This window comes from Amblyomma mixtum, chromosome 4, assembly GCF_055824585.1.
Source record: "Amblyomma mixtum isolate Tamu chromosome 4, ASM5582458v1, whole genome shotgun sequence".
Taxonomy (NCBI): domain Eukaryota; kingdom Metazoa; phylum Arthropoda; class Arachnida; order Ixodida; family Ixodidae; genus Amblyomma; species Amblyomma mixtum.
Window position 1 is genome coordinate 53093728 of NC_143015.1, and position 72089 is coordinate 53165816.

The 72089-nt window shown below is 46.7% G+C and overlaps 1 protein-coding gene across 1 annotated transcript; it reads left to right on the forward strand.

Moving 5' to 3' along the window:
- Nucleotides 1–17631: 17631 nt before the first annotated feature.
- LOC149346494 (uncharacterized) lies at nucleotides 17632–58771 on the forward strand. The gene is made up of 2 exons (XM_089541354.1): nucleotides 17632–18295; nucleotides 58702–58771. The coding sequence occupies exons 1-2, from the start codon at nucleotides 17676–17678 to the stop codon at nucleotides 58769–58771; spliced, it is 690 nt and encodes a 229-aa protein (XP_089397480.1). The 5' UTR covers nucleotides 17632–17675.
- The last annotated feature ends 13318 nt before the right edge of the window (nucleotides 58772–72089 follow it).

The following is a 72089-nucleotide window of genomic DNA, read 5'->3' on the forward strand; positions in this document are numbered from 1 at the left end:
TGCTGTCGTCGCCGATGGGGCATAGAGAACCAAGGGAGTAGTACATCGGGCATTCGCATTTGCCACAGCGTACTTCCGCTGCTGCAAAACAGCCAAAAACACGTTTTAGTATAGAGTTACAGTTCATGCCTGCTTGAAGACAATCTTTAAAAAGCGTGAAGGTTATAATATTTAGAGCCTTTAATATTTTATGCAATTTGAGCAACTCATTAGGAGTAAAGTTTTGTTGTGGTTTTTTTTTAACGCACAGTGGTTTCCGAAGAAAGCAGACGTAATGGATGGGCCGGTGTTCTTACTAGCAACCTGTTGATGCTTCTCTTGCTAGAAGAAAAGCTGACCTGTAGAAACCACTCTTTTAATTCTACCTAAATAGAAAGGCGATCGCAATATCGGAACTAATTTTCATCATGAATTACTTTTGGCTCTGATTATAGGCCAATTTAGATCAACAAAACTCGTTAACAACAACGCACTTGAGGCTGAGCATAAAGCCGAGCCTTCCAGAAAACTGTGGATGCATGGTATAGAGAAGAAATGCTTGGGGGACTATTAACGCGAATTAAGCCTTGAATCATATGGTATAAACAATCTCCATTATTGCGAGTTATTTGTCGCTGTGCCATTTTTTGGAGTCTAGGGGGTTTCTCGAAAGGCACTCGTCGACACTAAACCGGTCCACTTCTATCATAGTCATAAATAAGGAGGTGATATGGGATTGATTTAGTTACTCTTAGCTAGGCGCAGTCGAGAACTGGTTCACACCTGATTTTCTCGCAATTAATTCTCGCTTCTGTCTTGCTCTTTCTGCCTTCGCTTTCGTGTTTTTTTTTCTTGGTTTGATTTTGTTGACATGATCAGGTTGCGCGACTTCTCTCTGGCAGTCATTAATTCATTCCCAGCTGCCACTGTTGGGAGACCTGTTATAACAATCTGGTATGCCGCTGCCTTCCTAGCCGAGGTGCAGGATCAATAACGTCGCAAAGTCAAAGTACCTCTCATATCCGGTTAGTTGATTGCCAAGTGCCATCGCGCGTGGGTTGTAAGGAAGTTAGAAGGTCAACTGACCTCTTTCAACCAATCATCGAATTCTGTGACACAAGCCGGCCTTTGAATAAAAATATTTTTATGCCTCATTCGGGAAAAAATCCGGCGTCGCCGTTGTTTACGCCAGTTAGGCCGTAAGATCGGCGTGACTTCATCGGGAAAAAAACAAAAATAAAATCTAATGAATAAAATTTGTCCCCAAGTGGGGTTCGAACACTTGCCAGCGGGAACACAACCTCGCTGGCCACTTCATCACTGTTCTGCGCCATCACCGAAGGTTTTGCTTTATCGCATGAAAATCAAATCCACTCAGCTGCCAAATGCTTTACGTACACGCATACTATTCCGCGATGCAGACACACATTCTCATATCTCTGTACACTGGACTCCTTCAGCATATCAAAATTGCAAGAGACATACTCTCGCGTCAAGAACCGGCAGCCATTCAGGAGGCCGGGCCTACTCGGCATAAACCCACCGCACCAAGGTGCACTGTTCACTGAAGAAAGACTTAGACGAACTAGGTGGTTCTGCGAGTCGATTAATCATGCGGCACTGAGACAGACTCTTTAAAAAGTCCAATCTGTACTAGCAGATTGCACGGAATCCCAGCGTCTTTCATGACAGGAAAGAACCTTATACTGTAAGGCGAGATCTCAATGTCCTTTTTGACTGTCCACTGTAGTATGTCGTAGAAAAACACTGCATCACGTCACCACAGAAAGCATTACTTGATCGCTTTTCGTTGGCCGCACAGGTGACCGTTGCCCGATCATGGCATAAATGTACCCACGGCGCGAAGCCATGACATGACGGGCTGGAGTATCGGTCTACTTCACTAGGCGACAAAATGTCACTAAGATCATCACTGATACTAAATTGTGATCTGGCAGATATAAAAAAAATATACCTAAGGATATAAGTGAGAAAGCGGACTGTAGATCTCTAACTGGATTTAAGCGCGCCAAAGAAAATCTTAGAGATATGGCGTGTCCAGGTTAGCAGCTACCACGGTGTAAGCTACTTCTTACACCGTGGTAGCTACTGGTCTTATTGCTTGCGCACACAAAATATTTTCTGCGATCTCTCATGGCAGGCGAATTTTTCTTTCAGCCGAACAGCTTTGTCGCTTTAATTGAGATCTGCCAGAATAATTTCGCCATAAAAACTTCACGTCGCCAGTTTTCAATCGTGCTTGCGGGGTTTCTATCTTTCTAAGGGCATTACTCATTTCAAGCAAATGAGCTAAGTCATTTATTATATAGGGCTGACTGCAAATCTAAATGGAAACACGCCGGAGCTGCTGCCATATTATAGTGACAGCTGCAGGAATCAATGATGTCTGTCTGCTTAAGATGCAATACGTTTAGAGTATCGAGTGTTACCTAAAATAAAAGCAGTCTGAAAGGAGTGCTTTTTGACAAATTAATAAGAAAAGTGGCATCTACTTCAGGCGAACCTCTCCTGATCAACACACAATTAGAGTCTTGCGATGCAGTTTATGTGGCCAACTAAGTTCATACAGGGTGCTAGTAATTCTTGTTTGTATAAACATTTGCTGAAACCTCACCTCTCAGATTCAGCACTCAGCGCTAGACCGTGGAGCAATATAAGCAGCCTAGCTGCACAAACTGAAATTATCACACTTTGGATTTACCTATTTTATATAAGTAGTAGGGCGAAACGAACTGGCGAAGCATGTACGGGGTTGGAGCAGCGGCAAAAGATTAAGGCTCTAAAGAAAAAAGAACAATAACAGTATAGTGTTTAACCCAGAAGCGCTACTAGCGAGAATTTGCAACTCCTGAAAAACTAAAAAAAAGTCTCACGTGAAACCGGATATCGAGCTGTAGTCTACTACGCCACCTGAGTCGCACTTTCGGAACTGAGTTGTAGGTTTAAACTAGAGCACTGAGGCCCAAGCCCGGCCCGGGCCCGAGACCTGGAGCCAGAGCCCGGCCCAGGCCCGCGGATTCAAGCCCGGGCCCGGCCCAGGCCCGCTAATATATCGCTCTAGCGAGCCCGGCCCGCCCCGTGAATCCCGGAGTGAAGCCCAGCCCGGCCCGGCCCATTCCACAGTAACTCTGAAGTTCCGAGAGCCAAATAAAAAGGGCTGCATACGCGCGTAATAGACTACTTTGCATTCCCCCATGATTTTAATCAGTTATATTTTGCCGCCGGGAAGTATAAACCTTAAAGCTGCCTAGCTAGCAGTGGGATGATATTTGTTTAGTGAACGCGATCTTACAGGTTGAACTCATAGCCGAGCTGGTCGCCTTTCAGCAGAAACGAAAAGCTAAACGGCTTGAGTATTTCACGGTGTGTGTTTTGAAGACTATAAGTGCCCAAAACTAATAGGTTCTTCCCGAATGCATCTCTAATAGTGTATGGATATGTTTTGGGATGACGAACAATCAATGGCCAATTAAGACCGGTTGAATCTTACTCTTACTGCTGGAGCTGAAGATGACACGCGAACCACGTGATAACTTACAGGGCAAAACACCTGTCATGACAACCAGGCTGAAGAAGCGAGGAGGGATAGATGTGGTTATGAGAAGAGATTTACAAACTCTGGCGAGCTTTTGCGGCTATTTAATTTACGAGACGTTCCGGTCAGCTGATCAAAAAGAAATCGAAACGCGCTTTAGTTTGTGAATTTTCTCACATGAGAAAAGTATAGCCATAAAATAAAAGCTATGTTTTTGGGGCTTAAGGGCCCAAGTGGAGTCAGACTGTGCGAGACACCGAAGCAGAGGGCTCCGGATCATTTGGACCACATGGGTTTCTTCAACGAGCAATGATACTACAAAGTATACATGGATGTCATGCTTGCCGCCTAAATAAAAATTCGGCCGCCGAGGCTAGGAGCAAACCCGGGTTCCCCGGCTCAGTAATTAAGCGCTTTGACCACTAAGCCACCGCGGCGTGGAAATAAGGATATAAATAAGTCAATGGCGCAGTTGTTTGCTTCACTCTGCAACAGTGAATGAATAGTCGGACACGAGCCGTTTCTGTACGGACCCAAGCCCGACTCGGGTCCGAAGCTTTAAGCCCGAGCCCGGCCCGGGCTCGGCAAAACAAATCATGTCCCGGCCCGGCCCGGCCCGGCCCGAGGGCTGGGCCGGGCCCGGGCTTTCGGGCCGGCCCGAGCCCGTACAGTGCACTAGTTTAAACTGTGTATTCACGCAAAAAAAATTAACACTGTCCTGGGCACTACGTTACTGATAATCTGACTCGTTGCGAAAGTTAGGGAGGATCAGCAAGGGCTCACAAACTTCTAAATACCTTGCGAAACATAATGCCGGTGGAGTCGGCGTTAGGAAGCCCGAGGTAAGGGCAAATCTAGCGCTCGTTTTCTACACTCCTTAACATAAACTAGTAATATGGTTTTTGCTGCATTATAAACAGCGTGATTTTTCCTCTGTATAATTTTTGGAAAACGGAACGTTTGCCGTACGTTTCACGTATTTCTTGGCAGGGCTAATTGCTAACTGGTTATTGGCCAACCAACTGGTCATCGGTGTGCTAATATTTTTTGCTAACGTTTGTGACTTCATCACTAATTTGTATTTATTGTGTAGTATCGTTGGCTACGCTAACACGAGTAAGCAGGTGGTTCATAACACCAAAAGTTTTATATTTCTGGCACGCATACTAAAACAATGAAATAACTCACAGCTCGAGGCCATCTTTGTTGAAGAGAGAAGAGCCATGATAATGGCCGCAAAAACAGGCATTATGCGACAACAATTTTATCGTAGTTGTTTTTCCGGACACCGGTCAAGTCTAATTAAATTCCTAGATGTATAGATCGCAGCAAACGTGCGAAGTCAAGAATATTTGGAAGCGCTAAACATGTTTTTATGCGCAAACGTTAAACACTTAGCTCGCTTGTACAGCCGTCATCGAAATCACGGAAAGAAATAAAGTACTTTCAGACAGCTGTAGCACAAAAGGAGCCTTCTCAAAGCCTAAACTGTTAAAATCTGGTGTCAGGCATAATAATTTTCTTTTGCGTAGATACGCAGTTATGAGCAAGTTTCCCTAAATTATAAGCGCATCATGGAAGTCTGCATGACTTGCATGATGCGAAGAAATTTATTCGTCCGTTTGGTGTAGCACTGCGACCTCCTTTGGCGCCTTGGAACCGCGGTGAAACATCAAATCTCAGTTAAATTAATGCGATTACAGTGTATGCTCCAATGTATGTGTCATATGTCTAATTTTAGGCTTACCTTTGGAACTTGTGAGAATCAACTAAATTCTGTTTCTATTTGCTGGATGCAGCACACTAAACTGCAAGTCTCTCGGGCTGGGTTGCGGTATCTTCAGCTTCATCAACTTCAGATCGAGCGGTGCGAAGAAATCAGCTTCGCTGCCCACTACGCTACATTAGTATGTAGCGGACTTCGCGTGCATGCTTTTGCATTTGCAGCATGTACGTAGTGTTTAATGCTCTCCATTCTCTCCATAGGAAGCAATAAAACGGAATTTCACTGCATATGTACCCGCTTCTTTAGTCGTGCCTCTTTGTCTCTGCCATCTACAGTGATTCAGTCACTGCGTCGTTTTAAATTCAGATCTGAAATAAATATACGATGCCGGGTGGCTACATTACTCAGTGTTTGGCCTGACATGCGAAAATGCTGCTTTCCTGCTTTCCGCAAAAGTATTTTCGTCCAGCTAGGTGCAACATCTGGACTAAAATGAGTTGCCAACCGCTATGTCTTAAGCAAGTACAACATTCTCGGACATGAATTTTGAAAATTGAAAAATTGTAAGATACTGTAATGGAAATATTGAAGATGATGGCCCCTTCCCGTGATAGGTAACATGTCTTTCTTTTAGTGTTACCATCGATCACATCGAACTATTAAGACTGTCACAGAAAACCACTGTTGAACACTTTCGACAGAGCAAAAACGTTATTTGAAAAAAAAAAATGCAAGACTGCTATCGGGTGATCTGCAGATATACGGATTGTTCTAGTGAAATCTTATGTGATATGAAAAAACTGCGTCCACAAATGCTTCCCTGCTCAAAAATGCTTTTCTCTAGAATTGCTGGATATATAGTCTGAAGTTCGACGGAATACCGTCTGGTCAGACGAAACATTATTACAGGGCAAAGACTGGATCACTCAGCAAGTCAAGAAAAAAAAATTACCTTTCGGGTCTCCTATGGGACCCTTGTTCATAGTAAAACTGTACCTTAAAAGAGGGGCTTATGTAGGCGTGAGGATTCTTCGTAATCCTTTCCTGTGGATATGACGAAAGGTGCCTTGATTTTTGTTCACCGTATTCGGTGTCGCCTGGATGACTAAGGACTCCAAATGTAATCTTGCAGTCAAGTTTCTTTCTGTTGCCACGATGGTCGCGTCGTGCCAGCCTATCTCATGGCCGGTGGTCTGCACGTGTTGGGAAATTGCGTTTTTTCACACGCGCTTGCACCTAACATCACCCTGGTAATCTCCGACGCGACGCTGAAAACTTCCGGTCTCCCCGATGTAGACAGCGGGAAGTCTCTGCAAGGAATGCGATCATCTACGGCAGGGAACTTGGCACGTGGCCAGGGGCCACGTTCAGAAGTTCAGCTCGGAGCTTCGGAGCTTGCTTATTGGCAGGTGGGCGATGTGTACCACGTGCTTCCTGAAGATCCGCCAAAGGGTTTCGCTGACTTGTGGCACGTAGGGAATTCCAGCGGCTTCAACATTTTTGCTGCTGGCTGTCCGTCGTGCGCATGCTTGAGCTTAATTGTCACTTTACTGACAAAGTTTCTAGGGCAGCCGCTTTGCTCAAGGTCACGTATCACCACTTTCATTTCGTTGCTGAGGCTCACTGAGTCGGAGCAGATATTTCGTGCCCGGTTGACTACTGATACAACTACTAATCACTAACCACTGACGTCACTTTCGTTTTGTTTTTGACTTGGTCAGTGATCCAATATTTGCCTTGTAAAAATTGCTCGGTATGGTGCATATGGTTTCTTAGGTGGCTAGAGGAGAGACACAGTAAATGGTCCGGATGAGCTTGAGTCGCAGTTGAGGGGTAAGGGGTTTGATTGCAAAAAAATATCTCCATTCTCTCCGCAGATGAGGCTGGACTTGTATACTCTGTGTCAAAAGCTCGGACGTGGAGCTTTCGTGGGAAAGGATGGTCCGGCGAATTGCCTTTAGCTGACTGCCTGGGTTATCGAAATGGATCGACTGACGCCTCCACCGGCCCTACAACTAACGGAGCCGGAATCATCCTGTTGAATGACCTTTCGGCATGTTCCGCATAGCGCCGTATTCGTGCACTATGCATTGGCACTGGGGCACTGCAGAACATCCAGAATTTCGGCGCCAGCAAGTTCCTGACGGTCGCACGCCAAACAAGATGATGCCAAGGCAATCTTTCCACTTTCGCCGGACAAGTTCCGCTGGAGGCGATGGTGTCTGCAGGGCAGTTTTTGCAGTATACAGTCTTCTGTCGACCGTCGGAGACAATGCTGTCACCGCTGCGCTGCTCCGTACGGTCCCTGCCGGTTCGAACTTCACCTTCCGCTCTAAAGCCAGCCGCCGCGGTGGCTCAGTGGTTATGGTGCTCGGCTGCTGACCCGAAAAGACGCGGGTTCGATCCCGGCCGCGGCGGTTGAATTTCTTTGGAGGAGAAATTCTAGAGGCCCGTGTGCTGTGCGATGTCAGTGCACGTTAAAGAACCCTAGGTGGTCGAAATTTCCGGAGCCCTCCACTACGGCGTCTCTCATAGCCTTAGTCACTTTGGGACGTTAAACCCCATAAACCAACCAACCCATGTTAACGACTCAAGGTTGGTCAAGCTGGAGACGCAGAATTCGCTACCTAATTTCGTACTAGTGGACGTCTTCGGGAGGGTGTTTTAATAGAGAGCAGTAAAGCAGTTATGCTCCCCTTAAGGAACCGAAGGTCACTTAGATCGCCCTGTACAGTATCTCAGAGTGCCCGTTGCGCGGTGTGCGGCCATAATACTGTGCGTACTGGCTGGTGCGCTGCGTTGCGGAGGCGATCATGTTGGCGTCAGGTCCGTTCGCCCTTGTTCGTACGCGTCTGTATGCACACTCGGTTTAGCTTTCGCAACAACGTGGCGTTCAGGAGTGTCCAGAGGATCTTTTGTCGCAAGCTTCGAGTGTTCGATCAGGGACACTCGTGCCTGAAGCAGCGCCTGTGACCAACTAGCAGCCATTGTAAACTTACAACACGCAGGTGGTAGTGTCAACGTTTGTTTTAATATTCCGTGAGTCACGTCGATAGAGGTCATCGTTGTCGATGCAACCTGGTCTTCGGAGTCCGGTCGAAGGAAGAAAAAAGTCTACGACATGATGCTTTGCGCGTCGCTTCCGACGCCAGCGCAACAACAGAGCCGTTTGTCGTGATAGGCAGCGTCATCTGGCACAAACAGTGACTCAGCATTGGGTCAACGTAACTTTCCGAAAGAACAGCGAGCAGCGATCGGCTGCAAGTGTCGTGAGTACCACTTCCAGGCCAATGATTAAAGACTTCCCAGGTCTATCTGAGCATAGACAGTATGAGCTCTAGTCCGCCGTGATTGGAGATAGCTACTATACTAGGCGGTGTCAGCGGCACAGCTTGAGCTTGCGAAGATATTTCGAGACGCCACCTTGGCATGGATGGGCTGGATGCGGGCTCAGATTTGGAGTCCCTGTAACTATCACCTCACCCAGGTCGTGTGTCATGGCACTTGTACGCGTATAGCCTGCCATCGACTCAGTTTATTCATATGAGTTTAGGCTGCATGTAAAGTCGCTCCTGTGAAGGATGTGTGAAGCGTGCTTTGCTTCCTACGTCGCGGGCATTGCCACCCATCACTCATTGCATTTCTAGGTCTACTGCGCTTTCTAGCCGTTTTCTGTCGGAAAGAAAGCCCCTTGGCCTAGCCCCCCGTCTTTTACCCGCCGGAACAGGTTCGTTCTGCTACAACGTTCCCATTCGGACGCCCATATGAAAACTGCAAAAATCCTGTGTAGCTTCTGAACGTTCACACGCGAGCAATGCAAAACCTGCATCACATACCAGAGTTTGCTAATAAAAAAAAAAGATTGCAGGGGCACCTCTTTTTAAGGCAGCTGGTGAACCGTTTTTTGTTTTTTCGCGACGTCACAGACCCGTTCTTGCGCACCGTGTGCCAAGTGAAGCTGCGGCGATTGCTGCCGGAGTTTGTGGTATCCACAGAAGAGCTCTCTGGTGGAACTTTTGGTTACTACAAAGAGATTGTAGCAAGCGTTCGGTTTCTTTCGGCACGTTTTTCCACCGATTATTTGTGGAAGAGTAAAAGGAAAAAGTTGTACAATGATCTTTGTGATATTGTTTTCCCAGAGCCCATGTACAGGGTCTTGTACAGTGGAGGCCCGGAAGGGGATGTTTTAAAAAGGGTGAAGAAAATGCAGGTGCCACCAGGAGTGAAGACTTTCTTTTTTAGGTTACACACCGGGACGTTACCAGTTAAAAAGTTTCTAGAGGGAAAGGATTTCGTTTTACCGTAGGGATCGAACTGCTTAATTTGTAAACAGCCTGAAACAATAGACCATGTTTTTTTGCATTGCTGGCAAGGGGTTTATTTTTGGGACGTGTTACAAAGGACCATAAAGAAAGAGCTACCACTTGACGCGCACGGAATTCGCTATTTATGCACTGATAATGAGGATGGGGCACCTTTTGATCTCATAATGCTCTTGGGCCTCCACTGTATATTGCGCTCCAGAATGGCAGGCTACCATTGTGACAAAGACGCACGACCGGCTCGAATTTATTTTCGGGAAAGCATGGACTGGTTTGTTACAGTCCAAAAAGCAGCTGCGGAGCCTCCCGAGTGGCTCTCAAGACTAGAGCCGTTGTGTATGTTGCGGGAATTTTAAGCTGACGAAGGCAGTCTCGTGCTGGCTGACCACGACAGTGTCGTATGTATATAGTGTTATGTGTATTTTTGTTGTGCAATGTCATGAGCCGAAGCCAGGCAATAAAGAAAAAAAAAAGAAAGCCACCTTGGATGCGCACCTCTTGGTAACCTCTTCAACGGAGAGAGGAGAGGGGGAGGGTGGCGGGCTACGGCCTATGTCCATACTAAGTTACCACAAGTGTTTTCAACTTGAATTCTTCCCTCAAATTATTAGCGAATAAGGAGCATGTGACACAGAAAGTGTTGTATTTGCTTGCCAATGAGAGTGCGTTGCTCCTAGCATTTCATATGCCGAGCGAGAAGCTCAGCGTTGACAGGTTTGTGAAGGTAGTTTCATGTTTTATGCGGTCCTGGCAAGGCACGAATGAAAACATCGGAGCCAAGGTAGTCGCTAGGACTGCAAAAGCAATGTCACTACGGTAGTTGATTTAAGCCTAGGAGAGCAAATCCGTATTGCAAAGTTGGTAGCCTTCTGCCTCTGGCCTCTTAAGCTCTTAAATAAAGGATTTTCAAAGGCGACCATTGTGGAGCGGCCCTCGCACTAGGGAGCGTCTTGCGGGCTGGGGCATTGTGCCAGTGTCGGGGTGTCTGTACTGTAATGCTATCAAGGCCCCACACCACGCAATTTTAAGTGTGTTGTCGCGCGGTCTATGTGGCATTATGTGTGTGGGATGTTTGCTGTTCAGGGCCAATGCCCTCGTTGACCTCGACGGTCGCTTTTTGAGCGCCTCATTATTGGCACAGACTTGTACGCCCTATGGAAGAGCCGTTGTCTCCCTGTGTGACCCGTCCATGGCATTACGCAATTCATGAATTAATATGAAACTTGCGAGTAATGTTTTAGACGAGTAGGTTTAGTCCCTGTCGGTGAGGAGGCCTTCTTTCTCCGCCGAGGGACAGGTTATCTCCTGCCTTGTGCTAGTTGTGCACTTCGCTTACTACAGTGTATGTGTGGATTAAGGGCTATGTCCGCTGTTTTTGTGTATGTAAATGTCTACTGTGCGGCCTTTCCAGTGTTCTGCATAACTTTTTATGCCTGAACTGTTGCAGAGAGAGAGAAAGCAATTAAAAAAAGGAAAGGTTGAAAGCTCGCCCGGCGGTAAGATGCCCTAGCCTGCACAATGGGAAAGGGGATAGAAAAACTAAAAGGAGAGTTAATTTGCGAGTGGAGAGTGTTGATTAATACAATGATTTGCTTGGGTTGGTTTGGATTATAAAGGAGACCCTGCGCACACTGGGCGGTACTCATGCCGCACAGACGACGTGTACCGCATGCAGCACACGTCTTCGACATATCGCGTAGGTTTTGCGCATACACTAGTTCTCATTGCACACATTACGCCCAAACTTGCAGATAAGACCTCCGCACACTCTCATATCCGGGCAGACACATGTATGCACTCACACCGCTACAAACGCGTATGCACTTGTGCGGTGTAGGTATCTGAAGTGTCCATGTGCTTTGTGCATGCCTTTCAATTTTCATAGCCATCTCTAACGTCTGACTTACTCCGTCAAAGTGTTTCTCACACATAGCATATTATGTATTTAAAAGCTATGACTTCTAGTGGTCTATGTTATGCCATCAACCTATCATAATTGTTTCACAATGTGTCGCATTTTTCATCACCTCCATTTAATTCCCTTTACTTTATATCTATGTTACTTTGTCTGCAAGTTGTTTGTCGCATTGGATTGTGGACGATGGTGCGTCTCACTCGCAAGATAAAGGTCCTTTATGGCCATGAAATGCGTAAAAAGCTGAAGAATAGACTAAGGGGTCCCGATTTGATGCTTCTAGGATTTTCGTGGCGCCGCTAAGATTTCTTTGCATAAAGCTTATTCAGTGTATATGGTTTGTAAATGTTTCAGTGGGTTCTGTGACGTGTTACTAATTTATTTTCTTCATTTATTTTATTTAGAGCTACTCCAGTCCACACACATGCATTCTCCACGCACGAGGGGCAGCTGTGAGAGATTGCGAATTCATACATACAGAGCATATGACAGTATAAAACAGAGATTGCATACAGAGAAAGATAAATTAAAGAAGGCATTCTATATCGAGTACAGTCCAGTCAACAACACAAGAACGGACGCTCCAGTTCTTCGGCAGTGTCACTTGCTGAAAAAGTCGGCGAGGTACAGGAATCCCACCCGTTATAATTGTAGGGAAAAAATGTGTTTCAAATAGTTTGTTCTACTTGACCTTGCAAAAATTAAAGGGAAGGATTGAGACTCTGTGTGCCTCGTCTCTGGTAAAATGAGGCTTTACGCAATCCGGCAGACAACTTTAACTTACCTGAGAGGTACCAAAGTGAGAGCCGACTGAATTTCAGACGGTGTTCAGGAGTGAGAGAGAGAGACTTGAATGAATAAAGGAGAAGTATGCCTGGTTATGAGCCTAGCATGCTACTCCAGACACGATATTTGATGAGGATCCGTGTTTTGTTGCTGCACCAATGAGGAAGGGTAATCATGCCTTCTGTATATACTAAAATTGTTCCAAACTGCCTTTTTGACATCGCTCAAGCTGCTATAGATCCTCCTTTCGGTGCGGATCCCACAAGATGGCAGCATGTTCAAATATGGCTTTGACGCAGGCATTGGACAGTCAGAGAGAAAAGTCCGTGGGACACGTGATCCTTAAAAGCATTCGATAGCTCTGTTATTAGGCGGTGGCTGTCGACGACACTTGTAGAGGTAAAAGCTGATTGATTGATATATTGACATATTGATTGATTGATTGATTGATTGATTGATTGATTGATTGATTGATTGATTGATTGATTGATTGATTGAGGAGTTCATTTCATTTCATTTATTTTACCCTCAGGGCTTTCGCATTACAGAGGGGGAAACGGTTAGAATAGGCCACGGAAACGGTTAGAATAGGAAACGGTCAGGATAGGCCACCGACATAAAAGCTAAGGTTTTTGCTTGAGGGGTCTGCACCATTATACAAATTCAAAACAAAAACAAGATGGAAACAGAGGCAACCCAGGGAGAGCACTGAATAACACGCTCTATATAATAAAAACAAATATTACAGCGTACGACGCCAAAGGAAGGAACAAGAAGAAAAAGTCATGGATGCACTCTGAATAAACTACTTGGCTCTCTGTATAAAATGCTACTTGAAAGCAAGTCCGGAAATACTGTAGATATCAGTTCGACTGCTTTTGGTGTTATTTAAAAGATCAGATACCAGGTATTCAAGGGTTGGTTTCCCGTAATTCGTACGGCTGTGGAAAACCGCTCATGCGTTGGTTCACCTGGTTAATACAAGCCCTTCTTTTGGCTTTAGTTTGGCAAGTCAAGGGAGAAAACCAGCCAAAAAAGACGGGAACACAAGAAGAGAACGACACAGGACAAGGGCTGGACTAACAACTGAATTTTTCATTGAGTCTAGACCGCCAGGTAATCACCACGCATGCGCCAAGGCAACACTCAAACATGATCACTCAAATAATCAAATTCTTTTGCTGTTAATGCTATCGATGGTGAGCTGACGCAAGCATCACCATGTTTGGCAATTTGGAAGGCCTCAAAGATTTCACGAGCCTTCCGTGTTTTTCCGCAGCCCAGGATGATGACATCTGCGAAACGTGGGGAACATTTTCCGGGACATCTACTGCAATGCAGAGCAAGATTACCATCTTCACCAGCGCCGACTTTTGTTATGTGCTTGCGCAACCTCTCGTTCACACAGACTCCTGTCTGACCTATGTAAAATTTTCCACAGGTCAGCGGAATTTTGTAGATCACTTCGGTCCGGCACTTTGTGCACATAGTTCTATGTTTGGTCGTGCAACGCTTCTTATTTCCGCCAGGCATAATTCGTGCGCAAAAACCTGAAAGCTTAACTGGCGCAGAAAACAAGGTACAAAAGTTTGGCAAGGTACAAAAATAGAATTTTCGCTTTCATTGCAACGACAGCTGTCTGAAGCCACTGGTTAATAAAAGAGGCATTTACTGCGTTTGAGGAACACGTGGTCCAAAGACATCTGTCCCCTCTTTTAAGCTAAATCTCATGAGGGACCAGAGATTTTGTAAGCGTGACGCAAAGCTTATTGAAGTAAACGTGTCAGCAAGGTTTACAAAAGCGTGTACTTTTGCTATATTATCGTTGCCAGGTGAATTAAAAAAAGGCGCTCAATGTTTCCTTTCCTGTAGCTCGTAGGAGATCTGTTTTCTTGGTATTAAGTTGCATTCTCAAAGCATGCGCCATGCTTCAATAGGGTGCAAATTTGCTTGTGTCAGAGTGGACTAAATTTTTCTTTTCTCTCTAATTCTTGTGGTCCTTTTGTTATGAATATTAGCGAAATATGTTTCAATTTGCGTAATAAAATTCACTATTCTTATTACTGTTTAGGCTTGGCAATGGCTACTTTGTTGTTGGTCGGGAGGCAGTTCAATTTGCGTGAAATTTCATCTCTTCTTTTCAAAACATGTACGAATGAACCCAATCAAACTGGTAATGGCGAATTGGGAAAGAGCCTCTTTCCATGCTTGCCGCAAGGGGCGACAGGGCTGTCCTCTCTATCTTCTCCGGTTTCCTCCCATCTTAGTGGTATGTTTCAGGACTCTGATTAGGACTCGCGCGTCTATCGCTTCCTCTTTTCAAGTGGCAGCGCGATTTGGGCAACTTGCTAGGATGACTTTACGCTGCATAAACGGGATGAGGCGAGTATACACCGTCGCTGTATAGATAGGGAGATGTCATGCATCTGCCATGGTTGAGCTGAAAATGTGCGTTGTATTTGATCTCTATCCTCTTGGACGGGATCGGCTGGCATGAGCTTGTAAAGCAATTCGGAGGCTGGATTAGAGTGATTTTAAAATATGGGTGTGCGACCGCCAGCATACACTTACTTAAAGACAAAGGGGCTCACGATCAGGCTTCTGCTTCTGTAGCACGAGTTTCTGCCGCAGGTGGCCTCTGAATTTGGCCTGCGGGGAGTCGCATGGTATAGTGGTGCCCTCCCGTAACCAATCGAGGCGTCACAATGCTGAAGGATGTGTGCCCGGGTGGTACTTTGTTGGTTTCACTGATGATGGTCTGAATAGACTTTTAGCAGCTTTTGAACACCAGCCGAAAGGTTGAGCAACATGGCAGGTCTAAGGCCGGTTCGGGACTGGGAGGGGTAGGATTCCCACTCCTGGGCGTCCCTGTGACACCCTAGTCCTTGCATCACTCGAAGCACCACTTTGGTCAGTCCTCATTCCACCTCCAGGAGGACAGGGCCATCTACGTGTAATATTGAGGCCAGCAGGCGTCTGAGCAGACTAAGATACTGAGGACAAAGCGAAAGCGGAAATGGCGTCTCCACCATTTGAGCCTCCATTAGTGGTCTTCAACCAATATCCCCGCTGGGACACGGGGATATTCGTTGAAGTCCACGCTGGCGTTTCCGCTGTATAATATGCAGGCCTTGGCTTGGGAACCCGGGCCGTAGTCAAAGCCAGGACGGTTAGTAAAAAAGGTGGAAAAATGGGATTCTAGTTCGAAGCGCGGCATGAAGAAAGTACTAGAAGTCGAGGGCTGCAGAGTCTTGCCCTTTGCCTCAAGTAAGTTTTATTTTAATTTGAGTTTCTAGAAGTGTCTTCTGGTTGGGGGGTTCTGTAGCGCGAACACATGTACAGCCGCTTGAGGAGAAGTTGACGGTATCTGACACGCACATTCTGAAACGCTTAAGACACACGGAACGGCGAGCCTGCTGCTCGCTGGCCGCCGGCGCTCATCGCTTCTCAAGTCATCTTCTATAAATGTGAGGCCACCTCTAGTGTCCGCAATTGGACGCACGTTTACGCGGATTTTTAATTTTCCGAAGGGCCTTCGGATGCTATCTCTTTAAAAATATAGTATCCCCCAGTCGACGAGTCAGTGCTATCAAATTTACTGGTTCCTTCTGCTGTAGTATTGCTGTGCTTCCGGTCAGACACGCAAGTTGTGCAGCGAAAACACAGAAGTCCAAATACCCCAGCAGAGCTACCGTTTCCGCGCAAGAGGGCTGTTCTTGACACAAGCCACCCAGCAAAAATGAACAGTAAAAAAATAAAAATGGGTGCTTAAGCTGTTTATTGTGGCAGTTATTACAGTAATCATGTTATTGCTACTTCAAGATCGCGACAAATATTAAAAGTGAATGCGCCTGAGATATGCGCGCAGGCATTCGGTGCTATCGCCAGACGCATTCACAGGACGTCATGCCTCCTATTGAGACAGCTGGTGCCGGGATACCGGCTCAGATTTGCAAAGGGCGCCTAGTCGTAGCACTGAGACACCGCGATGCACGGTCCATCGGAGCCTCGCCTGTATTGGCCGCCAACGCAAAAGCAGTTTGTATTGTCGTTGAGCACACAGAATTCGTAGACCATACTGTCACAGCTGCATGTCATACAGTGGGCATTTAGATCTGGTTCCTTGTGGGCTGAAACAAAGCAAACAACTATTAGAGAATGCCCTTTGCGCTAACATTTCGTGTGTGTAAGTACATATTCAATTTGCTCATTTCCGGCCAAGGACACAGACATTTTTCAGAATAACACGAGTTATAATTGTCACCGAGCTGCCGCGCGGTGTCTTATTTGTTATGGGGCTTGAATGTTGACCCGAAACACGCGCGATCGGTCCCGGCCACGGTTGTCACACTTCGACGCAGGTGAAACGCTATAGGGCTTTGAACTATGCGTTGTCAGTTCATCTTAAAGAACCGCAGGTGGTCGAAATTTCCGGAGCCCTTCACTACGGCGTCGCTCATAGCCTGAGTCGCTTTGGGACGGTAAATCCCCGTAAACCAAACCAAACCAAACGAAACCAAACACACAAAATCTAGGAAGAAGTATTTGTACCCTAAAATGCACTATCGCAAGATGAAAAGCTTTACATCACTGTCCAAAAAAGCGCGAACAGGCAAATGGTCAACTGTTCACTGTTCCTAGTAGTAACTTCTTCCTTGTACAGCTTTAAAGATAGCCGTAATGACTGTATTTTTCATATACATAAGAAATCAGAACTTTTGTCATGTGTGCAGGGTGCTACATGGCGGTTCAAGCAATCGGACGCGCGTCGCATCGGTTCCGCACATTTTGCGCAAATTCCACCGGACCAAATCATTCTCGACACCGGATTTTATTCGGAACGGAAAGATATCAAGTGCTGGATCCCCAGGATAGAAATTTCAAGAGGTAGGACCAATTTTCGGCTTTCTACCGGACTTGAAAGTTATAAAGCGGGCGCCGGCCCGCTAACCCTAACGGGCCACCCAGCGGGCCACCCAGAACATGGGCCGCTAACCTTGTCGACGACGCCGACGCCTAGCATCGACGCCGTTTCACAGACGCACCATATTCCATATGGCGGGGCCCAGCCAAGACAACGATGTGCCACCACAATCATCAAACGTCCTTCTCAACGAATTCCAAGAGATGGATGAAGACGACTTCGGAGCCGCCGACTTGGGAAGTGAGGACGAGATCCCGTCCGACTCCTCGTCGAAGCCAGCCGGGTTCAACAACGATGCCAGCTGGGAGCTTGCACAATCCAAGCGGCAGAGAAAACTTCAAAGGCGAAAGGAACGCAAAGGCACGGGAACCGGCCCGGACGCCGATCCTCACTACGGAAAATTACCGAGTGATGCGACCGGCTGCAACAAGTATGGATCAAGGGAGCAGAGCAGGCCTAGGCGAAGAATGCCGCCACTCCCCAGAAGCGACTACAAGATCATTATTCGACCCAAGAAAGGACTCATGGTGAAGTCCCTCACCACCCACCAAGTAGCGCGCGCAATTGTCATGGCGTGCGGCCAGCAATGTAAGGACGAGGACCTACTTGTAAGTCTTCGCACCGGATCCAATATCATTATCCTTAGCACCCCGCACGGGCAAACGGCTCAGCTAGTGCGGCACATTACCCGTCTCAAATTCGACGGAAAGTCTTATGATGTAAACGCTTACGTGGCAGCACCGGAAGACGTCCTGCGTGGCGTGACCCACGGTGTAGAGCCAGGTACCCCTCCCGAAGAACTTAAAGCACACCTACGGGTCAGAACTCAAGGAGTTACCATACTTCAGGCAAGGATGCTCGGAAAATCCAAGACGGCAGTGCTCACGTTCGACGGCCAAGTCTTGCCGAAATTCGTCATTTATTACGGAGGTGAAGTACCATGCTACCAGTACCGCCCCACTAGGCAAGTGTGTTACGTCTGCTTCCAGCAAGGACACCGTTCCGACGTGTGCCCCACACCGAACACTATTGTGTGCGGCCTGTGTGGAGTTTCAAACCCGCCCGCCGACCGCGAGTGCACGCCCAAGTGCATAATCTGTGGCGAGGCACACCGGACCGGATCCAAGGAGTGCCGAGAGAGATTGAAAAAAACCAGGCCAAAACCCACAGGAGAAAGAGGACGGAGCGACCAACGCGGGCGACCACCCAAGCGATGGCTCAGCTCAGAGGGAGAGACGTCGAGGAGCCGATCGAGGTCCAACTCCTTCCCTCCTCTACCACCAGCCGGCCCACAGGAGGGGGAGAAGCAAGAGAAAAAGAAGGTTTGCCAGACAAGCGGCAGCAAGGTGAGCTGGGCTTCTACCACTGCTTCGCACTCGATAGGAAAGGGTAGTGACATAAACAACACAAACAACAAAGACAGTCGCGTCACAGAACCGAAGGACGCGAACAGCGATGCGCTCAGACGCGAGCTAGAACTCGCTCGAATCAAACAAAACGAGCTCGAACGCAAAGTTGAGGAAATCACAAAAACACTAAAGGAACAACAGCGGGAACTCGACACGACTAGAGCCCTTCCAAAACAACAACCACAGGCATCGAATGAAGGAGACCTTGAAACACGAATGCAAGAGATGATGCAGCAGATGATGCAGGATATGATGCAGCAAATCCAATCGCAAATGCAACAGATGCAAGTACAATTCCAAGGGCAGATCGCATAGATCAGAAGCGCTTTTCGAAAACAAAAACATACCGAAAACATTAGGGAGAGAGCGTACAACCGTCCAGCGCTAACAGCTTTCGCAAGCGAACAAGGCAACAGCAGTGACGCGTAAACATGATCAATACATATCGGCAAGAACAAGAACACTTAGATATTTGGCAATGGAACTGCAGAGGCTTCCGCAAAAAGCAGGCCCTTTTAAAACAATATATAAACACACAACTGACACCTCCTGATGTAATTGCGCTCCAAGAGACTGGAATCAAGCCGACCTTACAAGGGTACGAGGTTTACGAGAGTCAAAACGAAGGTAAAGCGGCCGTCCTAGTCAGCAAAACCATTACCGCCATCAGGCACGATACCATCGCTGACACCGACATCGAGCACGCGCTTGTTGAAATTATTCCGAAAAAGCGAAAGGGAAGCAGCACGTTCTTACTTAACGTGTACAGCCCGCCGAGACAAAGAAAAGCCAAGCTCTTCGAACTGTTCTATGGAGCGCACAAGCTGGCCAAAAAAAATGCACTCATCATCGTAGGAGATTTCAACGCCATGGACAGGAGTTGGGGATACCAGAAACAAGACATCAAGGGAAGAACATTAGTGGAAGTAGCGGAATACTTTGGCTGCCAGTCTAATCACAGATCCTGAAACCCCCACGAGAATCGGAAATAGCGTGAGCACGGACACATGCCCGGACCTCACCTTCGTAAGGAAGAGCAGGGAGTCACAGTGGGAAAATATGATGGAAAATCTAGGCAGCGATCACTATATCCTCCGGACACGAATAGCATCCGACACTATAAGAGGCCAGATTGGACAGGTGAAAATCACTGACTGGAACGCGTTTCGCGGGGCTTGCAATAAATCTGAAGGCAGTATCCAATCACTGGAGGAATGGAGCGGCATGCTGAGAGAAACGCGACAACGATGCACAAAAAGTCTAAGGAGAACGACAGCATCGCCCGAAGTAGACGCCCACCTCCTCAGACTATGGGAAGCGAGACGCAGTCACACCAAAAGATGGCGGAAGCAAAAACACAACAGTAAACTAAAACTAAAGATAGCAGCAATTACGGCAAAGGCGGAAGAATACGCGATGCATCTCGAGAAACAAAATTGGGAACAACTCAGCGACTCGCTTAGGGGAACTCTAGGCACGGTCAGAACCTGGAATCTCTTAAGAGCACCAATCGATCCGACAAAAATAAAATCAGAAACAATAAAGCCATCCACAGGTTCATCCACTCCTTCGAGGGATCAGACATCACCCTACTGGAGAAGGCACGAGAAAAATGTTTCGGCGATCACAACCCCCCGCGATACCAAGGAACGTATCGAGGAGCCGAAAACGAGAAACTCGACCGCCCCATAACTGTGGAAGAGGTTTACGCGGCCATAAAAAGCACCACCAGAAAAACGGCAGCCGGAGCGGACAGAATCGACAACGCCCTAATCCGCAACCTGAGCGACGACCTCATACAAGAGCTCGTCAGCTTTCTTAACAAACATTGGGAGGCGGAGACGGTTTCCGAAGATTGGAAACACGCCGAAGTAATAATGATACCTAAACCTGGTAAAAAGCCACATAGCATAAAGGAACTTTAGCGGCTAAAGTGCTGAAAGGCGAAAGCCTGTGTGCTGCATTCTGCTACGTGATTGTTCACTGCACATTTTGTTGGTGCATTAATTAACTGCCAATTAATGACGCTTAAGCTTCGCCTTTAGAAGTGGAACGCGACAGCGTGTTGTAGCGCTGCCACGGAGTCCAAGGAACGCCACCACCCGTTCGGCGCGATGCGTTGCCCCTTGAACGCAACGCTTTTTGAGGAAAGGAAATGGGGCTGTAATTCTCTGTCATCTCGGTGGACACCTGAGCCGCACCGTACAGGAAGGGAGGAAGTATGAGTGAAAGAAGAAAGAGGGGCCGTAATGAAGAAAATGAAAATTGTATTTGAGGAAAGAAAATTACGCATTAACTGTCTCATATATCTGAGTAGACACTAGTCGAAAATTGTATTTGAGGAAAGGAAGTTGCGCAGTAACTGTCTCACATATTTCGGTGGACACCCGTCAAAATTCGCGCGCGGTGACATCACGACAATTTGGACCAATCTGAAACGCGGACAATTCCGCCTTGCTCCTCGGTAAATTGGTTTCTGAGGAAAGGAAATCTGTCTCTCATATCTCACTGGACACCTAAACCTCACCGTAACAGGAAGGGAGGAAGATGGGAGTGAATGAAGACACCGTATTCACTAGACGCACCTTTGTTCATTCCAAACCATCGTGCTGGCATGGCGGAGTGGAAGCGTGCTCGACTCGCACACCGCAGACCGGGGTTCGATTCCCAAGCTCAGCAAGTTTCCTACTTGGTTTTATTTATTTATCTGGTCGGACTAGAAAGGTTAATTAGACTAATTAGTTAAGTAATCAATTAACTAAACTCAAACTTACTTGGAGCATCACTATACGACCCCTTTAATTGGTTGCATGGTTAGTAGAAAAAGTACAATTGGCCCCGATTGAAATTCGCGCACTGTGACGTGACGCCCGTTTCGACCAAGTGAAAAGCGTGACATTCTCTGTCGACAGCTCCTGCTTACAACGATGAGGCATTAAAGGCTTCCGCCTTAAAATTGAAAACCTCAGGCCCATATAACTCACCACGTGCCTTGGCAAACTTTACGAACGGGTGGTAACTTTAAGAATGCAAAATTACATGGAAGATGACTGTGTACCACATACCATGTTCGGCTTCAGAGCAAAGCTCTCGACGCAGGCACGTTCTACTCCAAATACAAGAAGATGTGCTGAGAAACGTACCTCGGACGGGAGAAAATGTCATAATGGCCCTGGACATCAAGGGGGCATTCGATAACGTCAGCCACGAAGCGATCCTTACGGGCCTAGACAAGCTGGATTGCGGACGCAGAATCCACGGCTTCGTCAAAGCCTTCCTGTCCGACAGAACTGCCACCATCGGCATAGGAGACCTTCGATCGGACAAAATTCGCACTCCAAACAAGGAAACACCCCAAGCATCAGTTATCTCCCCCCTACTCTTCAACATAGCTATGATAGGCCTAGCTCGAAAACTAGAGAACATCGAAGGCATCAGGCATGCAATGTATGGTGACGATATAACAGCCTGGACAAACACGGGCTGTCTCAGAGAGAAGGAAGAAAGGCTACAGCAATCGGCCTCTTGTGTAGAGCAATACCTCGCAGAAAGAGGACTCGCATGCTCGACCGAGAAATCGGAGCTGCTGAGAGTCTGGAGAGGCAAGCAAAACCGGACCGTCCCAACCAACGAGGACCTAAAACTCAACGTCTACCTAGACGGGACACCCATACCCGAAAAGACAATAATAAGAATTTTAGGCATGTGGGTTCAATCCCACCACGCAGTACTCACACTTTTACCCTGCTCAAAGCAACAACACTACAAGTCTCACGCATGATCACCCGCATCACCAACAGGCGACATTCATGCGTGAAGAGGACACACTCAAACTAGTCAGAAGCCTTGTATTTAGTAGAATCACGTACAGCCTACCCTACCAGTGCCTCAACAAAAACGAAATACAACAAGCGGATGCCCTGCTACGCAAAGCGTATAAGACAGCGCTCCGACTTCCGCGCAACACGTAAACAGAAAAACTCATGGCCCTGGGATTACATAACACCTTTGAGGAGCTACGAGAGGCTCAGCTTGAGTCGCAAAAACTCAGGCTGTTGCAGACAACGACTGGAAGAGCGCTCCTGCAGAGGCTCGGATACCGCGAGCAGATGCGAGAAATGACGAGGACGGCAACGATCCCCGACGAGCTTCGCAAGACCCTCAAGGTAGCGCCAATACCAAAAAACATGCATCCCAACCATTCATCGAGGCAGAAGAGAAGCGAGGGCCGAATTCATCGAAAAAACATACGCTCCTCAAGCCACGACCGTGTATGCAGACGCGTCTTGGAGAGGAGGAGACACCAAAATCGCTGTGGCGGCGGTGGTCGATTCGTCTTTACGCGAAATGACCAGCGCGTCTCTCCGAGGCTGCACAGCTGCAGAGTCCGAGGAAGTAGCCGTTGCTCTAGCGGTGGCGGAGGGCTATAGAACAGGGCGGTCGCTAACAATACTCACCGACTATCAAACAGCCTGCCGAAATTACATGAATGGCAGGATAGGTCGTCACGCGCTCCGTATACTCCTCGCAGCGAGCGACAGAATTAAAAACCGGGAAACACAAAGCGACAAGATCCCACACAAAATTGTGTGGGTACCGGGGCACACGGGAGTGGCAGGGAACCAAGAGGCCGACAGGATAGCTCGAGGATACATTACTTTCCGAGCATCCGACGAGCCCGCGGAACTCTCGCCAGCACCCAGGGATTACTCAGCCTTACTACAAAACTACAGAGGCAGAAGATTGCGATACCCCCCACCGCACAAATCTCTCAGCAGAGAGGAAGCTGTCACTTGGAGACAATTACAAACAGGCTCTTTCCCAAACCTACATATACTAAACAAAATGCACCCTACCATATACGCGGACAAATGTCCCTGGTGCGACGGAAAACCTACTCTCTATCACATCACATGGGCCTGCCAAAACATAGACGTGGTCCCGAAAATACAAAACCCGAGTGCGGAGCAGTGGGAGACTCTGCTGTCCAGCGACCGCTGTGAAGACCAAGAAGGTCTGGTACAGCGAGCTCAACGGGCGGCAGTGGCCTGGGGAGCCCTGGACTGAGGGCAACCGACCACTGATTAGAGGCGGACGACCTCGACAGAGAAGACTCCTGGGGGTAGAATCAAGGAGAAAACGTCTCTGAAGATGCCCTCAAACCGCAGGAAAAAGGACTAGAGTAAATAAAGTTTTTCCTTCCTTCCTTCATGTGTGCAGCATGCACACAAAGCCATCAACAAAAAAAGCAAAATAAACACTTAATAAACTGCCCAATTATTTCAATTCACAGCTCATAAGAGACTATAGCCACAGCCGCAAATATAAAATCTACAATTCGTTGCACCAAGTCGGAACTAAGGCGGAGAGCGGCCAGGTAAGTGGCGAAATATGCAGTCTTGCAGAGAGTGGATTTATGAAAGAACTCGGCGAAAAATAGGCGTCGCAGAACGCAAGAACAGCGCAGGCCTCCGGGAGTGAAAAATTCACAGGGCGAAATGGAGGGCGAGAGAATCTAGAGCTGTGCACAATTTTGCGGAGTGACCAAGCAGAGGAGAAACGCGAGGGGCAAGATCAGAGCTTGAGTTGTCCGCCAGCTGTGTTTAGTGTGGCAGCACAGTGACGATGAGAAGCGCCGCCTATCGGGAATGTTTTGCCACCTGTAGGGGCTCGGTGGCGGGAGTGCAAACGGCGTTCTAGTGGCGTTGTAAAAGTTTGAATGCAGTGTTGCTACTTGAATAGTCCCGTGATGTGACAATCCTAATATATGCTGTATAGTCCTGTGGTATGACAGTTGCTTGGTCACGTGGTATGAATGTTGCCTTGTATATGAAAGTTGTCTTGCCTACTGAAAGGTCACGCGCTACGCGAGTTGCTTGGATGTGTGGCATGCTTTCGCACAATATAGCAACGCTAAACCGCCAGCCACTTCTTTGCTATGACCTTGCATGTTATCGGTTTGAGTAGCCCAAACGTGATCGAAGACACGCTAGCCATATAAAAGCGCCAGTTCTGAACAGCTCAATTACTAGTACACAATCTAAAAGGCGCATCATATTCTTTAACACGCTATGCGATATCGTCATGCTAGCCGTACTATTGTCTTCGACTCGGTAGACTTCTCCACGGGCTTAAAATCGACTCGACTCATTCACTGCTATTTAATTTTGATCTCGCAAAGCATAGAATGTGTTGCTAAGAACGAAAGTAAAAGGAATACGCTGTGGACCTATTGCGAAGGGAAACGTTCAGCTTCGGCATCTGCAGATTTGTAGCTGTATTCGCTTTTCTAACTCACTGGCGCAAGGTATTTTCTAAGCGCTCTCATGACAGGCATGGTTTCTCTTTCTGTCCAACATCTTTCTAAATTTAATTGCCATTTGACCTGATTAATTTGGGATGGACACTTCGCAATAGCTGAGCACCCAGTACTTTCCTCAATGAATCAGTCGTGCTTGGGAGGTACCCATATTTCCAAGTGTATTACTCCGTTTAAAGCCCTGACTTCAGCCGTTTATCTTGTAAGGTTGAGTGTAATTGAAATAGAAACACACCTGAGCTGCAGCCATATTCCGGTAGCAGCTGCAGGAATCAACGGTGCTAGACTACTAAAAAGGAAACAGCTTCGTGAATAGATAGTGCAGGCTGAAAGCAAACCAGTACAACCGCCGACTTCTAGAACTGCTCAGAGAAGAGGTATCCACATCAAGCATACATCTTATACGGAACATTGATTCTAGGCGTCTTGCAAAGCAGCTGCTGTGGTCTACGTCTTATAGGGTGTAGTAATACTTTGTTCACAGAAGTATTTACTGAAATCCAACCATTCCTATTAAGTACTAAGGGCTAGACAATATCAGAATATAATTTGAAATGATTTATTTCAGTGCTTAGCAGACTGAGAAGAAATGTCGAAGCATATGCATCGTTCAAGCAAAAGCGTAAGATTTCAGCTCTTGCTAAAAAACTGATAACAAAACATTCCTGAAGAAAGACGAAACTTAGATTTGAAACGGGATTGCACTACTCTTAATAAAGTCACGTACGCAACAGGGTTTGAATCTGTTGTATTCTTGTTCACCATCTGCCTCGCACAGCAATGAAAGAATCAAATATAAGCTTTAGGTCCGCGTAAGAAATGAAAGGAGAACCACCTATTCAGCAGTTTTACTGATAGCCTGTTTCGTTGTCACACCTTGAGAAGAACAGCCAACCCAGACACGGTTCTAACTTCAAAATAAAATAAAATATCTGGCTTAATGTGCCCTACGGAACCATGGGTAATGATCAATTCGCAAAGCTCGCACACCTTTTCTCTATGCATGTTAGCATTCGCTAAATGTAGCATGGTTTTCTCTGCGGTATAAACAAACAAATTTTTTTCCAGCGAGCTATCTTTACCATATTTTGCACAGAATGCAATGCTTTGCGTCCATTTTACCTATTTCTAGACAGGGATATTCGTGAATTGTCCTCAGGAACAAGCTGCTTGATTAACGGCATGATTAACTGGTACTCATGGTGCACTGTTTTTCGCTGAGCTGAAAGCAGCAAAGAGCTCTAGCATAACACCGCGTTTTTTATTGTTCTGGCACGCAGACTAAAAGGAATAGAAATAACTCACAGCTGCTGGCCATTTTTGTTGAAGAGAGAAAAGCGAAGACGGTGATCGACCAAGCAAGCATTATGTGGAATTGTAATTTTATCCTAGTTGCCTGTGCGGATCCCGCTCAAGTCCTACAAAGTTATTTCTGTATAAATCGCAGCAAACATACGATGTCCCGGCTGTATTGAAACGCTAATCGTGCTTGAAAGCATGATAGTAAAACATGTGGCTCGTTGATGCAGAGGTCGTCAAAATCACAAAACGCAAAAGCCTAAATTTCAGGCAGATGTAGTAGAAAATGTGCCTGTTCTAAGCCTCAGCATTTAAAAACACGAGGCAGGATTACGAATTTTCGACTGGTAGGCATACACGCAAGAGCTAGTGTCTTTAAAAATCCAAGCGAATGACGCACAATGGTAGAGATTGAGATTGTATTCCTGCCCTGTGCGGCGCAGTGAAAATCTATCGACCCCTGGCAGCATAGTAGAACATGACACCTCAATGTACAGGCGCGGCCATAAGTAAACGGAGCACGCTATCGCGTTCAAAGTGCAATCACTATTCTTCACTGGTAATGAAGAAGCGTTGTTTGTCTACAAGAAAGCCCACCAACCTCCGCTACCAGCATGTGCACACCACTGCTGGAAATTTCAATTAGGTGACGCGTGAAAAATAATCGAAGACAGTTGCGTGCTCCGTTTACTTTTGTCCGCGCCTATACTTCTTCCAGTTGCCTTGTATGTCCTTAAATATGCGTCGTATACTTAATTTTGGTTTAGTCTGGTAACAGGAGAGTATATAAAGAGTTCAGTCCTGTTTTTCGCAACATTTTTTCCACAAAATATCCAAGTGATCCATCTTGACCCTTGCCTCCTCAGCTAGACATGCACCCATGCAATACATGTTTAAAAGAATGTAATGAGGGAAACTCAAGCCATATTCTTACTTATGCCTATTGTGTAATATATGCGTAGACAACGAAAAAAAAGTGACCTGCACATAAAATCCATTGATTTATATTTGCATCATACACCAGAAGCAATTACACAATAGCTACGCGCCGAATGAAAGAGATTAAAGTTAAAAGCACTTAAAGCAACCTAAATTTAAAATGGCATCTAATACTGCTCAAGTAGGTAGAATGTTTTTAGTTTCGAGAGAAAATTAAGATCTAGTTTCAATATTTTAGAAAGCAGGTTCCGAAATATGGCAGCAGGCAGTAGCATACATGATCTTTCTTTTACGAAAAAGAAGGTTACAGGAGCACTTGATTTGATTCCTTTTTTATTGGGAAGAATATGAAAAAGCAGAAAAGCGTAGTACAATTAAGTTACTCTTTGGTTGAAACCCACACAGTTTCTTCACAATGTCGGAAGAAAAGAACGGCATCATTTTTCAATCGTGGTAGTGTGTAGTGGGTTTGACCATAAGCTTGCTATAGATGATAATTTATATCGCTCTTCTCTGTTGTGAATATTTCATTTGGGTGATTATTATTCTTTACTCAATCCATGTTTTCCAGAATTATTATTGCTTTATGCTAGGGCTCCTTGGCACCTCACAGTTATAGTTAGCTCTTTGCTTCTCTGAACTCACTGCCCACTTCTGCAGTGCAACGCCTGGCTCACCCCTTCAATTGGAATCTACATATCGGCTTTATATCTTTAGCTGCTCGCGGCTCAGTGCATCATTTCCTCGTCAGCAAAGGTAGGTTTTGGACCAACTGGTCCGACACACTTTCAGAGAAAACCGTGACTTCAAACAGTTTCTGGTCAGGTTCTCCTTTTGTCGCAGCGACACAGGGATGAGAAGTTTTCAGAGTGTATTGCGTCCCGGGTATAATATGCCGGAACCATGGTGGAAAATATGTAGGTAAGTACACAGCGGCCCGCGCCTCTCTCAGATAAAGTCCCCTAGTTTCTGGAAGTGCCACGAGATGGCTGTTCGATCGGCGAGGCTACGCTTTTCTATGGGGAACGCGCGCTTTGTGAACGCCATTTTCCCGAAACCTGTGGCTGATGCAAAGAAGAAAACACATGTGCCGCTTTTTTTTTCTGCACCGCTTCGTTGCCAACGGCAGTTCTGTGAAGCAGCGGCTTCGCGCTGATTTATTTGAAGGCGAAGAATGCGATGAGTTCTGGCGGGTTTTTTGAACGTGTAACATAAATAAGTGCCGGTGCCCTGATAACCGAGCATGTAACCATCGAGCGTCTTTTTTGTTTTCTTGACCTTTGGCTCATGGGATCGGGCGTTAGTAGGCCCCTTTCATTCGTTCGCCTGCTGCGCGCCCTGCTCGTTCCCTCGCTAGTTAGCTGGTTTCTTAAAACATTGTAGCATTTGCTATAACTTTCGTGTCTCGTTCGTACTTCCATACACTTGCTTATTATACCATTCGTTTACGCACCAAGGCAGGTGATGGTGCAGTCCCGATGATCCTGTCAGTGGGTGCGCTCATGCGGAAGAGTATGGGACTTTCATAAACCTGTAAGTTCCTTCCTTAGCTTGAAAAATGACCAATATTTTTCATCTGTTTTCTTCAAGTGCTCTTCGCTCACCCTCAGCGAGCTCGCTCAGCACCACGATATACGACCTTTATTTGAAGCAGACAAGAGTGCCATACTTGGTTCTTAGTGTACTTGCAATGCAAATATTTCGGTCGTTACCGCTATGCACACAGATAATCAGGGAGAGATGTCGGTGGAGTGTATTTTTCCGCTTATTTGGATGTGTTTTCTTCGAGTTTCTCCCGATAGCGCACACAAGCACGCACATTGTTTTTACCAGTCCCCTTGCTTTCATTTACTCTAACTAAAAGTGCAACAACTGTGTTGTTGCACTTCTCCTTGCTGCTCTCTAAGGCGTAAGGAATGATTAACCTTAACAGTTTTAACACGCCAATAAAAAATTATTCTGGTCTTCGCTTCTGCCATTAATGCCAGGGAGCTCTCGAACTTTGACTGGGCCACAGTCTGCACTGAAACGAGATGAATGTAATGACTTCTATTTACTTCTCGCTACCCATTTCATTCGTACCACACTTTTTAGCGCGTCACTTCTTTGTTACTGAATTTTGCTGGTATTGCCTTTCCGACCGATGCCACTAACTCGTCGCACTGCATTTAAGCATTTTTTTCTTATACTTACAAAAGAAATAAATTCGCTCACATCGTACGGCCATAATGGCCGTACTGGAGAACGGCAACCCTGAAAGACTTTTTTTCGTAATCAGGAGCTATTGCTAACAATGTATGTGATCAAAACAGTTACATTGTACAGTTTACCATAACGTTTGCTCATTGTCGCTCAGTACGTAGCTGTTTCAGTGAGTTTAAGCAAAACATTGAAAATACAACCTCGTGATGGCACTGAAAGATGTTGATGCACTGAAAGGCACTGTTGCAGTTTTCAACAAAGCACTTGCGGGACATTGCTGCAGTTTACCGACCACCAACGTGCCGCTGGGGAAGGACTGGCGTAAAACCGCACTGCCGTGAACCGCACTCAGCTAATCTCAGCTTGCTTAGAGTGCCACGACGATGCTGCTGGAGACAGCGCAAGGAACATTTCATGCATGCGAACGGCTTTTGTGACGTAAAGGAACCGTGCAATATCTGCAAGGCTGCTATCGCAACGTTATCATTCATTTATCTTTTCTTTTTTCCGGTGAACTTTCATCGCTTCATCGACACTGACGCTGCGATCAGCGGCCCGGTTCGGATGACGGGGCTGTTACTTTACATTGTCGCTTGCGGCCAGCGCGCCGCCCGCACATTGTCCTCACCTGTATATCTTACACCGTGACTGGAACTGAAGACACATAGCTCTATTGTGTCGGTAATTTTTGAATGAGCCTTTCAGATTATCATAAACCTAATAAGATTGACTTGCGAGAAAAAGTGCATTCATTATTCCAGGCAACGCCGGGGAAGAGGTACTCTTTATTTCTCTCAACTGGAGTTTCTGAAATATGCAGAGCTAGGTCTAACATAGCTCAGGGAAATTCTAAAACTAACGCTTTGCTCATTTCGGCAGCATCAAACAATGACTGCTGGCCAATTTTTTGAAGACCAAAGTAGTCATACACACACAAAATAAATCTCCACAGGTTGCAGAACATGCCTGCCCCCAGAAGAGCCCAAGGGTTTGCTCTTACACTTCTCAAGCCAAATGACCAGTTTGCACTCCTTAGCATTGCAAATCTGGACTAGGAGCTCTACAGAAACACGCACAGGCTTTGGAGGCAGTTTTTTCCTGTGTGTTATTTTCCAGTGTCATTACTGGCGTGATCAGAAAGATCTTTGCGGGGAAGTTCGTGATCCCAAGGATATGGAGCAGGTGATTGGTCCAGTCCCGATGATCCCGTCAGTGGGTGCGCTCATGCGGTAGAGTATGGGACTTTTATAAACCTGTAAGTTCCTTGCTTAGCTTGAATAATGACCAAAATTTTTCATTCGTTTTCTTCAAGTGCTCTTCACTCGCCCTCAGCACCATGATATACGACCTTTATTTGAAGCATACAAGACTGCCATACTTGGTTCTTATTGTACATGCAATGAAATATTTCGGTCGTTACCGCTATGCACACAGATAATCAGGGAGAGATGTCGGTGGAGTTTAATGTAATTTTGGTTATTTATTATTATTTTCAACGCCTATCGTCAAGTGCACGTGAAGTCACTATGCACTGTGTTGTGGCGTCACTGATTTCACAACACAAAGAAGGCGTGTTTCCATAGCACATTATATTGACGGTATGCATCACGTATCTGCAAATCGCTATGGCATAAGTAACCCCAGTAACCCCAGTTGGGCTGAACGTCCCTAATCGGTACCTATGCTACCAAACACATCGTAATTGATGTCTCTAGATCAATTTAGATAACCGGAAGCTCTTTAATATGCGTTAAAATGGTGCACCTTGTGACCATTTTGAATTTCCTGTCCATCGATATGAAGGTTTTTCAGCCGTTATTTCGTCCCACGTCCTTGGGATGAGAAGCCGAACTCGAAACTCACTGAGCTACCATAGCAGTTTATCGAGCTACAGTCGTGGTCTTCCACCAGGCAACAAGCTTTTTTTTTTTAATCTGCGCGTTTCTATACGTCGAGTATACATACCATTCGCTTTTCTCTGCGTCATTATTGCATGAACGCTCGCTATGTACTCGTATTTCGGATTCTCTCCTTGTTACTGTTTGTTACTTCATCTCCTCAAACCATTCGAGCTATTCGTCATCTTACAGAATAACCGAACACATGTTTTGAGACAGGTATGTAAAGCGCGTAAAAAAAATTATCGCGCCACGTAAGGCATTTCCCAGGGTTAACAGGCTCTCGTTTATAAGAGAAATAGAGAGAGAGAGAAAGAGAGAGGGAAAGGCAGGGATCAAGAGAAATAGAATTTAGTACATACATACAGGCGTATGGTTTCTATAAGAATGTTTAGAAGATACTTCCGCTGTTTCTGCTGCCAGGGCTGCTAGGTAAAGGGGTGCCAACATGAACGCACATCTTTTGTAGAATATTTCAATAAAATTAGTATTTTTTCATGCAGAGATGCAAATACCCCTACAGAGAAAAGGCAACCTCAGGGGGCTGTCGCCACAATTATCCCCTAGACCTGTCAAAAAAACATTCTCCCACTTATCCTAATTTACTCCTTAATGGTTAATGTTCGCACCCAACGCATCACAAAGTTTCAGGTGATATTTCCTGAATTATTATACATAAAATACCTCCAGTATAAACTCCGATGACTGCACATGCAGCCTTTCTTGACTAGGTCACTATCCCTCCACCCTTCACACTTCCGTTATTTCGTTCTTCCCTGATTTCGCTAAAGTCTAAGGACCACCTTTGAGTTCGATACGCCAAATTAACAGGCATGTTTTCATAAAGGGTACTGGACAATGTACTATATTAACGTTATGAATAAGGGAATAGAGAAATCCGCGTAATATATCCAACCCCTGTATAGCCTTCATTGATTAAGAGAAAGCGTTTCACTCAGTTGAAACCTCAGCATCAAGCAGGCATTGTGGAATCAAGAGTGTTTTTGTAAACATTGGAAGACATCTAGACTGCAGAGCTACCATAGTCATTCATAAAGTCAGCAATAAAATTCCAATAAAGAAGGATGTCAAGCAGGGAGACACGATCTCGCCAATGCTATTCGCCGCCCATTTATAGGCGGTGTTCCGAGGCTTGGATGGGGAACAGTTGGCGATAAGACTTAATGGAGAATACCTAAGTAATTTACGATTCGCTGATGACTTGCTTTGCTGGGTCACTCAGGACATGAGCTGCAAAGCATGATCATTAAGTTAGACAGGCAGAGCAGAACAGGAGTTCTTAAAATCAACAAGCAGAGGACCTAAATAATGTTCATCAGTCTCGAAAGGAAACAGCAGTTCAGAGTTGATAGCAGGGTTCTGGAAGTAGTAAGGTAACACGTGTACCTAGGGCAGGTTGTGGCTGCTGATGAGGATCATGAGAGGGAAATAACTAGAAGAATAAGAATTGCATGGAGGCTATCTGAGATCAAGAATGACAGTTTACCATTATCCATCAAGAGAAAAGTATATAAGAGATCTATTTTACCATTACGCACCTACGGGGCAGATATGTGGAGGCTAACGAAAATGATTCACCTTATGTTACGGATAAAGCATCGAGCTCTGGAAAGAAAAATTATAGGCGTAACGTTAAAGACAGGCAAGAGGGAAGAGTGGGTGAGTGAATGAGGGAACAAACGCGGGTTAATGACATCTTAGTTGAAATCAAGAGGAAGAAATGGGCTTGGGCAAGGCATGTAATGCGAAGGCAAGGTAACCGCTGGTCTTTAAGGGTAACGGAGTGGGTACCAAGAGAAGGCAAGCGAAGGAAGGGGCCTCCAGAAAGTTAACTGTGCGGATGAGATTAAGAAGTTTGCGGGAATACGGTGGCCGCAACTGGCGAAGGACAGGGTTGATTGGAGAGACATGGGAAGGGGCCTTTGCCCTGCAGTGGGCGTAGTCAGGCTGATGATGTGAGTGATCGATTCGCTTTAAACGAAAAATTTTTATGAGCATCAGATGAACTCACGATTATCTTCACTTGCATAATATTATCTAAAATATTTCGATATTCAAAAGTTTTTTCCCAAGAATGCTGAGCATGTTGATGATAGAGTAAAGGCTTATCAGATTGAAATGAAAAGGCGATATAAGGCATTTATATTTAAATTCGGTGTAGCTCTCCCGAGAGTTTAGTCGGCCACTAACAACCACACATGGTTCTACTATTCTTAGTGTACTCCGTCATGTGATAGGTGGCTCTACAACGAAACGGGAACATACGCCCGAAATTGAAGCTCAAGGATTCATGCAACATAAAATTCACAAGTCACAACTATTCATGCCATAGGTTGTCTGTGCCCAGGAAATAAGTGGCTGGCTGATCGCTTATTTAAAGGAATCCTAAAGAACATAATTCAGCGATGCCCGAGTTAGGTCGGTTGTTTTGAATTCAGCAATGATTTGTTTACATCAAATAAAGTGAAATTATAGCTGCATTATGGGAATGTAACAGGGACTGGGAGCCGTATCGCTAAATGAAACCTTTTTATGATTCCGAAGAGTAACTCGGTGACTCGGGAACTTCTGCCACCACAGCCTCCGTGTTATTTCCATGGCATAAAGTATTGAGGGCAGATAAAAAATGAATGAAATATTGCCCTGGTCTACATTCCAAGATGGTGCGCCCGCCTGTAGAGGGAAATGTTTTTCGCCTTACCCCGAGTTTTCAGTCTATATATCTCTCCATTAGGACCCGCTTCATATAAGCCGGTTTAAGCTCGTGATAGGCTCCTTAGCGAAGAGAACGCAGTATGTAAGCTACGTTTTTCGTGTAAGATGATAACGTGTATACCAGAAGAAGCGTTTGCGCGCGACATATATAAATCTTAAAGGAAACAAAGGACGACGAGAAATGTTGAGCACCCAGTGCAAACTGAATGCTTAGCCCTCAGCTAAGGAAAAGAAAACAAGAACGTGAGCCCAGAGTAACATTTACTGCTGAAGCCCATTGATGGCAAACTTATGGCTGCTAGCAGAACGAAATGAGTATCATTTGTTTCCTCGTGTAACTATAGTGAACGCCGCTCATCGTGGGGCAGATAATTTTATCTGTTATTCTTTTCAATTTCGCATGGAACATCTTCAAGTTTGTTCGGCGCAGATTGGCGCACACCACCTATCTGCAGAGCGCCCAGTTGTGTATGCTGCATCAGCAACTGACGCGAATCTTAAGGCTCTATGTACTCCGCTCACTGTTGCTATGCAGATCTTTCATTAGCTCGCTGAAATAGAAAAAGGGCATGGAAGACTGCCGCCATAGCAGGCAGAAGCGAATTTAATTGTTTGGCGCTCTTAAGTTGCTGTCACCGTGGCAGAATAGTGAGTTTGTTGTATGATAAAGATCGCTCTTCCGAAATGATTACTTACGCGAGAGAGAGCTATCGAGAAAGGCTAGATATCCGGAATGCCACTATCTTTCAAATGTATGCTCTTTGTTACCTATTTTTTAGATCGTGTGTGTTAATATGGATATGATGTGTTATGTTCTTAGCTAGGCCGGTGCCACGGCGTTAGTTTCGTTAAGCAGCATTCGCTCCTGCATGCATTATTTGCATGTAATGAATACCACGCCCAAAACGATATGCCAGAGAGTACAATGTGTGAGAGCGTCCAGTGAACCGAGCTCTATTTTAGGCTTTTCTCTGTGAAGGTTTAAATGCTTTTGTTAAATTCAAGAAAGATCCAGGAGAGATTACTGCGATATCTTGACACAGAAGCGATTATACAATGACGTGGCCTGACATTTCCTGCCTGTGTCGTTGTGTAGCACAAATAGTGCTCTAGACCGAAAGAGCAATTTTTTTTAAATCCCTGGAACCAATGCTCGCATCTATTCATCAGAACTACTCATTTGTCTACCGGCCCACTCTCTCTGTAGTTGTGGTTTAGATGTCGGCAAATTTTCTTAACATCATAGTTAACTGCGATATCTGGTAAAAAAGGGGGTCAATAGAGCCCATTTTCCTCAACCCTTGTGAAGGTATGTGCTAAAACGATGGTCTACAGGGTGCCATCAAGAACGGTCCTAGAATTATACATCATTTAGTACGATGATGCCCAAGGAGCACAAGTCATCAGTTGAACAATGGAAACGTATTGGCAAAGGCTGGTATTACAACGGACCACAGTGATTCCATCCATTTCAGAATATTGGACCGGTTACCAGTTTAGCTTGGGTTCTGCAAAGCTTAGAAACGGGAGGCATACCATATGTTGTGTAATGATCTTATTCTTGAATAGCTTCTGAAACTCTTGCATAGCTCTCCGACATTTAAAAATTGATGGATACCAAGCGGGTGCTATTTAAGGTATGGCAACACTCTTTTTCTTGAAAAGTGACGTTTCTCATTTTAGTGCATAAAAATAACCACAAATGTGCTGACACCCCTTGAACAAAAAACTATCAATCTCAAATCAAGTGTCGTAGAAAAGTTAAAATCTGAAGTGTTACTTGCGCCGTGCTAAGTGAAGAAAAAAAACAGAAAAAAGATAAAATGCTACATAAGCAAAAAAAGTTCAGGAAAAAGCGCAAGCAGAACGTTCGCATAGGCATGCAGCATTTTAGCACTATAGGAGCTTGCCCTCTTGTGTATATAGAAACTAGTGCACATATAACTGCTAATCATCCTTATTATTTTTCTCAAAACGGAATTTTTTCGTTTCTCTGTTAGGCCAATGTAGCTAACTTCATACCCACAGAAAGTTTTCTCGTGAAATTTGCCACGCTCATTTATTACATATAAGCACAGGCAATGAACTAGCGTTACTGAGATCCATTAAAAATATGCAATGTTGTGGCCTGTTGTCTGAACATCGTTGCTGTTGGAAAGGCAATATTACTGTATTTTTTTTTCACTTCTTTGCACTCATTCCAGGCAAGTTCATCATGGACTGCGATACCTAAAAAACCGACCAGCATAAATTGTAAAGTGTTATGGTGTGCACTGAATTGTTTCAAGCTATAACTTTTGGTGCTAGTGCAACATTTAGAACTTTTGTGAAAAAGATGATGGGATTAAAATTCCAAACACTTTTCCTACCTTTTATACCTGCTGATGATATCAACTTGGTATGCCCAACATTTAAAAGTACTAAAGGAAGTTTATTCCATTAAATAAGCATGTTTGTTTCAATAGTGTATAGCATAGCAGACTCGGTTAAATCGGTTAAATAGCTCAGAGTGTTGAATTATACTTTATCGTGGACTGAGCACATAGAATATATTACATTTAGAGCGCGAAAGAAACTTAGTTTTCAGAAGCGACGCTTGTATCTGGCCAACAGCGTCAGAAGTCTTGAAGCATACCATCTCCGCCTGCGTCCTTGCCTGGAATACTCATCAGTCATTTGGAATCTATGCCAAATCGCCCTAACCGATTGACTTGAAGCCGTTGAGAACAAAGCAGCTCAGTTAACCTTGTCTTCCTACTCGCGATTGAAAAGTTTTTAATCTCGGAAAGTAACGCTGAACGTGCCGTGACTCGCTATGCGCAGAAAATTTGCGATTGTCTTTTTACACACGCTATATCATAGCAACACATCCCTTGCACGGCCGCATATTTTACCGCCACCTCATGCTTCACAGGGCGTCGATCGTGCCTACAAAGTTAACACTATCTTCGCGAGGACGGAAAACTGCAATTGACCTTACCAATAAAACAATTAGCCTCAAGGATCGCCATAAAAACATACTCCGTTATTTCCTTCAGTTTTATTAGCTTATCTAGAATACTAGTTCTTCCGGCGACATAAATACTTTGTTACACGACCCATTCACAATCGCTGCTTTTTGTCTTTTGTTTGCTTATTCTGCATTTCAAGAATATTTCCTTGCAGTCATGTCATTCGAGGTGATCTTTAGTGACGCGTTAACTACCTGCAGTGCTCAGCGTTTTTTTCTTGCATGTGTGAAATATTCGTGTTCTGCTTTATGTCCCCCCCCCCTTATATAATGCACCCATAGAGCTCTTAGCGTATTTGATTAAATAAATAAAGTAAATATAACTGGATGGTTTCAATCACCTGCTTACACGACGCTTTGAGAGCTAAATTGACATAAGTAGTTATGTTTGCTGCTAGAATCAGTGTATATGTAAACGCCTATACACACACCAGATTTTAAAAAGATTTACCACTCTGCACTAGATGTTCAATAAACTGCAGTGATGTGAATGATGATTATACATTTTCGCGCCATGGATGGTGCGGAGAAAAACGTGGGCTCAAACGTGGGCTCAACGTGGGCTCAAAGCAAGTTTTCCAACCCTTTAACCACAGAGAAGTCGAGGACCTTGCCAGGGGAAAGCTCGTGTTCATTCGAAGCCGTCGGGTGGTGCTGCTTGCCACCTACCGCATGTTTGGAGGGGGTCGATTCCTCGGCCACCATGCGGTATTCAGGATCTGTGTTATTCTGCGCTCTGTATATTCTTCCTCGGGAAAAGGTCAAGGCCACTTGGTTATCGGGTGGTTTTGTTGAAAGAATTGGCTTTTTGTTTCTCCATATCTTGGACGGCAGAGTTGGGAGCCTTTGTGCTTACCTCCGATGAGGATTTTATTGCTGTTGTTTCTTTTGTTTGTTCTTGGCAAACAGACAGCAAGAGATGACGCTGTGAATAGCGTATTTCACCTGCAGCACAGAGGTAATTCAGCTGCAAGGAAAGAAGTCCAACTTTTTTTTTAACGCGTTGCTTTCAAACAGGAGCAGATACATTCTGTGAGATGAGATACATATGTGTGAACATTTGAGCGAGAACTGAACTTAAAATTGTGTCAAAATATTTTATTAGATATTGTTGGCCTATGTAAGTTATTTGAGTGGTATAAACTCTAACTCAATTCATGTCTTCAATGTTTTCAACTAACTTTCGATCAACTATGGATTTGCAACCTAATTTTTTCTTCTAAATTTACGACCACATTTTTAAAACCGATGTTAGCGGTTTGGTTCGCATTTCTGCCACAATTTTTTGTCTCTATTTCTCCAGCTCGCTTGCCTGTCTTCATGCTCTTCGCATTGAAACAATAATCACTTTAGAATAGCCGAGCAACTATCCTGCTGCACGGGTCTTCGGTTCGGTTGGCGTTCAAGCACTGATCGTTCATTGCCGCGAAGGAACATTGCTCGGATTGTGTGGCCTCCGGTATCGATGTTCTGCGCATGAATCATACTTGTAGATGGTGGTGATGTTTGTCGCATTTAGGGAAAAGCGTGCTTCACTTCTGTTTCCATGAAATTTAGAGAAAATGTAGCGGACACATTCCATGTATCGCCCGAACTTTGTCCTTTCTGTGGTAAGTGAGGCGCTGTTTCTTCTCGGTGAAATATCAAGTGGCGATTGTGTTTTATCGCACACACTCAAAACAAACCAATACATAAAAGGTCTTGAAAGTTGTACTTGAATTTTGCCGGCGTCATTGTCTGGTTTTATCCAGCGCGGCTGCCAGTAGAATGTATAAATGTCAAATTGTAGTGCAACCTTAAGGGAACTGCAGAATTTCTCTTTTTCTTAGGCATTTTCTTCTAACCCGCTCATGCCGCACATATGGCAGGTGTCAGACTTTTTTTTGGACAGGAAATGGCGGCCATAGTAACGGCGAGTAAAGCTGTTGCTGTTAAAATACACCGCAGCTGAATAAGCATGTGCCTCTGACTGTAAGTAAAGGTGAAAGAAAATTACGGAGGATTTCACGGCGCCATTACATATGCCCCAACACTAAAAGATATATTGTCACGTTTTAGTGACGGCAGTCCAGCGGTCAGGAAGACACCAGAAATACTTGCAAACGAAGCACTTTATTAGGGCTGACTTGCGCCCGTAAAAGAACTGAATCACTCGGTGGCGGCGTAAGCAACAAGCGTGCTCGTCAATCGTCGATCTACGAATGCCCGCTGCTCGCGGCATCGTTCAATTTAAAGCCGGCAAGGAAACTTCGAGATAACAGGTCGAGATCATCTAGAGTAATCTAGAAACACGTAGATGCAGCTGTTCATGGCTGTGAACAATCGAGATTAGTCAGGTCGCTTCTCGCGTCACGAACAAAAATGATAACACCCCTTTTCTACGGCCTTGCGCGAACGAACGGACGCTACAATGATACGTGGCAATATTCAAACCATATCTCACGAATGTGATTGGTCAGTAGTCAGCGGGGCTTAATTCGTAACACCGCTCACCACAAGCGCGGCTACGCAAATATGACTTATAGAAAGCTCAGGTCTTCAATTGGGTGATTTTGAGACGCATCTAAAAAAATGCTCTCGCAAATATTCCTTTAGCTAATGACACTAGAGCTATTTTTTTTTCATTTCTAGCGTGCCTCCTGTAAAACGCGCTCCCATGACAGCTTAGGAATCCATTGTTTTAAAGAAGATAACTCTTTCTGGGAGAGAGAGACACTGCAGAAAGACAATCGGAATTTTCCTGTGCTTCATGTCTACCAATATGAAGCACAGGAAAATTCCGGCAATGATAGAACGAAGTATACGGTAATACCCTACATTCATCAGTTATCTCATAGGCTTAAGCAGGTTGGCACTAGATATGGGGTTAAAGTGCTCTTTTCGGTCCCAAATAAACTAGGCAAGGTTTGTGCTATCGTTGACAAAAGAGCCCGGGAACAGAGGCAAATAAGAGGCAAAAGAAGAAATGCATGCCAGGTGGATCATGAGTCACCCTTTGTGCCATGTGCAGAGGGAATGGTATATGACATTCCTTTTAAATGCGGCAAGAATTACATTGGGCAAACCGGTAAATGCATAAATACACGCTTACGTCAGCATAAAACCTCTTTGAATGGTGCTCCTTCATCAAATCTGTCCCTTCATTACAGAGATTGTCATCTGAACAAACCCGGTGTGTCTAATAAAAAAGCATGCTTTCCACTGCTTAAAAGGGCTAAGATTAAATTCAGACATCCAGATCAGCTGACTAGGGAGTTGTGTGAAGCCTATCACATTCACAAGAACAGCGACACGTGTGTTAGCACACCATCTGTACACATACACGAGTGTGAAATTTTGTATCTAGATTCTTAACTTTCTTTTGCGTGCTTTTTGCGGGAAGCGCAGGCGCTTTGGGTTGTCAGTTGTGTGCATATAATCTGTGTTTTTTCAAATAAACTTTCAGTTGTTAGTAGCGCTTGTCCTTGTCTTCCTTCTCTGTTCTTGTTCCTAGTCGCAGCGCTGGTGAAATTTTGAAGATGTACCAACTAGCTCAAACCGCCATTTTGCTCCAATAAAAGTGGATTATTCTGGAATCATTAAAATTATTCACAAAAAACTGAGTTTATCTAGCGGCGCTAACAATATCAACTTGAATGTATTAAAGAACACTAAAGGAAGGCGATGTACCACATAGAGGAATGTGAGCCGTCTTTCTAGGCGTGTATCAGGCTACAGCAGTGATTTGGAATACTTCTTTCGTCTATCCGTTTGCGAGCTGCAGAGCAAGTTGCGCTAATCTGGAAACATTTAAAAGTAGCCTAAGTCTTAGATGGATGCGGCGATCAGAAGATGCATGACTATAATGACAGAACACAAAATATGATGTAATTCACGCATTGCAGCAAGGCATAGGAGAGCCTCGAATTTCGAGGATGTAAGCGAGAATAGCATTTTTCGCGTTATAATTTGAATAATTACATCGAAATGCAAGTTTCAAATAACACATTGATGCGGACGCATTTTTTATAACTGAATACAGAATATTTTCACACACACACATTTATGTTTTATTCAATTACGGCTTCTTGACCGTAAAATGACTCCAGCAGGATCGCTTGTTCAGAAAGCCTGGCGCTGCGAGAGTTTTTCTGACGTACTGCCTTCCTGAAATTGTGCCCTGGGTGTCACATTCTTTGCGTTGGAAGCAGAGCTACCGCTTAGTCACTTATCCGTTGTCTGTGAGGTCCCTCGGTTTCCTCTGAGGTCCCTCGGTTGGCCACCAGCTCTAGGTGGCCTCCGACCACCTATAATTCACCACAAGTTGCCTAGCGTGTCAGGTGGCAGTTTGAGCGGCGCCTTGAGAAAACGAAATTGGATGTCCAAGAATCGCCTCTGGCAGCATTAGGCAACGCATGACAGTGGCACATTGCTTACCCGCTGCACCACTAGTCGTATGAGGTCTCATTGAACAATGAAATCAAATAAAATTGCTTAAGTGTACCCTCCAATGACTGTATGTTTGCATGAAGGCCCCCACTGAATGATTACGACTGCCTGCATGACCTCGAAAACCAAGCCTCGAACGGAAACAGAAGCCCAAATGCAAACCGAAGTGCTAGCACACCTAATTCGCGTTTTTCCTAACCATGCGAAATCTTACGTCAGTTTTTTTCTTTAACAGCATGCTCTTCACACGCAATCCACTCAAGCCTTCATTGTATACATGCTGCCAGTGCAAGTCAAGAAAAGGAAGGTATGAATAAGCTAGCCGGGATTGTTATTGGTGCGTGTATTATGAGAGCGAGGGAACACGCGGCCGTGCTACCAGTGCTAGGCAATTCGAGATATGGTGAAGTTCAGCCTTTAAAATCTTTACATTTTTACCAAACTCACATGCCTATAACTTTTTTGGACTCCGTCACAGAAATGCCCAGTATCTGATACGCAATGCGCTTTCTCTTTTTTTTAGTGTTTCAGACCACCGTTCGCGACAAGCGTTATTTTGTCGGCTTTCTCTCCAACCCAACCCATATCACTTAAGGGGTGACGTTGTCAAAATGAAACATCCTCGCACACGTATAGAATCAGCAGTATGATGAAACGGCTCTACCGGTCATATAGAGTGACAGTTATTTAGACAGGGGAAAAAAAGTCTAGAACTCATGCATGAGCATAACTCTTGCTGGTTTATGTTAAAATGCAAAGGATGTTTTTAGGACAGCTTCTATCTACGACGAGAATATTATTGTAATAGAAATTCACTAAAAAAAAACTAGGGGTGAGAGGGGGGGGGATGCGATTTGGCAAAGCAAGACAGTGGATTGCACTGAATCATGAGGAGATGCGTGTGCTCTAGTTGTCACAAATTCAATCTGACGGGCTAGCGAGGACACGCAGAAATATTTTTTTTCGCAAATCCTCATACCGAACGAATTTTTCAATGACTAGCTCCAACCGTAACTGCAAATCAAAAGTGACTAGGCTGTTGGCGGGAGTGCATCAGCTGCGGTGAAACATTAGTGTTCTCTTTGCGTCTGTTGTATCCTGCGTGTGGCTATATCATTCTTGAATGGAGACTACCGCCTCTCGGCCACTCATCTGCAGCTCTGACTTCCGATGCAATGCAAGAACTTGGAGGCTTGGTCTTTTCCATGTTCTTCGCTCTTTCAGTTGCAGCGCCACTTATTAGACTTTTCTGCGGTCTTCTAGCGAGTGGTTTAGTGTGGGTGGGGGGCCCCGCCTTTGGGCAAGCCATGAACAGCGAGTTTGGAGCTCTAGTGTCACTGTTGTGAGAGGTTTGGTAGCTGAGTGCGTAGCCCCTGTTTCTTCCATGTGTTGATATTTTATGTACAAATCATTTTTGAGCGTTACAAAAGTCCATTTCGTCTCTTCATCCGCGTGTCGTCGTTCGTCGATCATCTGGCTGCCTGCTGCGAGCCAACGCCAAATAAACGAGCACCTCGAAGAAAATGAGGTGTCAGGAAGAACCTGACATCTTTTCTGACACTATCCCATTCACCGCATATAAGGTATTACTGGTTGCCTGCCAGGTAAATGGGAAGTCAATGGGCATGAATATTGGCTGCGGACTGATTTTCAACTGATGTGTAGAGTCGGGTTAGAGGTCTCGTGGCCAGGAGCATGCCTTAGCACTGACCAAGCATGTAGTGGCGCGACAAATGCTATAATAGGTACAATTGCATCTTTGAAAAAAAAGAGCCCACTCTAATGCGCCACGATTGAGACGTAGCCAAAAAAAATACACTCACTCTGATTCGACCGCTGCGGTGCCTAGGGGACTGTTACGCGGGGGACATGCTTGGCTTGCCTAACTACTAACAGCAAATTTCTCAATGTCCCGAATCCGCAATATCCGTTAAGAAGAATGCAATCGAATTCTGCATATTCGCGCGGCAGCCTACGACGACAGTGGAGTCTCCTGCTTTTTAAGTTTAGCAAACAGAAAACCCTGTATATGGTCACTGATGAAATACTTTTAGGGCGGAATTGCGTAAACGTCAGAGATGACAAAAGGGTAGTTCATGATCTGTTTTTGTGTGTACTTATGTGGTGACAAATCTTGTAGTGACACTTAAAAATATATTATGAGGACGGTTACGTATCCTTAAAAGAGGAATGCGGCAGCATTATAAGAGTGGTTGATGCGGCCGGTTTCCATGTCTGTGTTATTGGTATTTCACACCCACAATGTTTTCACTGTCATCGTGTCTTTATTTGAACACACAAAATCATGCCCTGAGTGAGTCGGTAGATAACTTGTTGCAACATGCTTTCCCCTCCTACCCCAGTTGCGCACTGCGTGCTTGATTTTTAAATTTTATTTTCGCGCCTTGGTCACATTGCCTTGCGGCGGCATCGTCCTCTCGACCAATAGGCGACTGCTGCCACTAATATATGACACCAAATTGCGTGATGTTCACTGCCATGTTCAGAAGCATGCCAGTGATGCCTTGGTCCTCTCAACCACTCAGTGAGCTTTGTGACTAACGCCCAAAGGCAAGTCGTTAGATATGAAGTCTAATGCAGTCGCATTGAAAGAACATCACTGGAGCAGTCATAGAGAGAAAGTGAAAGTTCTCAGGTGGGAGAAGAAGCGGTACCTAACAAATTACTGGTGGTTCAACGCGCTTAACTTTTCACAGAACGACATGAAGGCAAAACAACACAGAGCGCGGACTTAAAACTTTTTTTAATGCAGGAAACGGGTATTCTTGTATAAGCAAGACGTGAGCGGCATCAGTGGCACATAAAGACACGAGACAACATGCCGATGTCTGCAATCTTGAGCAGATTCACTCGACAAAACACACTCATCGCGATAGCCTAAGCAGGTAAACTTCCTTCTCGAACAAAAAGAACGACATATTGCTGATATACCTTTCAGCACCTGTGAATTTCATTTAAAAAGCTTCTGCGATCTCTCTGTTTTTTTTTTATTGCGAAACTATTATCATTGTTTCGAACGTAGGCTTGCATTCTCGCTTTTCGACACAGGCGCGCATGAACATGGTAAGACCCACAAACCACGTTACACCATCAATCATGAGAAAAAACACGTCGAATGCAGCCAAGGTTTTAATTATTATATTCTTTTACCTCGTGTAATGAAGTGTGTTGGCCAAATGCGCCGTTGTATAAATAACAGGCTAAGTACGCATGCTAAAAACCGTACCTTCATCACGAATTCAGGAAAGCTGAATGCGTGTCATCGCTGTCATCGCTGCCGAGAATGCAAGCCTATTTTCGAAAGAATCACAACCATTTCGCATTCCTATAAAAATGGAAAGAGAGATCACAGAAGGCTTTGAAATCGAAACCGCCACCGTCGAAAGGTGCATCAGCAATGTGTCGTTGTCATTGTCCGAGAAAGAAGGCACCTGCTTAGGCTACCACGACGAATGTGTTTTGTAACTTTGATCTGCTCGCGATTTGTGATATCAATATTGTCTCTCGTTTCTATATGAGCCACTCACGAGGCTCAGGTCTTGTGCATAAAAGGATGCCAGTTTTCTTCGTTCTCTGTGTTGTGTAGTCTGCATCTAGCTCTGTAAAAAGTTAAGCGCGTTGAACCACCACGAACACCCTGCTAGGCCCAATTCCAGCTATTCTAACAAATTCGGCTGTTTACATTGTGCAAGTTATCATTTCTGCCGGACACTGCTAAAATTCATTTCATCTTCTACAGACATCAACCCAAAAATCATTGACATTCCCGCTAAGATGTTTAAGAACTTGGTTCCTATGATTGCAAGTGTATACGGTTGAATGAGATGATGTCGGGTGTCCTGCATTGAAGACATTTTATACAGAACTACGGAATGCCATTTCTTTTTCATGCGGTTCTAATATTTATAGTACTATTCAGAGCCATGCTGTCATGTATTACACTACATGCTTTCACAATGTCCAGAAATATTTAGCGTGGCTTGCAACAGTCCGGCCAGAGGCCTGCAATTGCAGCAGTGTTTTCCTCGTATTCAGGAGGCGGACACCTGTAAGAGGGAAAAAAGACGCAATTAAAAAATCATGCATTTTTTGATAATCATGCCAAAAATGGCGTTTTATGGCATAAAGCTTAATTTTGTATTCAGTTTATTCTGCACTGATATTTGGCAAAGTTTTAGGAAATAGGGCAGCAGTCTAGAACTGCAGCAAGAAAGGCCGACCCACAGCATAGTATTCCAAGTGGTGTTCCCCACGTGGGCTCCAATGCGTCAGTTAAAATTAAATGACAGTTCGGTTCACAAACACATTGTAGGCGGATTAAATTTCACCCACTCTCACTGCATTGCGATGCGGACTAAATGTTAGAGTTCTGATGTGTTGTCCGATGTCACTGCATATTAATGACCGCAAAAAGGGAAAAAAAGAACTTTCAGGACCTCCAACTGACGCACCCTTCCTCGCACTCTTCGTCTCATCGGCACGTAGTGCCCTGCATACATATTTAAACGTCAACATCACGATTGTAATTCTCTGCTCCAAATGTTTCTTGACCCTCTGTATAACTGCACTACGGTCACCTTCATGTATTTTTTTCGTTAGCAGGTAACAATCGACGGTGGTAAACAACGGGAGGAGAGCCGACCGTTTTTAGGTTTGGTTTGGTTTCTGGGGTTTAACGTCCCAAAGCGACTAAGGCTATGAGAGACGCCGTAGTGGAGGGCTCCGGAAATTTGGACCACCTGGGGTTCTTTAACGTGCACTGACATCGCACAGTACACGGGCCTCAAGAATTTCTCCTCCAAAGAAATTCTAGCCGCCGCGGCCGGGATCGAACCCGCGTCTTTCGGGACAGCAGCCGAGCACCGTAACCGCTGAGCCACCGCGGCGGCATCCGACCGTTTTTACATGTGACCTAACTGCGGTCACTAATATTTCTCTCCTTTTAATGCAAAATAGAAATCCGGTGGTTCAAAGCCTAGCAAAATCGTCTCTTGCTTATTTCATGTCCGAGAAACGCGACCGCTGCATCCCGCGCCACTGCATGCTCATCGTCGCCTTCTACGTAGCGCAAACACGTGATTTTGGAGTGGTTTGAATGTATTAAGCCCTCTACGGCATTTTGTCATTTTTTTCTACACAACGTGTATCGTTTATATGTCCACCAAATTAAAACACTGGATGAGGTACTGATGCATGTCAGCATGGCATGTAGCGCAATTGAACAACGCGAGTATGGACAGAAGGAGGCAATTGCAGCGCTGTATTTGTACCGTTATTTACAGAAACGAGTCGCTCTATCGCGGTATACGCCACGTTGACAAAGTAAATAATAGTGAGTTTTCCACGGCTCTCATACAATCTAACGAGTGCGTAATAAACGATAAGACCTTCGAATTGGTTCTCACAAGTACAGAATAGTTCATTGCTGCAAGAAACCCGGGGCGCTGAAATGAATTTCACAGCGTTAACGTACCTAGTGCCAAAATAAATGTAGACAGTGCCACAGTATAGTCGCGAGTAAAAAACTATTAGCACAATGGTGTCATCGGAGCGGGTAAAATCACATCGCGCGGCTGGTGCGGCGTCGTGTTTGCGAACACTCATAGCACTTTTTTTATCGGCGTGTTAGTAACCGCAGCCCCAAGTGTTGGTACCTTACGCTCTTGTGGCACGTCTCTATTGCTAATCTTTTTTACTCTCGACTGCACTTATAAGGCTGCGACGAAAAGGCGCTGCTGCTACTTATGTTGGCTGCTCTTTAAGAAAGCTTGTACTACTGGTGCTTATATTTAAAATGTAGAAAAGAGCCCAAGAAACATTCCCGGGAGGAAATAAACACGGAAGACATTAATCGTCCATTTCATTCTCCCGTGAAGATTTCATTGCTCTATTTTAAGGCGAAAGCCTTTATTGCCTCATCGTTGTCGACAAAAGGTTGTCAGCAGAGGTGTCACGCTTTTCGGTTGTTCGAAATGGTTATGACGTCAGAGTGCGCGGATTCGAAGTAATGAGGTCACCCACGGATGCCTGGCACCCCCTTTTGGAGCACACGATAACTAATAAAAATAGTTGTCGTCTGCTCCGACAGGGGGCGTAAGGCGTCTGTGGGTGACCACATTACATATCTCATTACAGCGAACAGAGCCATGGATACAGCCGAACTCATCGAAGCAGAGAGTGAGAGAGTCGTGCTAAAGAAGCAGTCAAAGTCGGCAGTCAAAGGGTGCAGTTGTAATGAATAGTCAAAGTGTGTAGTGAAATAAAGCACTAGTACAGCACAAACAGTCTCGCAGTAAATGCCAAACAGTGCGCCAGGAAAGCCTTGCAGCACTTTAGGGAGCCAAAGTTCCCCATGAATTATTTTCACCTTTAAAAGGCTAGTCTTCACACTGCACTCCCAGTGCTCCTGGTGATTAAGGCGAATGGGGTGCTTTCTGGGCGAGAAACGGACGCTACATGATAGTAGATGGCCATTCAAGGCGGTAGCATTAGAGATCTCATTCAAAGGAAAAGCCGGAGTCCACCTGTCCGTGTGAACGGCGGGGTGAACGGCTGCTGGTGCTTAGCTTCTGATTCGGTAAAAGCTTGTTAAAATGGTTTCACAAACACCACCGGCGGCCGGGCTTGAACAGCTGCCTGCGGGGTCAGTATCATGGCCCTCAACCCGTGCATCACTGCGACAGTAGTGGTACAATGACTCCCCGCGATCTATAATTCCATAATAGTGGGTACTTGCGCGGGAGAGGTTCTAAAGCTGTGCGCATTGGATGCTTATGCCTAGGTGGAGCCTAGTCCTGGTTTTTTCTCATGAGGTAGATTTATTTATGAGGTGTTTTCGATCGCGTATTTTAGCTCTGCATGAAAATTCAAGTTTTACGCCACCTTGTTTAAGCGAATATACGGCAATTTTTTTTCGAACCTACGGAGTGATCATGTTTCTTTTAAACTCATTCCGTTTAGAAATTCAAATCTATTGCCATTTATTGAACTGATTTCCTTATTTGGGCATTTAGCAGGCCAACGCGTTTGCCTAAGCAGGAAAAACATTTCATGTAAATTGAAGCATAACAAGCGAGGACACGCAAAAGAACCTCTAAGAGACAATAAAATCGGGCGTCCCGCTCATTTTACATTTGGCTAAAATGGCGTGCAAGCATTTATTTCTGTAATGCCATCAATCTCAGAAACACCAATGGGGAGAGAATTCCAATATGGACTGTTGCCGTGGAGAAAAAATGTAATTTTGAGAGTTTGGTTTTGCACAAATGAGCGCAAATGAATACTGATGAGTATGCTGAGCCATGATTGCATAGAGGTGCATGCGGGTGCCTATTATTTTTCATTCCATTCTTTTTCCCCAACACTCTCTTTGATGAGCATGTCTAGTTTAATATTTATTTACTTATTTATTTATTTATTTAGTGCCGACTGCCTTCACTCACCTTGGTAGCTCGAGATTTTATGCAGTGAATGGCTACTGAGAAGCACCACGATAGTGCTCGATTTGTTTTTAATTACAATATTTAAATACCTTGTTTCATCAACAAATGAGCTTGTGAATCACCAATTTTAAATTTTCTGAATTTATATTACACCTCCTTTCTTTCAACGCGCTATAATTAAATCATAATTTTTTGCTAGTATATTGGCGCCATACTAATTGACCTACTCCAGTTTCAGTCTTGGACGCAATAAAAATAAGATCATATTCGCAATTCTTCGAGCAGTTTTAAGCTTTCTTAAACGGCTGTCCCGAATCATAAAGAACACACTATTCTGTTCAATTAAGACTACCACAGTCTCTGAACGACTCGTCAGCACAAGAGTACAATAATAAGCATGTGAGCATGATGAAAACAACCGTTTATCTTGTACTTAGAAGCATGAATAATAAGAGTATGTCAAGTTCACAACTGTAGTTTATCCATGTAGAATAAACGAAATAATATTGTCACGTTGTAGTGACGGCAGTCCAGCGGTCAGGAAGGCACCAAGAAGTCTTGTAAACGAAGCTCTATTTGGGCTGACTTGAGCCCGCAAAACAACTGAATCACTCGGTGGCGGCGTAAGCAACAAACGTGCTCGTCAGTCGTTGAACTATGAATGCCCGCTGCTCGCGGCATCGTTCAATTTAAAGCCGGCAAGGAAACTTCGAGATAACAGGTCGAGGTCATCTAGAGTAATCTGGAAACACGTAGACGCAGCTCGGCATGTCTGTGATCAAACGAGGTCAGTCCGGTCGCCTCTCGCGTCACGTACACAAATGATAACACCCCTTTCCTGTGGCCTTGCGTGAACGAACGGACACTACAATGATACGTGGCATTACCCCCCTCCCAAAGAAGCATCGTCTCGATGCTTTAAAATGAAAATAAACGCGGAGAATGCAAACTTTGGGTCCTTTAGCGTTCATAATATGGCTTCAGGCGTACGACATGTACGACTTCCGGGCGTGTGCGGCGTCGCTGAAAGGTTGTCGTGCCGTCGGGGATGACTTCATAGTCGAGGTCACGGATGCGACGGAGAACTCTGTAGGGGCCAAAGTAGCGTCGCAGCAACTTTTCACTCAATCCACGGCGGCGAACTGGCGTCCATATCCAAACACGATCACCTGTCTTGTAATGCGTGTCTCGTCGGCGCAGATTGTAGCGTCGGGCGTCGGTGTGCTGCTGGTCTTGAATGCGAAGCCGCGGAAGTTTTCGGGCTTCCTTGGCGCGATGAAGATAGGCGGCGACGTCGAGGTTGTCTTCGTCAGAAACTTGCGGGAGCATTGCGTCGAGTGTTGTCGTGGGCTTCCTGCCGTGTACAAGCTGGAATGGGGTAAACCTGGTTGTCTCCTGGACGGCAGTATTATAAGCGAAGATCTCGTAGGGCAGAATGGAGTCCCACGTCTTCTGTTCGGCGTCGGTGTACATGGAAAGCATATCTGCGATGGTCTTGTTCAGACGCTCCGTGAGTCCGTTGGTTTGTGGATGATAGGCAGTTGTCCTCTGATAGTTTGTCTGGCTGTAGTTTAAAATGGCTTGCGTCCGCTCCGCTGTAAATGCCGTTCCTCTGTCTGTGATGAGCACTTCGGGGGCGCCGTGTCGCAGGAGAATTTCTTCGACAAAAAATTTTGCAACTTCTGTTGCGGTACCACTAAGGAACGCTTTTGCTTCGGCATAGCGGGTCATATAGTCGGTGGCCACGATGATCCACTTGTTACCTGATGATGAAGTCGGAAAGGGGCCGAGGAGGTCCATCCCCATTTGCTGAAAGGGCTTAGTTGGCGGTGGTATGGGGTTCAGGAGTCCGGCTGGTCTAGTCGGAGGCGTTTTGCGTCGCTGACACTCACGGCACGTTTTCACGTAATGGGAAACGTCGGTAGCTAGCCGCGGCCAATAGTACTTCTCCTGAATGCGGTGCAACGTGCGAGCAATCTCGAGATGCCCTGCAGTCGGCTCATCATGACATGCCTGCATAACTTCTTGCCTGAGATTTTTGGGCACGACAAGACGATGTCCTTCGTCCTTGACAATAATGTCCTCCTGAAGAAGAACTTCGCGCCCAACAGGACAGTGTGACAGTTGGCGCTTGAACCCCCGGGTAGGTGATAGGGTCTTTCCTTTCAAATAATCAACTAGGTTTTGCAACTCAGGATCCGAGCGCTGCGGCTGGGCGAAACTGCTGGCGCTTACCGGTCCTAGGAAAGCGTCGTCATCTTCCTCTTCCGGTGCTGCGTCTACGGGGGCTCGCGATAGGCAGTCGGCATCGGAATGCTTGCGGCCAGATTTGTAGACTACAGTTATGTCGAATTCTTGAAGACGCAGGCTCCAACGAGCAAGGCGGCCGGAGGGATCTTTCAACTTGGCCAGCCAGCACAGAGCATGGTGATCGCTCACAACCTCTAATGGTCGTCCGTACAGGTAAGGGCGAAATTTGGACGTGGCCCAAATAATGGCGAGACATTCTTTCTCTGTCGTCGAATAGTTGGCTTCGGCTCTCGACAGTGAACGGCTAGCGTAGGCGATAACGTTCTCCTGTCTGCCATTTTTCTGAACGAGGACCGCTCCTGAGCCCACACTTCTCGCATCGGTATGTTTCGGCGTTTTCATCAAAGTGCCCGAGCACAGGAGGGGACTGTAAGCGGCGCTTCAGCTTGTTGAAAGCTTCCTCTTGCGGCCTTTCCCATTTAAAAGGCACGTCAGCCTTGGTAAGTTGGTTCAAAGGTTCAGCGATGCGCGAAAAGTTCTTGATGAATCGCCGGTAATAAGCGCACAATCCAAGGAATCTGCGTATAGCTTTCTTTTCATTAGGCTGTGGAAACTCTGCGATCGCAGCCGTCTTCTGAGGGTCTGGCCGGACTCCATCCTTGCTTACGACGTGACCAAGGAACAGCAGCTCCTCGCAGGCGAAGTGGCACTTCTCTGGTTTCAGTGTCAGGCCTGAAGACTTGATCGTTTCCAGCACTATTCGAAGCCTTCTGAGGTTGTCTTCAAAGCTTGAGGAGAAGACAACAATGTCATCTAAGTAGACTAGGCCAATCTGCCACTTCAAGCCTGCAGCATCGTATCCATTACTCGCTGGAACGTAGGTGGGGCAGAGCAGAGGCCGAATGGCATCACCTTGAACTCGAAGAGTCCGTCTGGTGTGATGAACGCAGTCTTCTCGCGATTTCTTTCGTCGACTTCAATTTGCCAGTAGCCGCTCTTCAGGTCCATCGATGACAAGTATTTAGCGTTGCATAGCCGATCCAGTGTGTCGTCGATGCGGGGGAGGGGGTAGACATCCTTCTTCGTAATGCTGTTCAGGCGGCGGTAATCGACGCAGTAGCGAAGGGTGCCGTCTTTCTTTTTCACTAGAACAACTGGTGCTGCCCAGGGGCTCCTTGATGGCTGGATGACGTCGTCACATAGCATTTCCTCTACTTGCTTGCGGATAGCTTGGCGTTCTATCGGCGATACGCGGTAGGGACTCAGCCGCAGTGGTCGGGCGTGTTCGTCTGTGACAATGCGGTGCTTGGCAAGCCGGGTTCGTCGCACATTCGATGCTCATGAGAAGCAATCGCTGTACCTTAGAAGAAGACTGCGTATTTGCTCTTGTCTGCTCCGGGGTAATGCCGGGTTGATGTCGAACCTGGGTTGATAACCTTGGTGAAATGGTTTTGCGGGTTAGTCGGGTAGGGCAAATACGTCTCTGATGTCTGCCAGCTCGTCGAGGAAAGCGATCGTCGTAACTTTGTTTAGATGCCGGTATTCTGCGGTGAAGTTGGTTAGCAACACCTGGGCTTGGCCATTTCGGATTTGGGCGACTCCCCTTGCGACGCCCAGTCCTCGATCAAAGAGTAACTGGGTGTTCCCCTTGACGACGCCTTCGGCAGTTTCGATGTCTCCAGTACCTATGCAGGCGACGACACTTGATCGGGGCGGCACGCTCAATGCTTCGTCGCGGACGTTTAAGGCTATGTGATGAGTCGCTATCGTCGCGGCAGATATGGCTTTGTCCGTGGAAAGCTTGATCGACTTGGATCGAAGGTCGATGATCGCCCGATGTTCATTCAGGAAGTCGATTCCCAAAATCATGTCTCGCGAGCATTTCTGCACGACCAGGAAGGTTGTAGCATAGGTTCGCCCATTTACTGTAACTCCCGCGGTGCAGCGTCCTGACGGCGTGACAACTTGGGATCAGCGGGCGATCCCAAGTTGTCACTTTCCTGAGTCGGACAGCGAGTGGCCCGCTCATGGCGGAGTAGTCAGCTCCCGGGTCGACCAAGGCAGTAACCGCGTGACCGTCGACCGTAACTTCAAGGTCACTTGTTCGCGTTTTCGTATTACACGTGGTCTTCGGTGTACGATCTCGGCTTCGTCGAGCAGTGAAGCTGCGGTGGGCGTACTCCGACGTTAGTTCTCTGGTTGGTGGTAAAAGCTTCGACTCTGGCCGCGTCGTCATCGTAGTCGTCGGTGTTGTGGTCGTAGCTGAGGCGTGGTCTTGCGTTTTCGTCGATGGAGGATATTTTTTCTCGCGCTGAGAAGCAACCTCACCTCCAGAGGCTGCTTTATTTAGTTAAGCCTTCGGGGGCTGGGGGAGCGTCCACGCACTGCGTAGCCTCGGCTAGGAGATACATAGCGCGGTGATGATGCCGACGGATAACGAGATAGGCGACTCGGCGATGAGTGTTCTTCCCGACGCAAAAACTCCTCGATTTCGGCTGGTCGCTGGCCGGGTCGGGGTCGTAGGGCGTCGTAGGGCGTCGTAGGGCGTCGTAGGGCGTCGTAATAAAATCACAGGATGCCCATTCTCCTGTATGGGGAGTACCGGAGAATGTGACCGGCTTCGCCACAGTGCAAGCATAGTGGGCGGTGCTGGTCGGGTGTTCTCCACTCGTCGCATTTCCTCGGCCGTGTGCGACTCTCGTAGGACTGGCGGGTTAGGGCGAGAGGGCGGCGGTCCAGCGCAGCTGGCTGAGGGCGATAGGGGCTTGGGTCCCGTCATCGAGGGGCAGGACGGCGCACACCTGCGGCGTAAGTCATGGCCGGGGGCAGCAGAGGCTGCGTGGGTGTCGGCGTCACACCCAAGGCCTGTTGAACCTCGTCCCTGACGACGTCAGTGAGCGATGAAAGCTGCGGCTGTGTTCCCGTTGGCAGCAGTCGTTGGAGCTCTTCTCGCACAACTTGACGTATAACCTCCCGCAGGTTATCGTTGTTAACGGTGTCCAGGCAGTTTGCTGAGAAGACGCCCTGCTGGCGGTCATATTGGCGGGCTCGGGCGTCAAGGGGTTTTTCCATTGTGGATGCCTCTTCTACGAATTCCGCGACGGTTTTCGGTGGGTTGCGGACGAGGCCGGCAAAGAGTTGCTCTTTAACTCCTCGCATAAGCAACTTCACCTTCTCTTCTTCCTTCATGTTCATGTCGGCACGCCGGAAGAGACGCTTCATCTCCTCAGTATACACTGCAACGGTCTCGTTTGGGTGTTGTATGCGAGACTGTAGCTGCTGCTGGGCTCTCTCCTTTCGCACGACGTTTGTGAAGGTCTTCAGAAGCTTTTCCTTGAAGGTTTCCGAGTTGGCAAGGCTGGCATCCTCATTCTCGAACCAGACTCTTGCTGGTCCCTCCAGGGCGAAGAAGACGTAACTAAATTTCATGGCATCGTCCCAGTTGTTGAAGACAGCCACACGGTCGAACTGCTCCAGCCATTCTTCGGAGTCGGCGCCAGGCGAAGCGTCGAAGGTTGGTGGCACCCGGGGCTGCTGCAGAATGATTGGAGTGGTCGTCTGGGGAAAGCTCATGGTGGACGTTGGTACTTGCCTTCGCTTCCGGGTAGGGTCCGGCAGGGTCCTGAACTCAAGTGCGTCGTCTAGCAGACGTCGGCTTGCGCGGTGTACTGGAGTCAGGTCCTCCGGTGAATAACTCAGAGGGCTGGCGTCACGACTTTCTGGGGGTGTCCTGCACATAGAAGGCTACCCAGCACCTCCACCAGATGTCACAGTGTAGTGACGGCAGTCCAGCGGTCAGGAAGACACCAAGAAGTCTTGTAAACGAAGCTCTTTATTTGGGCTGACTTGCGCCCGCAAAAAAACGGAATCAATCAGTGGCGGCGTATGCAACAAACGTGCTCGTCAGTCTTCGAACTATGAATGCCCGCTGCTCGCGGCATCGTTCAATTTAAAGCCGGCAAGGAAACTTCGAGATAACAGGTCGAGATCATCTAGAGTAATCTGGAAACATGTAGATGCAGCTCGGCATGGCTGTGATCAATCGTGATCAGTCCGGTCGCTTCTCGCGTCACGAACACAAATGATAACACCCCTTTCCTGCGGCCTTGCGCGAACGAACGGACACTACAATGATACGTGGCAATATATTGATTTATTTTGCATTGTGCATTCAGATTTGTCTTCCTTCAGCCTGACTAAAAAGAGCTCTATCAACGTTACTCAAAACGTATTTCATTTCTAATTGCTCGCATGAACACGTAATTTCGTTAGGGTAGTAGTTCTATGCGGTAGATATCTACTACATTTATATATGTCTTGGTAAACGTTAAAAAATACTGATAAAATCAAACCACTAAAGTAAAAGGAGTCTCGTAACGGGGGGCCTTGTTCGCCGGTTGCTAAAGTCACCTACGCTTTTAAAATCATGGATTAACGCCTGAGTACGTATATTGGTTCGCACACAGAAGCGGCAGAAATAAATAGTTAACAAAAAAAGTACTGAGAATATTGAGGTAAAACGCAAACAGATTTGCATATATCGGTTGTTAGGAGCACAAAGCAGATTTCGGAAAAGCAGGTAACATAGAAGGCCATTAGGAACGCCTCTACTGCTACTCAATTCTACAAAAGGTGACTGCCTCAGAGCAATGTGGGCACACTCTTTCTCTCAGTTCTATTGAGGCTGCCTAACTTAGGCTTTTATTAAATAAAAAAGTTAAACAACATTCAGAATTGAATGCATGCGGGGTTTGACTAGGGTATAGAAAACGCAACGTTATTGTTTTTGCTAGAAAGCCTTTCTTCAGTAGAACCGAAAAAAATATATCTGTTTGTATGGCCCATAGAAAATGTATGAAAAATAACTGCTCGTTATGGGAAGGAGGTATAGATATATAATGTAATAGTCTTAAGTCAGGTAATGGCCGCCAACTGCAGCTATGACCAAGCAGACATTCGAGAAGTGGCGTGACTGCTGTCTTGCTAAACTAGCCGGCGCTGCTCGAGACATAAATTAGGAATAATGTGGCGGGAATTCAGACTGTGCGAAAGGGACAAAATGTATTAAGCAATATTGATCTCTACTCAGGCCGCAGGTTTCAAATATTTATTTTAGCATAAAGCCAGTTCTAACGCATCCTACATTTCATACGGCACATCTCCGTGTGGACAAATGGCTAATTCAAGCATCAGGGAAACGTTTTACATACAGCCTTTCTTTTATTTGTATTTTCTCATCACGGCGCTTTACATAAAAATGTTTGCTTCAGCTCGCGCTGAATAAAAGTCCTGCAGAGGCATGCAATAAAAAAATTGCGCTTTCTGAAAATTTCATTGGTTGAAATAGATGGTGTTGAGCTGTTAAAATATTAGATGAGATAAACTACTAATTTTCCATCGCACTTTCTACAAGATCTACACTCGGGCTTTAACAATATGCGCTCAAAAGACAATTGTGAAAGCATACCCTAGAATTATAAGTTCTCTGGTAACTGTATTGCAGAGGAATTTAGTGCAGTCTGAGCCGTAGGCCGCATGGTTGTGCTGAATATTCAAATCCTTACTTGGATATTGGCACATATCTAGAACAAAAGAAAAGATACTTAAAACATTACATGCACTGTGGTGGCATACTACACTCTCGATACAATGTCATAAGCCAAACACTGAATTTTTAATTTACTGATTTCAAAACACGGCATTCTATGTTCAGCATTCTTCAATCAAGAATCCAGAACGTCAGAATGAGATAAACCTTGAAGAACCTACGCTTAGGCGGAATGCCATTAGAATTTCATTGCAACGGTCGTTTCATCGGAACTTCGCGGTAACGTATAAATAGGCTTTGAGGCAGTGAAACGTGAATGAAGTGTCGCCTAAAAGAGCAGGTCACATTAGTTAGGATTCAGATGCTCGCTTGCTGGTCGCCTTGAGAGCCTTGAGAGTCACTTCTGTAGGAGTCCCAGAAGTTTTACATATCTCCGTGTCTTCAAAGGACGCCCCGGTGGCTCAGTGGTTACGGCACTCGGCTGCTCACCCGAAAGACACGGGTTCGATCCCGGCCGCAGCTGTCGAATTTCGATGCAGGCGAAATTCTAAAGGCCCGTGTACTGTGCGATGTCGGTGCACATTAAAGAACCCCAGGTGTTGGAAATTTCCAGACCCCTTCATTACGGCGTCCCTCATAGCCTGAGTAGCTTTGCGACGTTAAAAACCCACGCCAACTTGTTGTGACGTTCTCAACTCTGTGTGCCATAGCCGACAGGAGCGAGTCCGACAGGCCTGTTTTTCGCGTGTGTGACGACAATGTCGCGCTACCACCACGCTCCAGTTTGCTTACTATGGTGGAATCCACAAACACAAGAATGCCTCACGGGATTGCGGAAAGTTGTTAGGATCATTCCAGTCCCTATAAACTTTTCATCTCTTTCATACAAAATCTGCAGCCCAGTTATTTTCACAAGCGTCTGTTCGAAATATATGGAACATATTACTTATTCGCACAATTTAAAATGCTCTGTCTCCATAAGATTGTTTTCAGCATGAAAAACAAGGCGTTTTGAAAGGACATTCATGTGTCCCCCATTTGGCTCTCTTTATAGCTTTCAAACCTCAAACCTTGACTTAAGCATTCGTTCCCTTTCTCTCTCTTCCTTGACCTCGAAAAAGGTTTCGATAAAGTGCAACATAAAAAAGCACTACTAAACATCTAATACCTAAAACTTAGTAGTTTAATTCATTCTTCCTAACCAGGTCACGCTCGTGTAGACAAATCTCCTGGCTCAATACCAGGGGAAAAGAATTTTTGTTCACTACAGAAATCGTAAGTACCCCCAGAAGCCCCCTATTTAATTACAGCCTACCGCTGGTATAATCTGTATATTAACGCATCCTTTTGGGTGCCCTGTGTGCTAATAATAAGTAAAGAGAAAATGTTAGCGCCACCGTCAATAACATGGCTCAACATGCAATATGTTTCTTTTTTTTAACGTCTTTATTTCTGCAGTTAGTAGGCCTATACCAATATGTTTACTCATATTTTCAGGACTGCTCGCAGTTTTCTAAAATATATCTATTATACTTCTCTTAGAGCAGACTCTTCTAAAATTGGCACTCCAACTCTTAAAAGCCATAGCCTTGTCATCCGGGATTGCGTCAAAATATTCTGTAAATACACTGTTGCACACGCAAACCTGCTAAGAAACTCCACCCTCCATGGACATACCTTCAGTGAAAACAAGGCCTTCATCCGCGCCTTCTGCAAACCTCACAATGCCACGGTTAGTGTCAACCAACATTACGGTGACTAACATGATAGTGAACTTCGCATGGTTCCACGTGAGCGTCTGAAAAAAGGCGTTTATGAAACAAATATTATAAAAGGTGTTATTGAACACTGAAGACAAAAAAAGGCTATGCAAAATTCAGCTGTTTAATTTTGAGGTAAAAGACAATGTATAAAAAAACTATGAATCTCTATGTGCAACACTCTGTCGAAAAGAATAATTGTCAACATTCAGTGTATTGCCTATCGATGCAGGGCTGTTCCTAAGGAAGTGGACGAGATCGAGAAGTTGGTTACCGTGAATCGGAAATTGGCGGGGCACTGAACCAGTCGAACACAAAGTCGCAAACTTCACGAAATAAAACGAGATTGAGAGACTATCGTGAGTAACACATATCTCTGAGCTTTAATTAATTTTGGTTTGCGTTTTATCAAGTGCAGGATTTTTGGTCATTTTTTCAGGAAGCTGGAATTTTATAACACTTTATTGTCCGCATGTGCATGGGAGTTACCTAATTTTCCGATCTATAGCAAAATTTTTCTTTTAATATGTCACGTGCTTGCACCAAGTAGTTAAAGATAATAGAATGCATTATTCAAAATAAATATCACAGAGCTACAAGAGTCCTGAAGGAGATCTTAGGTATACTGATTGTTATGCTGAAAATTTGGTAAACTTTATGCAGAAAATTTGGAAAAATGGCAAACAATTTACCATTGACAAATGCGCCTGCCCAGACTGTGTCAGTGGTGGTGAAGTTCAAAAAGCTAGGTGAAACGTACTACTGCGAAACCGGTGATCTAAAATTCAACGGTATTATAAAGCGTAATGAAAGAGCGCGAGTATTAGTAGATCGTATTGCCTCATTTCTAACAGGCATCTTCATGTCAAAATAAAAGTTTTAAATTACCTTCGTACTTTCTGCTACAGCGCCAAGAATTCTGGCGTTTGATCCTGGACAAGAAATACTGCTTGCCCACTCTCGCACACAGCCACGCCTACAAACACCCTTAATTTTCTACTTGACTGTGAAGCTTGAGATAAGAGAGGCAAATATGTATAACTTAAAAAGATCCATGGCCGATGGAAACCGAGGTCAAAAGAGGATAGAGTAATTCTAACAGAGTACTACAGTAATTATACAAATTCTACTAGCAAGCTCTAACTTTAGAGGTAGCAGTATCTCTGTCAGCGAAGATTATACTTTAGTAACACGCCAGGCGAAAAAAGTTTAATTCAACTTGCCAAGGCGCGCGATGCTCAGTTCAAGCTCCGGTACAACAAACTGTATATCGACAAAAAGCGTTACGTCTAGGATTTTGCTAGACATTATGCCCTATCGACGATCGCTCTAACATCAATATTTCACTAGTGAGCCTATGATGACATAAGCTTACTCTCCATAGAGACAAACGGGGGGCAGTGGATTAGCGTCTGTGGTTGGTAAATCGGTTGGTTTTTGAAGAAAGGAAATGGCGCAGTATCTGTCTCACATACCTCGGCGGACACCTGAACCGCGCCGTAAGGGAAGGGAGGAAGGCGGGAGTGAAAGAAGAGAAAGAGGTGCCGTAGTGGTGGTCGAATAGTGGAGGTCTCCGGAATAATTTCGACCACCAGGGGATCTTTAACGTGCACTGACATCGCATAGCACACGGGCGCCAAGAGCGTTTCGCCTCCATCGAAACGCGGCCGCCGTGGTCGGGTCCGAACCCGGGTACTCCGGCTCGGTAGAAGCGCTCCTTACCACAATGCCACCGCGCGCGTGACTGTGGCTGCATTTCGGTTCTTTTCACTAACTTACGAAGTACATTATTGAAGCGCGATGAGCTGAACTTTGTTGTTGATTGATCCGACGCTGATATAGTGTTGTTGACAATACCACGGCTTTGGTTGGTTGGTTGGTTTGGTGTTGGTTTGGTTGGTTTGGTTGGTTTGGTTGGTTGGTTTGGTTGGTTTGGTTGGTTTGGTTGGTTTGGTTGGTTTGGTTGGTTTGGTTTGGTTTGGTTTGGTTTGATTTGGCTTGACTTGGCTTGGTTTGGCTGGCTGGCTGGCTGGCTGGCTGGCTGGCTGGCTGGCTGGCTGGCACCAGCTGCAGCAACCAGCCAGCCAGCCAGCCAGCTAGCTGGCTGGTTGGTTGGTTGGCCGGCCGGCCGGCTGGCCGGCCGGCCGGCCGGTCGGTCGGTCGGTCGGTCGGTCGGTCGGTCGGTCGGTCGGTCGGTCGGTCGGTCGGTTGGTCGGTCGGTCGGTCGGTCGGTCGGGTTGGGTTGGGTTGGGTTGGGTTGGTTTGGTTTGGTTTGGTTTGGTTTGGTTGGTTGGTTGGTTGGTTGGTTGGTTGGTTGGTTGGTTGGTTGGTTGGTTGGTTGGTTGGTTGGTTGGTTGGTTGGTTGGTTGGTTGGTTGGTTGGTTGGTTGGTTGGTTGGTTGGTTGGTTGGTTGGTTGGTTGGTTGGTTGGTTGGTTGGTTGGTTGGTTGGTTGGTTGGTTGGTTGGTTGGTTGGTTGGTTGGTTGGTTGGTTGGTTGGTTGGTTGGTTGGTTGGTTGCTTGGTTGGTTGGTTGGTTGGTTGGTTGGTTGGTTGGTTGGTTGGTTGGTTGGTTGGTTGGTTGGTTGGTTGGTTGGTTGGTTGGTTCGTTGGTTTATTAAGTGTTGTTGACAATACCACGGCTTCGGTTGGTTGGTCGGTCGGTTGGTCGGTCGGTCCGTCGGTCCGTCGGTCCGTCGGTCCGTCGGTCGGTCGGTCGGTCGGTCGGTCGGTCGGTCGGTCGGTCGGTCGGTCGGTCGGTCGGTCGGTCGGTCGGTCGGTCGGTCGGTCGGTCGGTCGGTCGGTCGGTCGGTCGGTCGGTCGGTCGGTCGGTCGGTCGGTCGGTCGGTCGGTCGGTCGGTCGGTCGGTCGGTCGGTCGGTCGGTCGGTCGGTCGGTCGGTCGGTCGGTCGGTCGGTTGGTTGGTTGGTTGGTTGGTTGGTTGGTTGGTTGGTTGGTTGGTTTATTAGTGTTTAACGTCGCAAAGCAACTCAGGCTATGAGAGACGCCGTAGTGAATTGCTCCGGAGATTTCGACCACCTGGGATTGTTTAACCCGCACTGACATCGCACAGTACACGGGCCTCTAGAATTTCGCCTTCATCGAAATTGGGCCGCCACGGCTGGGATCGACCCCGGTCAGCAGCCGAGCGCCGTAACCACTGAGCCACCGCGGCGGGGCTACCGTAGCTTTCATCAAACGCGAGTAAATGTAAGGTATTTTTTAATGAAAAAATAATGAAATAAACAGTTACTTTTTCAAGGTTTTTCTGGAACTACTATGTATAATAAAAATGGTTCATCGTATGCAAACAGACGCTGTTACTAGAATGCCAATAATGCGGACCTTAATTCGTCATTTCAAATATTTGCGAATATATTATTGGCCGTTCTTAGCCCTATTAGTCTGAGTTTATAGAGAAATGTCTTGACGGCGCGTGCAGCATTTGAGGAAAGTCTTTCACTGCTAATAACATTAAACGTACTGTTTATGCTACTGTTGCGAGAACGAAGACTCCTGTTTGCTCTTCAGTTTTCATGATGAGGCCGCTGAAACGCAAATTTTTCTAACTGATGCTTTCTGCAGGCATTTTAGACGAATAAAGAGCAGTGATCTCAAAGTGTTAGGATTCATTTCACGTCACCTTTTAATATACCGGAGGGGGTACTTAAGCATCGACTTAAAGGGGGCATATAGCGTGGTAGCCAAAAGGGTCACGTCATATAGAGGAGATTTTTTATACTTTTTAGCATCACAGATCACTGGCAGCCCTATTTTCATACCTGGCTGAGCGGTATAGCGGTTAAGCAATGCACCATTGCTCCGGCAGCCGGCGGTTCCAAACGCTACCACCGGCAGCGCCTTAGGGGCCCAGGTTGCTCTTCTCAAGCAACGTCGCTCGACTTAATGATTATGGTGCTGCGTACCAGACTGGGCAGTCTGCTTACAATCGAAAGGGGAGGTTATGATGACGCCCCAAAATCATGTCACCAAGGCAGCCCACGGAGGTTGCTTCTCTGGCTATTTGCGCACACGCCGCCCTCGACAACGACGCCATTTTTACGAGTGATTGGGACACTTCAAACTATCCTGTTAAAACTTGAGTTTAGGTTTGCCAGTCTTATCAGTTGTTTCAAGTGCAGACAAACTGATGAAAAGTACGACAGATTTCCAAACAAAATCGGCTCTCTACCAAATCTCTTATATACCAATGGCTATGAGTGCACATCATCTTCAGCCTGACTACGCCCACTGCAGGGCAAAGGCCTCTCCCATGTCTCTCCAATTAACCCTGGTTTTTGCCAGCTGCAGCCCCCGTATCCCCGCAAACTTCTTAATATCATCCGCCCACCTAACTTTCTGCCGCCCCCTGCTACGCTTGCTTTCTCTTGGAAACCCCTCCCTTTCCCTTAAGGTCTAGCGGTTTAGGCAGGATAAGTAATGCATCGAGGTAGTTGCACCTCATTTACTAGACAAAGCCGATTTTATTGCCGACATAGACGATGCTTACACGGATAATAAAAAAAAATGGCCTGGCTTAGCTTATGGTTAAGCCTAGGATGCGAAGCATACCGCCGGCGGAGGCTGCGCGTCCGCAAGCGAGCAAGCGAGTTGAGCCCCAGCTTTCACAGCTGTTGTGACGTCAGGGCCCCTAGCGGAAGGAGCGGGAGTTAGGCCGCCGGTGGAGGCTGTGCGTCCGCAAGCGAGCGCACGAGTTGAGCCCCAGCTTTCACAGCTGCTGTGACGTCCTATCACGTGGTGTGCCGATGTAGGTCAAGTGGTAGCTACGCGGCCGCGCGCGGCGCAGCAAGGAAGAGCTCGGTTGTGCGGCTAGTATGCTTCGCATAAAAAATATGAAGTGGACACAGAAACCTCCGCCTTAAGCGTAAGACGCAATAGCGCAATGGGGTAATCTCCATTTATCCGGAAGGTAATTCTCTGCAGCACATTCATAGTTCCCTTGGGAGTCCTCATACCCTTCTGGCGCAGTGATGAAGTGGTTAAGCGATGCGCCACTGCCCTGCGATGGATAGTGCCCCCATCTGTGGAGCTTGTGCAGTCCAGGTTCCTATTCCCGAGCGACCAATCATTAACTGCCACTTGCCACGATGGGCAGATTGTAATGATGCCGCATGGTCACTTGACCAAGGTAATCCACCTGCCTCATAGTGGCTCTCTGGGAACCACCTGCCATAGCCATGCTCCTGATGATTCACTCACAGCGCCGATACCGGACTTTCTTGTGAACGGGGCCTCTAGGGCTACCAGGGCAAAAATTTCTCATTGCGCGGTGTTATCATTTCAACAAAGCAGCCAAATATCTGCAATTATGATTTACTCTGCAAATTATCTTTTACTGCCAGTTAACCGTAACAACGCGCTTTCTTGCGGAAGGCAAAAACTGTTCTAAGTGCATAAAAACATCCCTGCAACCGCGGTTGCAAAATATGCTGCCTTGCAAGCCACGCTACAAGGATTAGCCAGCGCCGAAAACAAGAAAAACGGCAACATATTGGAGTATACACACCATTATGGTACAGCAGGGTGCAGAACGAGCGGTCTCCAATCTCTACTTGTCCTCGTGATGAGATGATAACAATCACACCAGCTTTTTTATAGCAACCGAAGGCATGTTAATCGCAATGTATATGTGAACTCAACTATGTACCTGAGCGATTTGATCAAGTTGATCAAGCCGTGAGCTTATCACGCACGCAGCATGTGCAAAAAGAGGCCATTGCTCCTTTAGCGCTGCCTCCAGCACGCTAGGTTGTTGCGGCGAGAGATTGAATGGGCTGCGTCGCCCTGTCAGCAGGAAAAAAAAAATGCAACAAGAAAGAATTCAACTGCGATGATGAGTGGTTTCTCTTAGCAGCGAGTTCACGAACCGTCTTTTTGGAAACTTAATGTATCAGTATCAAATCGGGAGGGGCCTTTCATCGCGGGGCACACCAAAGCTGTAGAAGTAAATCACTCTAGGATGCCAGTGGCGACGACACTGCGGGTAATCAATCATTTGAGCTCACCGGATGATGCCTCCTTACATAGCGTGGCGCGCGGCATACGAGAAAAATGTCACACTGCGAACGGATAATGTACGTTTGCTCCACAAGATTTGCAGTGTCATAGAAAACCACACCGCTGTATTATGCAGCCGGTTCTTCTCCCGATACATTCGACACGAATCGCGTAGTGCAGACAGGTGAACGCGCTAATGGCGCTTTAAAAGTTGGCACCAGTCTTTGTTATAGGTTTGGTTTGGTTTATGGGGTTTAACATCCCAAAGCGACTAAGGCTATGAGAGACGCCGTAGTGGAGGGCTCCGGAAATTTCGACCACCTGGGGTTCTTTAACGTGCACTGACACCGCACAGTACACGGACCTCTAGAATTTCTTCTCCAAAGAAATTCTAGCCGCCGCGGCCGGGATAATTGCTGTTATTAAAGCTGAAACAAATATGAAGCTGCCGATGTGGAATTAATTTCATGGTCCTTACAGCAGTTAAAAATACCGAGCCCTGATATATCATAGCACTGAGGACACACAGAAATTCTCCTATATCGCTTTTGAAGCTGGAATGTATAAACAGGAAGAGAACAAAAACAAAATCTGCTTATCATCATTGCCTGATGATCAAAAAAGTAAAGAACAATCGTCGGCAGCGTATTTTCGGCAAATCCATGATACTATTAACCCCTGCCACTGACTTCAAAACATTGGTTAGCAGCACTTTTCAGTAAGGAAGCGTGAAATGTGTTGAGACTAATTTTGAAAAATATTTTCTCACACCTGAATTCAACTTTTGCTGCCACAAAAACGTTACATAATCGGAAAGAGTCATTCATTATAATTTTTTGAGGGCAATATTGGACCCAACGCGGTGGCTCAGTGGTTACGGCGCTCGGCAGCTGACCCGACAGACCCGAGTTCGATCCCGGCCGCGGCGGCCGAATTTTGATGAAGGCAAATTTCTAGAAGCCCGTGTACTGTGCGATGTCAGTGCAGGTTGAAGAACCCCAGGTGGTCGAAATTTCCGGAGCCCTTCACCACGGCGTCCCTCATAGCCTGAGTTGCTTTCGGACGTTAAACCCCAATAAACCAAACCAACAAACCAGCAATATTGGGTGGATATTTCCTAAGAACTGCGCACTGTTCGAAAAGCTGAAGGCCTTCGTTTTCTCCACGCAACGTTCTTCAGGCCATCGTCGATGGACTGCCGGTGCATCCGCTTATCGACATGGGTGCATCGGTATCAGTTACTCGCGAAAAACTCTTCTGCCGTTTGCGCAAAGTCAAGACATCATTTACGGGTCTCTCGCTCTGCACCGCAAGTGAACAGTGCATTGCCCCTTTGGCCACATGCACAGCGTGGGTCATCATAGACGATGCACTGTATCCAGTCGAATTCTTGGAGCTGGCCTCATGCTCACATGCTATAATTCTCGGGGGGACTTCCAATAACACAACAACGCTATCATCGATTGCAGCCGCGCAGAAATTGAATTTTCTGCTCTGTCTGACGAGCTTAATACTGAAACCTCTGTCTCCTGGCCACTCAAGGTCACCATCGTTGAAGATGTCGAAGTTGCGCCGGAAGCATCTCCTCTTGTTTCCCTGTGGTGCCGTGCCGCATCGGATGACACCGTTTTATTTACGCCGTCGTCTGCTTCCTTTGTACGCTTCAAGAACCTGCCGCTACCTTCTGCTGTCCTCGATGTCCTCCAGGGTGTCACGAAAATGGTGCTCTACAATCCATCCCCGTGTCCCCTTACCCTGCTCCCTGGTGAGTCCCCTGGCTGCATTCAACCTGTCCGCCTTCTCTCTAACCTTAATGTCCGCGAGGTAGCCAGCAGTCTCTCAGTAAATGCCATGCACTCCGAGCCCGCTACTGAACCTGAGCCTGACGAACTTTTCCGCGCCGCCATCGACGATAATCTTCCGTCCACCTACCGTCAGCAGCTTACAGCCTTTCTCCACACTTTCTGGTTCGTTCAATGCGGCCCATCAGCCTTTAGGCCATATATCAACCGTGGCTCATCGCATTGAGACCGGCTCGCACCCGCCTTTTCGGCAGCGGCCCTATCGCGTGTCTGTGGCTGAGCGTCAAGTGATAAGTGAGCACGTTCAGGACATGCTGCACCGTGGCGTCATCCGTCCCTCTCACAGCCCTTGGTCTTCTCCGGTGGTGCTGGTCAAAAAGAAAGACGGTTGTATCAGATTTTGTGTTGATTACCGGCGACTCAACAAAATTACCCACAATGTCAATTAGCCGCTCCCCCGCATCCACGAGGCTCTTTATTGTCTCCAAGGCGCAGAATACTCCTCCTCCCTTGACTTGCGTTCGGGCTACTGGCAGGACCCGATGGCTACCGCTGCCGTGAGAAGACCGCATTCGTTACCCCTGACGGCCTTTACGAGTTCACCGTTATTCCATTCGACCTGTGCAACGCGCCAGCTACGTTCGACAGAAAGATGGATAACGTCTTACGCAAGCTGAAATGGCACACGTGCCTCTGTTACTTGGACGACACCGTAGTCTTTTCGGCAGATTTCTCTACCACTTCACGCGCCTGCAGCAGGTTTCGACTTGCCTCACCGACGCCGGACTGCAGCTGAATCTCAAGAAGTGCCACTTCAGAGCTCGGCAGTTGACCATCTTGGGGCACATCGTCTCCAAGGAAGGCATTCTCCCTGACTCGGCCAAGCTCCGTGCTGTGGCGTAATTTCTTCAACCGGTTTCGCTAGAGCAATTTCGAAGCTTCATATGTCTGTTTCTATTTCCGGCGCTTCGTAGGCAATTTTGCGTGTATCGTTGCGCCGCTGACGAGGCTACTTGGCGAGGACAATGACGTATCTGGCTGGTCTGCCGAGTGCGACGAAGCGTTCACTACCGTGCGCCATCTTTTGACTTCGCCGCCAATAGTCCGACACTTTGTCCCGACAGCGCCTACCAAGGTCCATACAGATGCGAATGGCGTTGGCATCGGAGCTGTCTTGGCCCACAGAAAAGAGGGTTTTGAAGAATACGCGAATGCTTGTGCGAGTCGCGTGCTTACTAAAGCTGAATCCAGCTACTCCGTTACGGAGAGGGAATGTTTAGCTATTATATGGGCGCTAACAAAATCCGGCCCTCTCTATACGGCAGCCGGTTTGACATCGTCATGGACCACCATGCGCTCTGCTGGTTATCGTCCATTAGAGATCCATCCGGTCGCCTCGGTGGGTTCTTCGCCTTCAAGAGTTTGACATCCACGTCATCTACCGTTCTGGCTGTAAGCATATGGACGCCGATGCTTTGTCTCGGTCTCCTCTTCCCAGCGTTGCTGCAGGCTCCTCGGTGACTGATCCCGTACTTTCGTCTCTTACCATAGCTGATATGTCTACGGAGCAGCGGAAAGACCCGTGGCTTGCGTCCCTCATAGGCGCTGTGTGTTCATCACAAAATGTTGCTCCTTCTAGAACATTGTATTTGGCGCATGATAGCCATAGTTGCTTATGCGCCATAAAACCCCATATAACTAGCTAACTAACCTTCTAGAACTCTACGGCGTCAAGCTCCGCACTTTGCCCTCCGGAGCGTCCTTCTATACCACCGCAACTGCATGCCTTATGGTCGGCGGTGGCTTTTCGCAATTCCCCACCATTTACGCTCTGAAAATTGCGCCTCTTACCACGCTTACCACCCCAGTGTGCGCACACTTGTGTGCCGAAGACATTCAAAAGAATTTCACAGCATTACCATTGACGTGGCATGTGCGCCTATGTTCGAAAATACGTCCGTTCTGGCGTCGCGTGTCAGCGGCTGAAAACATCCGCTCCCCATGACAGCGGCCTTTTACAACCACTCCCTTGCCCAGCACGGCCTTTCGATCGCGTTGGCGTCGACCTTTATGGTCCGCTTCCCTGTATGGTCTCTGGAATCCGTTGAATTATCGTCGGCGTCGACCACCTCACCCGGCATGCCGAGATAGTCGCCCTTGCTGCTGCTACTATCCGCGAAGCTGCTATGTTCCTGCTCCATCATTTTGTTCTTCGCCACGGCGCGCCGCGCGAGCTGCTCAGTGAGAGAGTCCGCGCCTTCCTTTCAAACGTCGTTGAAGCTCTGCTCGCCGAATGTCGCATCGTACATAGGACCACCACTGCCTATGCATGGCCTCCTCTCTATGCATGGTCTCCACTGCCTCCTCAAACTAACGGGCTGACCGAGCGCTTTAAACGTACTCTCGGTGACATGCTCACGATGTACGTCGCGGCAGATCAGATCAAGTGGGACGCTGTCCTCCCTTTCGGGGCATACGGGTACAACACCGCCACGCAGTCCCCATTCTTTCTTCTGCATGGGTGTGAACTGTCGGCCCCGATGGACACCATCTTGCCTTATACTCCTGACGCCTGCGAAGGGACACCCCTCTCCGAAGTCGCCAAGCATGCAGAGGAATGCCGCCAGCTGGCGCGCTTTGTTACCTCCGAATCCCAAGGCCGCCAAAAGCATCTCCGCGATAACGTTAACAGGCAACATGTTTTTCCGGTTGGATCCCTACTTTGGCTCTGGGTCCCAGGCACACCACCAGGATTGTCGTGAAAATTTCACACGGAATACCACGGGCCTTATCGCGTTGTCCAGCAAACGTCGCCGGTCAATTACATCGTGGAGCCGCTCAACCCCTGTTCCGGCTTGCGCCATCGCGGCCGAGAAATTGTTCACCTCAGCCGCCTGAAGACATACTACGACCCACTCCTCTTGCCCTGGCCATAAGTCGCCAGGGTGGCTCCTCTTCGTTCCCCAACCCATTGTAGCGAACCACGACGGCCGCGCCTCTTACCGCCTGGGCAGATCACCGAGGAATCGGCGACGATGACGAAGCGCCGGTGAAAGACGAACAGCCGTCGCGCTGCACGAGATCGGTTCGGCTGGACTGGCCATCTTCTGCACTCACCGCCGTTCTGCTTGCCCATTTTGTGTCGCCCGGCGTGAACTCCGTCCCCGTTCTACTTGTGCAGAAACCCCCTTTCACCTATATATCTCTCTGTTTCCAAACTTCCAACTTCCAAGCAATCGAATAAACACTTTTTGATTTTGACCGCCACGTAAAGTATGTTTGATTGGCTCATTGCTTGACGTACTAAATAAAGGACTAAACTTGTTTTATCTCGCACCTCTAATGTGGGAACAGCTTTAGTTAGAATTACTCGTCATATCAGTCAATGCAATCGCAAGGAAAAGATTAATGTTCACCTACTCTCTCACAAATGTCGTTTTGATGATTGTGATAGACAACACTACCTACGAACCTACAGTTGCGTTTGGCTGGTAAAGTGGCGGTGGCCCTATCTAGAACGGTTTTTTTTTCTGCGGTTCAATATTTGCCACGTATCTACCCCATTAGGCTACTTTATAGACAATATTGTTTGATATCGTTCGCTCTTAAAAGGGGAATTCGCTTGCCCACTCTCTCTGAGTGAGCGATCTGTAGATTGATGTCAGTGTTCCTTCGAATGGTACTTCGAGAATTCGGCTAGCGTTACCGAGAAAATGTTCAAGCGAGAAGGAAAACTATGAAAAAGGCCTAGAGGTACGAAACATACGGGGGCAATCCGTAAAACATCAGTTAAGCTACGTTGTACCTTAAGTTCTCATGGCACTCAAGCAGGCCCGGCAAAGCCTGCGAGCGTCTGAGAAATCATCTATAACATAAAAAGCCTCCCTAATGCACTTCAGGCTGAATTAGTCATTTGAAACCTAATATTACTCCGCTAAACAATTAAACAAAGGCTAGCAGAAGATAGGACGCAAAACTAGAACAGAAGGAGCCACCCAAGGCGGTGGTAAACCTTTAGGTTCAGCTGCCGCTATGTAACTGCGATGTGCACACGGAATCGTCCGGGGATTTTTTGAACGCGGTGTGTCGACGGTGGTGCGTCGGATAGCGGAGCGCCGCCCGTGCCGGCCCCGCGTTGGGCGTGCGCACGTGCGAATGGCGTGTGCGGGCGGGCACGAGGAGTGGAGAGCTGATGTGTCAGTAAACCGAGGTATGAAGGGAAACAGCGCAGCGAATGTCTGGTCATTCAAGCGTGGAGGTAGCAGCTTTAGGACGTTGGGTACGTGCTGCCGCAGACTTCACTTGGATCACCGACGCAGGCCGACTACGTTCCTTTCAAGTTCGGAAGTGGCAACCGACGGATTGAGGGTCCATGCTGCCAAGGATTACTGCTACGGCGCTTTGACACGCCGTTAACGGGACTTGGCTACGCCTTTCCTGCTGCTTCTGCCAAGTTCCTGGGTCGGCTGACTACTCAATCGGCGTCTTCCCGTGTCCCTCTCCGCTCCTTTCCACCTGGCTCTCTACCTCCGCTTCCTTCTACGCAACGCCAGCGACGCATCGCAAGTCATCAACCCGCATCCTTGCTGTCAGCAAGGCATTCCCTTCATCTGGGGCGCTCCGAAACTGGTGAACTCTACCTTTTAACTGTAGTGTTGTACGCGTGCTGAGTGTCTGGTTTTCCTTCGTGTTTTCGTTTTCTTTATTGGCTCCTTTCCTTGAAATTATAAATACGGATTCGTTTTGTTTTGTTTGGCCTGTTTGTTTTCTTCTTCGAACCTGCACGCGATAGCGTTTCTCTTCGACAGTAAAGGACGCGTCACCCAATTCGCGACAATAACATGCTAATGAGGGGGACTGAATCTAGAAATTCATTCCGTCCGTATAGCGACGGATGGTAATTGTTCTGCCTCGCTAAACAGGCTGCAGAAAGACTTTCAGTCTGCCTTTTTACTGACGCTGATGTTGCATCACTTCAAAATCTGCCGCCTCGCCGCTGTGGCTCAGTGGTTAAGGTGCTCGACTGCTGACCCGAAAGAGGCGGGTTCGATCCCGGCCGCGGCGGTTGAATTTCTATGGAGGCGAAATTCTAGAGGCCCGTGTACTGTGCGATGTCAGTGCACGTTAAAGAACCCCCAGGTGGTCGAAATTTCCGGAGCCCTCCACTGCGGCGTCTCTCATAGCCTCAGTCGCTTTGGGACGTTAAAGCCCATAAACCAAACCAAAAATTGAGAGACGACTACTCTGGTGAATAATCAGAAATTTGAGCGCAGTTCTTCAAATGCCACCTATTACCGCTGGCAGGTGGCGTTTCTCTGCTCTACTTGGACAACTGGTTACGCCGACAATGCCGATGCCGACCACCTAGAACGCAGGAACAGGTACGCAAGTGCTGGTGGTGGTGGTGAAAAACATTTATAGTGCAATAAATATTTACAGAGAGTTGAATGGGGTAGGCCCTATTGGCCTTTTCCCCTAACAATACTAGGTGGAGCCCCTATTACGGGGCCCCATTGGCAAGCAACGCCGCCCGCGTCCGGTGAACCAAGGCCTTTTGGGTCTTTAGGTCCTGACAACCGAGCAGGGCCGCCTCCCAGTCCTCTCTGGTGGGATTGGGGTTGGGGGGGATAGATGGGTTGGATTGACACGCCCAAACCATGTGGAAGGTGTCGGCCACCTTCCCACAGAACTGGCACGTGCCATCAAAGGGTTCGTTGAAATGTTTAAGTACCGCCGGGCACAGTACAGTGTTAGTAAGAATTTTGATGAGGAGGCGCTCGTCAGCGCGATCCAGTCCCTTACAA

Excerpts from the sequence above, each read along its gene's own strand:
- LOC149346494 (XM_089541354.1), top strand. The coding sequence starts at position 17,676 with ATGCCGCCACTCCCCAGAAGCGACTACAAGATCATTATTCGACCCAAG. Across the intron at positions 18,296-58,701 it reads GACCGCGAGTGCACGCCCAA|GGCTGTTCCTAAGGAAGTGG; the intron begins GTGCATAATCTG and ends CTATCGATGCAG.